We start from the raw sequence: 72,089 nt of genomic DNA on the forward strand, positions 1-72,089 counted from the left end.
GATGCAAAAGGTTCAAAATCCATTGGTTATGTGATGAAATTAGTGCGTGTTCTGTTTTGAGGTGACTCACTTTTGTCCATGGTTTCCATGAAGAAGCATGTAGCGAAACACTGATCATATCAGGGCTCTTTCTTTTTTATGGATTGAAGATTGCTTCAGTGGCTTCCCCCATATCTATCTCAAAAGCAGGACTATGGACTTTTCTTCCAGGACTTGTCTATACCTTTTTTAAACCCAGATATGCTAACCGCTGTTACTACATCCTCTAGCAATGAGTTCCAGAGCATAACTATTTGCTGTGTGAAAAAATATTTCCTCCTTTTTGTTTTAAAAGTATTTCCATGTAACTTACTTGAGTGTCCCCATAGTCTTTGTCAAAGAATGATCTGACTAGATGCAGCGGTCCTCATTTTGAATAGTGTTTTCTTTCCATAGGTGATTAATATTGGGAAGAGAAGGTGAGTGAAGAATCAAGCAAGACCCCTATTATTCTCGTTTCAGATTCGGCTGTAAAGCTTTGACCATTGGACAAAGATATTGATGATGGGACCTCTACTCTCTGATTTCATAACCACAGGACCTTGTTTTTTTTTGCACATTTAGTTTCAGTTTATTGGTCAGGGCCCAGGTGCTAACAGCAGTCATACCATTCACTACAGACTGAGTTGGATCTTTGTTTGATGCTGTTAGTGGTAAGAGAAGCAGGATGTCATCCGCAAAGGATAATAGTAGTTCATTAACTGTATTGAGGCAAGAGATGGCATAAAGAGGTTGAACAAGATCAGTGAGAGGGGAGATCCCTGCAAGACCCCGCAGTTAGTAAACCAGTAGTTGGAAAGTTGGTTGTTTTGCTTGACAGAACAGCTTGATTTAAAAGGAATTCACTGAACCATCTGAGCACAGTCCCTGTTATTGCTATCTGATCATATTTGTACACAGATCTCTGGATTGTGTACAAATTTGGGTGCCCAACTCTGGATACCATTTAAAGAGTCTGGGGAATAGTGGCTGAATATCGTCAATATATCTAGCTATCAGCAGCAAACAGTTTCTAAATATATTCAGCATTGCTGCTTATCTGGATAACTGCATTAAATATACATATTTTTTTAAATGCCATTGGTGATGTTACAAAAAATTAAAAAGCCTGCTGCCAAGTCTGAATATATATATTACTCTCTCTGTCTCTCTCTCATACACTCGCTTATACATACACACATACACACATTATACTATCTATTTAATTAAATATTGTTTACAATTATTTCTAAGCTGCCTTAGTATTCTAAACATATAAATAAACAAGCACAAACAATAAACATAAATCGGTATCAGTAGGCATCATTAAAAACTTTACAATCCCTACAAAACTAAATACATCTTAAGCTATTTCCTTCAACATAAGTATTCCTTGCTCATCTGATGCTTATCTCAATCTACTACAATTTGTTATTAAAGACTCACCTTCACTTGAGACATACATTGGACCAATAGGGCTCCTTCTGGTACTCCACAATTTGAGTGCATTGCATCCAAGATTGGTAGAAAGGACCAGGAGAAATGTAGAGTGAATAAAACTAAGATGGTGGATGTCTCAGATGCTGGAGGCTTTCTGGTCAATGATGCAATGATACACATGGTCATGGTAGCAGTGACTATGGTCCTGGATGTTAAATATGAAAATGTTTTGAAAAGTCAAATGACATACCCACCATGATGAAGGCCTTCAAAGAACAGCTTTTGGCTGTAGATCAAGATGATCAGTGGGAAGGAGGGCTTGCAGTCAGTGCAGACCAAAATAGAGAAATTTGAGAGGATTACATAGGCCTATTTATTTATTTATAGCATTTATATCCCACATTTTCCCACCCACGGGCAGGCTCAATGTGGCTTACATCAGTCTGAAAAAGGCATACATCAATCCGGTAACAAACATTCAAGTACATTGAAGTTGAAGAGGTTAGTGAGTAATTACAGAGTGGAAGAAAAGGAGAAAGGGTAATAGAGTTCAATATGTCGTTATGATAGCTACAGTTCATTATGGATACAAGGAGGGACTTTGGCATAAGCTTTTCCAAATAAGCTGGTCTTGAGAGATTGTCTGAAAGTCGGATGATCGTGAGTAGTTTTACAGATTTAGGTAATCCATTCCCACAAATGTGCGCTAATATAGGGAAAGGTGTATGCGTAAGTGGTTTTATATTTGAGGCCACAACAAGTTGGGTAGTGGAGATTTAAGTACGAATGAGATGATTTGTGAGAATTCCTTGGTGGCAAATTGATAAGGGTATCCATATAAGCTGGAGCTTCACCATAGAGGATTTTATGCACTAGGGGGCAAATTTAAAAGTTATTCGGGTCTTTGACAGGAAGCCAGTGTAGTTTCTCACGTAGTGGTCTAGAACTTTCAAACCTCGATTTCCCATAGATCAGTCTAGCAGCTGTATTCTGGGCAGTTTGTAATTTTTTTTGAAGCATTTCTTTGCACCCTGCGTATATTCCATTGCAGTAATCAAGGTGGCTTAAATCTAATGATTGAACTAAATTGTGAAATACTTCTCTAGGGAAATAAGGCTTTATAAGTTTTAGTTTCCAAAGAGAGAAGAATACTTTTTTGGTGGTGGAGTTTGTTTGTTGCTCTAGTGTTAAGTTTCTATCAACAATTATGACAATAAGATGAAGGATTTACCACTTGAGAAGGCATAATCTGTAGTTTGTAAATTTGCCTGAGAGTATTGCAGAAAATTAATTGTAGAGCTTCTTGGAAGCATGGCACCTTTGAGAAATGAGGGGTCCTTTTACTAAGGTGCACCGAAAAGTGGCCTGCTCTGCTGTAGACGCGTGTATTGGACACGCGCAGATTCCATTTTCAGCACACCTGCAAAAAAGACCTTTTTTTGGCTGAAAATGAACGTGCGGCAAAATTAAAATTGGCGTGCGTCCATTTTGGGCCTGAGACCTTACTGCCACCCATTGACTTAGCAGTAAGGTCTCATGCGTTAACCGGGTGGTAATCGTCAGCGCGCGTACAATGCCGATTACTGCCCAGTTAGTGCTGCACACCAGAAATTTTCTGGCGTGCATAGTGGGCAAGCAGAAAAAATGAAATTACTGCCCAGGCCACGCAGTAGCTGGGTGGTAATTACAAACTGGCGTGCATTGGGCGTGCATAGGCGCCTACGTAGCTTAGTAAAAGGGCCCCTGAACCTGGTCTACTACACTGAGAAATAGAAAGTAGAGAGGCTGCATGGGCTGGTCCCCAAAACCAATGATTTGGGTTCACCAAGAGTGACAATTGCAACATTATTGAACTTTGTTCACAAAATGGCTATTTTAAGAGTGGTATGAGAAGGTCTGCAGCCATTACATGGAAATAATAAGATTTTTTAATCTTTCAGGATTATTCCTGTGAATTTTCTGCTCAGCAGAGCAAAAATTTCTTTGGTATACTGAAGCCTGCTTACTCTAGGGGGTCCGTTTTACTCTATAGTATTTAATGAAGCTATGTGTCTGTTATGGAGAAAAAGCTATTGTGTACTACGTTGATTAAATGGAGAGTGGATAGATTGTTGCCTTGGCAGGAGTGCAAAAGCTTCAGGCACCTTGATTCAGGAGTGAAAGAAAATAGACTTCTCTACAATTTTCTGAACTGATGAGGTACTACCAGAGGAGACTTTATGGAATGTGGAATAATGGCAGAAAGCAGACTAATTAAACTATCTCTTCTATTCTGGGAAGAAGCTGGAACTTGGTTTAGATGAGGACCAGATGTGTGTGGTGATTTTAGGGGCCCTTTTACTAAGCCGCGTGGGCGTGTATGCGCGTCCTACATGCATCAGTTTTGAACTCCCACCAAGCTACTGCGTGGCCCAGACGGTAATTTCATTTTTTTATGCGTGTCCACTAAGCGTGCCAGAAATTTGCTGGCGCACGGAACTTACAGGGCAGTAATCAGCATTGTATGTGCGTAGACCATTACTGCCCGGTTAACATGTGAGACCTTACTGCTAGGTCAATGGGTGGTGGTAAGGTCTGAGGTCCAAAATGGATGCGCGCCAATTTTTATTTTGCCGCACATCCATTTTCGGCCAAAAGAAAAAGGCTGTTTTTGCAGGCGTGCTGAAAAATGGATCTGCACGCATACAATATACGCGTCTACACCAGCGCAGGCCATTTTTTGGCACACCTTAGTAAAAGGACCCCTTAGTGAGGGATGCATGTGTGGACATGTGTGATTTTTCTTTTCTTATGATGGTGGGGATTGAAACGGAACATTTGATTGGACTCAGAGACTGATTTGCTTGTGAGTGGAAACTGGAGGATGACATATCACAGTCTGCTGAAGAATTGGGCCTGCTTTTTCTAAAAAGGCTGGGCCAGCGATTAATATAATCCTTCTCCCAGGAGCTGACCACCTGCCCTACTGTTACCTTATATGTGTCACAGTGGCAAATTCACCTCAGACATGTTTTCCCTCTAGAGAAGGAATGAAGGTCTAATAGAAAAAAACTAATGTCCCAAGAACCTCAAAGGAAAAAGAAGGAACAATGATTCTAATTAAGATATTGATTTTCAGAGAAAAGATGTTACCACTCTGTTTCTATAAATAAAGGACTAAAATAATAAAGATGACAAAAGTGTCTTTAACAATTATTTAAACTTTTATTACACCAGATGGAATTCAAGGGTTTAAACTTTAAATTGAACAAGTTCTAATTAAAATAGGTATTAGGATAAATTTAATTTGAATTTTTACACAGTTTATCTCAAATATTTTTCACCATAAGTCAAGTTCTACAATCTGAACATGAACTGTTTGCACAGGAATATAATATAAACTCATTCAAATCAACAGTGCAGTAACATCAGATATCTTAGGGCCTGTTTTACAAAGCTGCGCAACTGATTCTTGGTGCAGCAAATAAGAGGAAGCAGCTTTGTAAAAGAGACCCTTAGAGGGGCATAATCGAACGCGAATGCCCATCTCCATGGGCGTCTATCTCCGAGAATGGGTACGTGAAGGGGCTGGGCAAACCGTATTTTGGGAAAAAATGGACGTCCATCTTTTTTCCGATAATAGGGTTTGTGCCAGCCAAATGCATCGGATTTGTGCGGATTTGAGCTGGGCGGTATCGTTTTTCAGCGATAATGGAAACCGAAGGCGCCCAGCTCAAAAACGAAAAAAATCCAAAGCATTGGGTCGTGGGAGGGGCCAGGATTTGTAGTGCACTGGTCCCCCTCACATGCCAGGACACCAACCAGGCACCCTAGGGGGCACTTGTAACAATTAAAAAAAACAGTTAACTACCTCTGAAGTCCATAGCTCCCTTCCCTTGGGTGCTGAGCCCCCCCAAAACCCACTGCCCACAACTCTACACCATTACCATAGCACCTATGGCTGAAGGGGGGCACCTAGATGTGGGTACAGTGGGTTTTGGGTGCGGTTTGGAGGGCTCCCATTTACCAGCACAAGTGTAACAGGTGGGGGGATGGGCCTGGGTCCACCTGGCTGAAGTCCATTGCACCCACTAACAACTGCGCCAGGGACCTGCATACTGCTGTGATGGAGCTGGGTATGACATTTGAAGCTGGCATACAGGCTGGAAAAAAAAGTTTTTAAAGTTGTTTTATTTGGGTGGGAGGGGTTAGTGACCACTGGGGGAGTCAGGGGTGGTCAACCCCGATTCCCTCCGGTGGTCATCTGGTCATTTAGGGCACTTTTTTGGGACTGGTTCGTGAAAAAAAAAAACAGGTAAAAATAAAGTGACCCAAATTTGCGCTAAAAACGCCTTTCTTTTTTCGATTATCGGCCGAGGACGCCCATCTCTCCTCGGCCAATAAACATGCCCCAGTCCCGCCTTCACCACGCCTCTGACATGCCCCCATCAACTTTGGCCGTTTCCGCGACAGATTGCAGTTGAAAACGCCCAAAATCGGCTTTCGATTATACCGATTTGGGCGCCCACGGGAGAAAGACGCCCATCTCCCGATTTGGGTCGAAATATGGGCGTCTTTCTCTTTCGAAAATAAGGCGGTTAGTTTACCATTTAACTTTTAATTTTACAGTTTCTATGTACCAAGCATTAACTCTTTTTCTCTTTCCTTTCTTTTCCAGAGTTTTCTAGGATGTTCAACTTGATTAAATATATCAGTTAAGTGTTATTACTTTTTCTTTTTCCTATCTTCTTTCATTCAAATGTTCCTTTTTTTTTCTTTCAATCACAGTTAATTTTTTTAGTTTGCCCAACAATGCCATTTATCTTTCTCACACATGTTCTTATTTAATGGATTCAGTTCTTCATCTTTCTCGGGATGGATATCCTGTAGACTCGGTGGTTCTAGCCTGCAGCAGAGGTAATGGTGGCAGCACCTACTCCCTAACTTTAAAAACCAATAAAGACAACTATTTCCTTGTGTAAATTTTCTCTTTGGGCTCCTCAGAATTGCATTTTCTAATAAAATGGAAAACTACTTCATGAAATGAAAGGATAATTGGAAGCTCCTAAGGGGTCCTTTTACTAAGCTGCAGTGGAAGAGGCGTGTGCTAGCATCAGCGTGTGTTTTTGATGTGCGCTGCGGCAGGTAAAAGGCTGTCTTTTTTGTTGGAAAAGAAATAGCTGTGCTGTAAGTGAACCACTTGCCGCACAGTCATTTCAGGGTGAGCACTTACTGCCACCAATTGAGGTGGTGGTAAGGGCTCCCACACTAAGCCGGTGGTAACCCGGTGCTGCCCGATTTCGGCAAAAAAGAGGCCTTTTTCACAGGCGTGCTGAAAAATGGAATAGCACATGCCCAAAACCGCCACCTACACTACCACAAGCCATTTTTCAACGCGCCATTGTAAAAGGACCTCTTAGCCTTTGCAACAAAGAATCCTGTTTATCCTTGACTCCTGCTCATAATTTTCTTATCTAATTTTCCCGTTCTTTTCAGGCCCACGCACCAGGACCTGAGCTCAAAACATATATATTAAAAAAAAAAAAAATATATATATATAATTACCATAGGTTACATGAAAAATATTCCCCACCAGTGAACACTTTTAAAATTAGTGTTCCTTCTGAAACTGCTCCAACCCTGATCCTTTGTTAGATGATCGTGCCCCTTTGAACTTACTCTCCCACCCATTATGAAATGACAACATTCCCATTTCCCATCCCTAATGAAATTACAGAACCCCAAACACCCTTCCCACTCCTTACCTATTTTCAAATCAGACCCATCTCTCCCAGTCCCACCCACTCCCCTGCACCCCCAAAACTTACCAGAGTTTCTATGATGGGTAGTCGGGTGCTAAAGTGACCCCCAGCACTCCTACCCTGTGGGCTCATTTAGGGGTCCTTTTACTAAGGTGCGCTGAAAAATGGCCTGAGGTAGTGTAGACGCATGTTTTGGGCGCGCACAGAATTATTTTTCAGCGCACCTACAAAAAAATGCCTTTTAAAATTTTTGCCGAAATTGGCCGTGCGGCAAAACGAAATTTGCCGTTCATCCATTTTGGGTCTGAGACCTTACCGCAAGCCATTGACCTAGCGGTAAGGTCTCACGTGGTAACCGGGTGGTAATGGTCTAGGTGTGTCGAATGTCAGAAAATAAAAAATATTTTTCGGACGCGTGCCAAAATTGAAATTACCGCAAGGGCCACTCGGAAACCGGGTGGTAACTCCAATTTGGCGCGCATTGGGCGCGTGTAGGTGCCTACACGGCTTAGTAAAAGGACCCCTTAAATAAAACAATGGCCTCATCGTCCTAGAGGTGAACTTGCATTACTGCTGCTAGGGGACCTTTAATGGTAGCCTCTCAAGACTACTTTAGGGTGAAAAGCTGGGGCAGGAGCTCTGGGGATCACTCCTGCCCCCACCCCCTTCAAGGGTGCCTGTGGTAAGTGCTGGGGACATGGGGGTAGCTGCGATCAAAGGGCAAGTGTGATTTGAAAATAAATTGGAGTAGGAGATTCAGAAGGGATACTGTCATTTCATAAGAGTTAAAGGAGCTGGTGGTGGGTTTGGAGGGCCCTGTAATTTTAAAAAGTGATTTGTAAAGGGTGGTTAGTTTTAACTAAACATAGGCTGCTTTAAGTTGGTCTCTGGGAGCATCGGGCCATGAAAAGTTAACAAAACCTCCATGAATAATACAGCTTCTGAGGTTTAAAGCAAGCTGCATTATTTATTTTGCATAGTAATTTGCTGCTTTAAATGCATTTGTTTGTGTTGCAGCTGATTATTATTTAATGTACATTGTGGTAAAAAAAAAATTTAAGCTGCGTTTTTGGCAAATAACACATATTGCCAATTAACACACTTTACTTGGGAAATAATGCTTGTTATTGTCTTAATACAATTTAGTAAATAGACCTCTAGATTTTAAGCCCTCTAGGGAGAGGGAACAGGGAAGTATCTTCCTTGCTTGCATATAACTCACTTTGAGCTATCAATGATAAGGCATGAGCTATATCCGACATAAAACAAGGGCACACACCAGACAAAATTGCAGGTTATGCCTTCTTTTTGTTTTCAGCAGTTCCAAGAAGCACGCCCCCAATATTTAGATGTTTGATGAACATATAATTTGAAATGTTAGCCTAGACATTTTCAAAATCAACTATACAAAATCTGCATAACTCTGTCAAAACGTGACCAATTTCAATATCATCCTGAATAAATTTGCAATAAGTCTACACATGCTAGCCATCTCACCTAAACAATGTCACTTTCAGGCTTATTTTTGAAAGTCATCGCTGGGCATCTTCCGATATAAATCGGGAGATGGCCAGCGATCTCTCAAAAGTGTCAAAATCGGTATAATCGAAAGCTGCTTTTTTGACACCATCGCCGCTTTCCCGTCGCCGAGCAGGCGAAAATTCAAGGGGGCATGTCGGCGGGGTAGCAAAGGCAGGACATGGGCGGGCATGGGCGTGGCTACCAGATGGCTGGCTTTCGCAGATAATGGAAAAAAAGCGGCGTTAATCAGTATTTCGCCGGGTTTACTTGGTTCTTTTATTTTCACGACCAAGCCTCAAAAAGGTGCTCCAACTCACCAGATGACCACCGTAAGGAATGGGGGATGACCTCCCCATGCTCCCCCAGTGGTCACCAACCCCCTCCCACACTAAAAAAAATAAAAACCTTTTTTTGCCAGCCTGTATGCCAGCCTCAAATGTCATACCCAGCTCCCTGACAGCAGTATGCAAGTCCCTGGAGCAGTTTTTAATGGGTGCAGTGCACTTCAGGCAGGCAGACCCAGGTCCATCCCCCCCTACCTGTTACACTTGTGATGCTAAGTGTTGAGCCCTCAAACCCCCCCAAACCCACTGTACCCACATGTAGGTGCCCCCTTCACCCATAAGGGCTATGGTAATGGTGTAGAGTTGTGGGGAATGGGTTTGGGGGGGATTTGGGGGGGGGCTCAGCACCCAAGGTAAGGGAGCTATGCACCTGGGAGCTATTTGTGTATTAAAAAAAATTTTTTTAGAAGTACCCCCTAGGGTGCCCGGTTCGTGTCCTGGCATGTCAGGGGGACCAGTGCACTACAGATGCTGGCTCCTCCCATGACCAAATGCCTTGGATTTTGCCGGGTTTTTTCCATTATCGCTGAAAAACAAAACCGGCCATCTCAAACCCGGCGAACTCTGGCATTTGGCCGGGCCAAACCGTATTATCGAAAGAAAAGATGGCCGGCCATCTTTTTCGATAATACGGTTACGGCCAGCTATTGTGTCGCTGCCAAAATAGATCGCCGGCGTCGTTCGATTATAAGTACATAAGTAGTGCCATACTGGGAAAGACCAAAGGTCCATCTAGCCCAGCATCCTGTCACCGACAGTGGCCAATCCAGGTCAAGGGCACCTGGCACGCTCCCCAAACGTAAAAACATTCCAGACAAGTTATACCTAAAAATGCGGAATTTTTCCAAGTCCATTTAATAGCGGTCTATGGACTTGTCCTTTAGGAATCTATCTAACCCCTTTTTAAACTCCGTCAAGCTAACCGCCCGTACCACGTTCTCCGGCAACGAATTCCAGAGACTAATTACACGTTGGGTGAAGAAAAATTTTCTCCGATTCGTTTTAAATTTACCACACTGTAGCTTCAACTCATGCCCTCTAGTCCTAGTATTTTTGGATAGCGTGAACAGTCGCTTCACATCCACCCGATCCATTCCACTCATTATTTTATACACTTCTATCATATCTCCCCTCAGCCGTCTCTTCTCCAAGCTGAAAAGCCCTAGCCTTCTCAGCCTCTCTTCATAGGAAAGTCGTCCCATCCCCACTATCATTTTCGTCGCCCTTCGCTGTACCTTTTCCAATTCTACTATATCTCTTTTGAGATACGGAGACCAGTACTGAACACAATACTCCAGGTGCGGTCGCACCATGGAGCGATACAACGGCATTATAACATCCGCACACCTGGACTCCATACCCTTCCTAATAACACCCAACATTCTATTCGCTTTCCTAGCCGCAGCAGCACACTGAGCAGAAGGTTTCAGCGTATCATCGACGACGACACCCAGATCCCTTTCTTGATCCGTAACTCCTAACGCGGAACCTTGCAAGACGTAGCTATAATTCGGGTTCCTCTTACCCACATGCATCACTTTGCACTTGTCAACATTGAACTTCATCTGCCACTTGCACGCCCATTCTCCCAGTCTCGCAAGGTCCTCCTGTAATCGTTCACATTCCTCCTGCGACTTGACGACCCTGAATAATTTTGTGTCATCGGCGAATTTAATTACCTCACTAGTTATTCCCATCTCTAGGTCATTTATAAATACATTAAAAAGCAACGGACCCAGCACAGACCCCTGCGGGACCCCACTAACTACCCTCCTCCACTGAGAATACTGGCCACGCAATCCTACTCTCTGCTTCCTATCTTTCAACCAGTTCTTAATCCATAATAATACCCTACCTCCGATTCCATGACTCTGCAATTTCTTCAGGAGTCTTTCGTGCGGCACTTTGTCAAACGCCTTCTGAAAATCCAGATATACAATATCAACCGGCTCCCCATTGTCCACATGTTTGCTTACCCCCTCAAAAAATGCATTAGATTGGTGAGGCAAGACTTCCCTTCACTAAATCCGTGCTGACTTTGTCTCATCAGTCCATGTTTTTGTATATGCTCTGCAATTTTATTCTTAATAATAGCCTCCACCATCTTGCCCGGCACCGACGTCAGACTCACCGGTCTATAATTTCCCGGATCTCCTCTGGAACCCTTCTTAAAAATCGGAGTAACATTGGCTACCCTCCAGTCTTCCGGTACTACACTCGATTTTAGGGACAGATTGCATATTTCTAACAGTAGCTCCGCAAGTTCATTTTTTAGTTCTATTAATACTCTGGGATGAATACCATCAGGTCCCGGTGATTTACTACTCTTCAGCTTGCTGAACTGACCCATTACATCCTCCAAGGTTACAGAGAATTTGTTTAGTTTCTCCGACTCCCCCGCTTCAAATATTCTTTCCGGCACCGGTGTCCCCCCCAAATCCTCCTCGGTGAAGACCGAAGCAAAGAATTCATTTAATTTCTCCGCTACGGCTTTGTCCTCCTTGATCGCCCCTTTAACACCATTTTCGTCAGCGGCCCAACCGACTCTTTGGCCGGTTTCCTGCTTTTAATGTATCTAAAAAAATTTTTACTATGTATTTTTGCTTCCAACGCTAATTTCTTCTCAAAGTCCTTTTTTGCCCTCCTTATCTCCGCTTTGCATTTGGCTTGGCATTCCTTATGATCTATCCTGTTACTTTCAGTTGGTTCTCTTCTCCACTTTCTGAAGGATTGTTTTTTGGCTCTAATGATCTTTACTACCTGGTTCTTCAACTGTCGCAATGTATTAGCCTGACTAAGTTCAAAGAGGGTGCTATAACTTGACTGAGCCCTTCCACAAAAAGATGTGCTTCTGAGAATTAGCAATGGAATGTTGGGGGGAGGTGAGGAGGTTTTAGGTGATTGGATGAAGTAGGAGTAGAGAAATTTGAGCGGGAAAGTAGCTGAAGGGAGTAGTCAGCTGAAGAGAGGAGAGTCCTGTGAAATTTTCTATTTAAATTAATTATTAAAATTGCCCACCATGGTTAGAGAGTTTTAGGATCTTGTATTATTGATGGTTTTGTCACAGCTTAAGAGTTTGTGATAGAAGTTAGAAGTGAGTGGCGATTGTTAGAAGTGTAGGCAGTAAAGGAATGTGCGATACCGCTGTGCCTTTAGGTTAAAAGAAAGGGGGTTTGAAAAATAATTTATATTATTTGCAGTCTTGTGTTACCGCAGGCTGTGAAGAGATGAGTTATGTATTGAACGTATGGACTAGTATGGCACTGTCTGGTCCTTTTCAGTCATTTATGTTCATTTATTCTTAAACATTTTATTTATAATAATAAAGCTGCGGCCAAGATTTGCCACCTAATAGTTGTGAAGTCTGAGTTATTGTTATTCATTTATGCTTTGTGCTGCTGCAGCTAGGAAAGCGAATAGAATGTTGGGTATTATTAGGAAAGGTATGGAAAACAGGTGTGAGGATGTTATAATGCAAAACTAACGCTCCAGTCCAATTTTTAAAGGTGTTTTATAGTTATAACAGAGAAAAAAGCCCTCAGAAACCACTGGTAAATTACCTGTGGTTTAGTGCATAGTTATAGATAATTGATTTAAATAACTTATGCAGTGTTTCTATCACTGGGCAAAAAAACTCTGTTATTTTTAGGGCTAAATTGAAAAGCCTTAATTTAATGTTAACTGGCAGCACAAACTTATGTTGACTGACTGCATTAAATACATCGGGCTCGGTTAAGAAAACCTGAAGTATCAGCAAACCAAAAAACAAAAAACTTAGCTTTGAGCTGGTTTTAAACACTTGTCATAATCCGTTCTACGGAGATCACCGTTTCACCTAAGACCACGGCTTCATCAGGAACGGAATGCTGATCATAAGCGGTTGCTGAAGTCTGAAACAAAGGTTATAAATCAATGTAAATTGCTGTCAGAAAACAGTATAAATGTAAAACACAAAAGAATCACACCACGAGCAGGCATACTGATATTGAAGGTTCAGTCTCTATTCAGAAAATGGCGCCTTAGCGTTCTCATTAGAGCAGCTGTTTAATATGCTTTCGTCATAGTGACGTATTTGAACGTTAGTAAAAATTGAACCAATCGATTGCATTGTTAAGTCCATTGGGTTCTAAAGTGTCCCATTCAAAAATCCACTTAGCTTCCCTTCTTGCAAGTGCAATTTTGCGATTGCCTCCCCGATGGAATGGCTTGATCCAATCAATTGCAAGGCATCGTAAGTCTTCAAACTTATGCTTGTATTCAATGCAATGTGCAACAATGGGTTCTTTGATCGCTGATCTTCTAAGGTTAGACCTATGCTCAAGGATTCTGACCTTAAGGGATCTTGTAGTCATGCCTATATATTTTTTGTTGCAAGGACACGTCAAACAGTAAACCACATGATTGGAAAGGCAATTGGTGAACTGCAAGAGTTTATGAATCTTGTTGGTTTTTGGATTTGTAATCTGTTTGGTTTGCGTGGTAATATTGCAAATTGAGCAGTGGCCACATTTGAAATGTCCATAAATTCTGGTTTCATTTTTATCTGTCGAGAGTTTAATGTCAGCGGGACTAAGGATCTCTTTGATGTTTCTTGTCCTCGAGAAGGCAATACGAAGGTCCATATCTTCAAAAACATGCGATGTCTTCATAATTTGCCATCTTTTCTTAATCATTGTGGCTAGATTCTCACTATGTTCACTATATTGCATTACCATAGTGAACTTACCAGAATCTTGACGTTCTAAATGCTTGGATAAAAGTAAATTTCTATCATTGTATTTTGCCCTTCGATATGCTTTCTTCAAAATCGCTCTGCTATAGCCCCTATCTTGTAGGTTTGACATTAGATTGTTGGCTTGAACTTTAAACGTGTTGAAATCAGAACAGATACGTCTAATCCTGAGCATCTGTGAAAAAGGAAGACTCTCTTTCAAGTGTTTTGGATGACAGCTGGAACTGTGTAAAAAAGTATTCCGGTCTGTCTCTTTTTTAAACACTTTGGTAACAAAGCCCTCTGATGTCTTGTTGATTTCCACATCTAAAAAGTGAATGTTAGTAAATGAATGTTGTTCCGTAAACTGAATGTTCTCATCGCAACTATTGAGCCATCTCATAAATTTATGAAGATCTATGACTGTACCTGTCCAAATCATAAAAATATCATCGATGTATCTCCACCACCGTGCAATGATCTCAGAAAAAGGGGATTTGTCTATCCATGTGATCTCATATTGGGACATATATAAGTTGGCGATGGACGGAGCAAATGTAGCTCCCATTGCCACCCCACTTGTTTGTAAATAAAGTTTATCGAGAAAGAAAAAATAATTTTCTTTCATTGCTATTCTTGCAAGTGAAAGGAGAAAATCAGTAGGGATGTGATGCGGTCTGATTCTATTTTCAAGAATATTCCTTATATTGTTTAAGGCTTCATCTTGGGGAATGGATGTGTATAGTGAGCATACGTCCAATGTGACCATGAGTGCATGAGGATAATTAGATCCAACTTCTTCAATTTTTTCAAGAAAGTGAGTGGTATCCCTAATATACGATGGGTATTTTGACACTTTCGGTCGTAAAAAAGTGTCAATAAAGGAAGATAAAGGTTCTAATATGGAGTTTCTTCCCGAAAGAATCGGTCTGCCTGGTGGATTCTTAAGACTCTTATGAACCTTCGGTAGAAAATACATAACCGGTATAGTTGGTGAGCCACGACATAAAAATTTTTTGTCTTTAAAAGTGATATATCCTTCTTCTAAAGCTTTAGTGGTAATTCGATTAATCATAGATTTAAGCCTGTTAGTAGGGTCAAGCATCAATCTTTTGTATGATTTGATGTCGTTTAATTGTCTTAAAGCTTCATTGATATAATCACACCGATTTTGTATTACTATACCTCCACCCTTGTCCGCCTTTTTAATAATGATGTTATTATCATTTTTTAAGGTGTTGAGAGCTTGCATTTCTTCCTTTGAAATGTTAAATTTTTTAAAATGCAAAAAACTGTTATTGCGTTTGTATTTTTCTAAATCGCTGAGAATCATGGTTTTGAACGTATGTAACACAGGATTCTGTGAAGCAGGGGGTCTCCAAATGCTCTTTGGTTTTATAATGGTTCTGTCATTGGTGGTATCTTGACTATCAAAGAACAATTTAATCTCAAGTTTTCTAATAAATTTCTCTAAATCTACATGAAATTGAAAATCTTTAAAATGCGTTGAGGGAACGTATGACAGACCCTTCAGTAAGATGGATTCTTCAACTGGAGTTATTATTCTGTTAGATAAATTGATAACAGCAGATTTTATTTCTGAGACCGTGTACGGGGTCTGTTCCGTTGTCCTGTGTTCCCTCTTCTGTTGACTCTCCCTTGTCTGTTCCCCAAAAAAGGCTTTTGTCTATTAAAATTACTGACTTCGCCACTACTATTGGATGATGAAGAATCATAGAAGGAAGTACTTTTCTTATTGGAAGGTAATTCTACATCATCAGCTTGCATCCAAGGGTAAACGTTATTTGTGGTGTAGTCTTTTTCGTCCCTGATTAATTTTTTAGTTTTGGATTTTTTAAGATTCTCACGAAATTTATTCACATGATCTTTTAAGATTGAATGTTGTTGATCAAAATCTGTTAATGTGGTACTAGCCTTCAATTTGGTTATTTCAGCGTCTAATTCTTCTTTTAATGAATTTAAATTGCTTTGGCTTTTTTCAATGATGAGTAGCATTAAATCGAGGGAACATTTATTCAGTATTCTGTTCCACTTTTCAATAAATTCCTTGTCTTCTGTGAAACACTGAGGGGCTTTGTTAACACGAAGTCCCCTTGGTATTCTTTCTGTTTTGCAATATTGAATTAACAAACCGCTATTTAACTCTATTTGACGTGTCCTTGCAACAAAAAATATATAGGCATGACTACAAGATCCCTTAAGGTCAGAATCCTTGAGCATAGGTCTAACCTTAGAAGATCAGCGATCAAAGAACCCATTGTTGCACATTGCATTGAATACAAGCATAAGTTTGAAGACTTACGATGCCTTGCAATTGATTGGATCAAGCCATTCCATCGGGGAGGCAATCGCAAAATTGCACTTGCAAGAAGGGAAGCTAAGTGGATTTTTGAATGGGACACTTTAGAACCCAATGGACTTAACAATGCAATCGATTGGTTCAATTTTTACTAACGTTCAAATACGTCACTATGACAAAAGCATATTAAACAGCTGCTCTAATGAGAACGCTAAGGCGCCATTTTCTGAATAGAGACTGAACCTTCAATATCAGTATGCCTGCTCGTGGTGTGATTCTTTTGTGTTTTACATTTATACTGTTTTCTGACAGCAATTTACATTGATTTATAACCTTTGTTTCAGACTTCAGCAACCGCTTATGATCAGCATTCCGTTCCTGATGAAGCCGTGGTCTTAGGTGAAACGGTGATCTCCGTAGAACGGATTATGACAAGTGTTTAAAACCAGCTCAAAGCTAAGTTTTTTGTTTTTTGGTTTGCTGATACTTCAGGTTTTCTTAACCGAGCCCGATGTATTTAATGCAGTCAGTCAACATAAGTTTGTGCTGCCAGTTAACATTAAATTAAGGCTTTTCAATTTAGCCCTAAAAATAACAGAGTTTTTTTGCCCAGTGATAGAAACACTGCATAAGTTATTTAAATCAATTATCTATAACTATGCACTAACCACAGGTAATTTACCAGTGGTTTCTGAGGGCTTTTTTCTCTGTTATAACTATAAAACACCTTTAAAAATTGGACTGGAGCGTTAGTTTTGTACTGTGGTATATTTTTAGCTCCAGCGAACTGCATTTTGTTCTAGTTACTATTTGATATAGTCTTTCAGCAGTATGTCACAAAATCCATGGAGCACAGGCTACAGCTTTTCTAATGATCAATTCAAGAACTTGCTTAGCTTTCCATCAGATTTCTCTATAGATTCAGAATCTCCAACTACCGAAAATAGTTGGAGTGACATCACTTCAAAATCTAAAAATATTGTTAAAATAGAGTTAAATAGCGGTTTGTTAATTCAATATTGCAAAACAGAAAGAATACCAAGGGGACTTCGTGTTAACAAAGCCCCTCAGTGTTTCACAGAAGACAAGGAATTTATTGAAAAGTGGAACAGAATACTGAATAAATGTTCCCTCGATTTAATGCTACTCATCATTGAAAAAAGCCAAAGCAATTTAAATTCATTAAAAGAAGAATTAGACGCTGAAATAACCAAATTGAAGGCTAGTACCACATTAACAGATTTTGATCAACAACATTCAATCTTAAAAGATCATGTGAATAAATTTCGTGAGAATCTTAAAAAATCCAAAACTAAAAAATTAATCAGGGACGAAAAAGACTACACCACAAATAACGTTTACCCTTGGATGCAAGCTGATGATGTAGAATTACCTTCCAATAAGAAAAGTACTTCCTTCTATGATTCTTCATCATCCAATAGTAGTGCGAAGTCAGTAATTTTAATAGACAAAAGCCTTTTTTGGGGAACAGACAAGGGAGAGTCAACAGAAGAGGGAACACAGGACAACGGAACAGACCCCGTACACGGTCTCAGAAATAAAATCTGCTGTTATCAATTTATCTAACAGAATAATAACTCCAGTTGAAGAATCCATCTTACTGAAGGGTCTGTCATACGTTCCCTCAACGCATTTTAAAGATTTTCAATTTCATGTAGATTTAGAGAAATTTATTAGAAAACTTGAGATTAAATTGTTCTTTGATAGTCAAGATACCACCAATGACAGAACCATTATAAAACCAAAGAGCATTTGGAGACCCCCTGCTTCACAGAATCCTGTGTTACATACGTTCAAAACCATGATTCTCAGCGATTTAGAAAAATACAAACGCAATAACAGTTTTTTGCATTTTAAAAAATTTAACATTTCAAAGGAAGAAATGCAAGCTCTCAACACCTTAAAAAATGATAATAACATCATTATTAAAAAGGCGGACAAGGGTGGAGGTATAGTAATACAAAATCGGTGTGATTATATCAATGAAGCTTTAAGACAATTAAACGACATCAAATCATACAAAAGATTGATGCTTGACCCTACTAACAGGCTTAAATCTATGATTAATCGAATTACCACTAAAGCTTTAGAAGAAGGATATATCACTTTTAAAGACAAAAAATTTTTATGTCGTGGCTCACCAACTATACCGGTTATGTATTTTCTACCGAAGGTTCATAAGAGTCTTAAGAATCCACCAGGCAGACCGATTCTTTCGGGAAGAAACTCCATATTAGAACCTTTATCTTCCTTTATTGACACTTTTTTACGACCGGAAGTGTCAAAATACCCATCGTATATTAGGGATACCACTCACTTTCTTGAAAAAATTGAAGAAGTTGGATCTAATTATCCTCATGCACTCATGGTCACATTGGACGTATGCTCACTATACACATCCATTCCCCAAGATGAAGCCTTAAACAATATAAGGAATATTCTTGAAAATAGAATCAGACCGCATCACATCCCTACTGATTTTCTCCTTTCACTTGCAAGAATAGCAATGAAAGAAAATTATTTTTTCTTTCTCGATAAACTTTATTTACAAACAAGTGGGGTGGCAATGGGAGCTACATTGCTCCGTCCATCGCCAACTTATATATGTCCCAATATGAGATCACATGGATAGACAAATCCCCTTTTTCTGAGATCATTGCACGGTGGTGGAGATACATCGATGATATTTTTATGATTTGGACAGGTACAGTCATAGATCTTCATAAATTTATGAGATGGCTCAATAGTTGCGATGAGAACATTCAGTTTACGGAACAACATTCATTTACTAACATTCACTTTTTAGATGTGGAAATCAACAAGACATCAGAGGGCTTTGTTACCAAAGTGTTTAAAAAAGAGACAGACCGGAATACTTTTTTACACAGTTCCAGCTGTCATCCAAAACACTTGAAAGAGAGTCTTCCTTTTTCACAGATGCTCAGGATTAGACGTATCTGTTCTGATTTCAACACGTTTAAAGTTCAAGCCAACAATCTAATGTCAAACCTACAAGATAGGGGCTATAGCAGAGCGATTTTGAAGAAAGCATATCGAAGGGCAAAATACAATGATAGAAATTTACTTTTATCCAAGCATTTAGAACGTCAAGATTCTGGTAAGTTCACTATGGTAATGCAATATAGTGAACATAGTGAGAATCTAGCCACAATGATTAAGAAAAGATGGCAAATTATGAAGACATCGCATGTTTTTGAAGATATGGACCTTCGTATTGCCTTCTCGAGGACAAGAAACATCAAAGAGATCCTTAGTCCCGCTGACATTAAACTCTCGACAGATAAAAATGAAACCAGAATTATGGACATTTCAAATGTGGCCACTGCTCAATTTGCAATATTACCACGCAAACCAAACAGATTACAAATCCAAAAACCAACAAGATTCATAAACTCTTGCAGTTCACCAATTGCCTTTCCAATCATGTGGTTTACTGTTTGACGTGTCCTTGCAACAAAAAATATATAGGCATGACTACAAGATCCCTTAAGGTCAGAATCCTTGAGCATAGGTCTAACCTTAGAAGATCAGCGATCAAAGAACCCATTGTTGCACATTGCATTGAATACAAGCATAAGTTTGAAGACTTACGATGCCTTGCAATTGATTGGATCAAGCCATTCCATCGGGGAGGCAATCGCAAAATTGCACTTGCAAGAAGGGAAGCTAAGTGGATTTTTGAATGGGACACTTTAGAACCCAATGGACTTAACAATGCAATCGATTGGTTCAATTTTTACTAACGTTCAAATACGTCACTATGACGAAAGCATATTAAACAGCTGCTCTAATGAGAACGCTAAGGCGCCATTTTCTGAATAGAGACTGAACCTTCAATATCAGTATGCCTGCTCGTGGTGTGATTCTTTTGTGTTTTACATTTATACTGTTTTCTGACAGCAATTTACATTGATTTATAACCTTTGTTTCAGACTTCAGCAACCGCTTATGATCAGCATTCCGTTCCTGATGAAGCCGTGGTCTTAGGTGAAACGGTGATCTCCGTAGAACGGATTATGACAAGTGTTCAAAACCAGCTCAAAGCTAAGTTTTTTGTTTTTTGGTTTGCTGATACTTCAGGTTTTCTTAACCGAGCCCGATGTATTTAATGCAGTCAGTCAACATAAGTTTGTGCTGCCAGTTAACATTAAATTAAGGCTTTTCAATTTAGCCCTAAAAATAACAGAGTTTTTTTTGCCCAGTGATAGAAACACTGCATAAGTTATTTAAATCAATTATCTATAACTACGCACTAAACCACAGGTAATTTACCAGTGGTTTCTGAGGGCTTTTTTCTCTGTTATAACTATAAAACACCTTTAAAAATTGGACTGGAGCGTTAGTTTTGTACTGTGGTATATTTTTAGCTCCAGCGAACTGCATTTTGTTCTAGTTACTATTTGATGTTATAATGCAGTTGTATCGCTCCATGGTGTGGCTGCACCTTGAGTATTTTGTTCAATTCTGGTCGCCGCATCTCAAGAAAGATATAGAGGGGCATAATCGAACGCGAACGCCCATGTGTAAAAACATCCATCTCCAGAGATGGCTCCGCGAAGAGGCGGAGCGAACCGTAAAATCGAAACGAGATGGCCGTCCATCTTCGGTTTTGATTATACGGTTCGGCCCGCTGAAATCCCATCATTTGTGTCGACTCTAGAGATAGACGACAGAAATGGTGAGATCGCTGGACCTAGAGATGGCCGTCCGCGGTTTTCAGCGATAATCGAAACCGCTGCCGGCCATCTCAAAAACGGACCTAATCCAAGCCATTTGTTCGTGGGAGGGGCCAGCATTCGTAGTGCACTGGTCCCCCTGAGATGCCTCTATGCCAGCCTCAAATATCATACCTAGCTCCATGACAGCAGTATGCAGGTCCCCGGAGCAATTTTAGTTTAGTTGGTGCTGCGCGGGACCCATGCAGACAGCAAAAATCGGAAGAAAAAAAAACATGCAAGTGCAGTCAGGGACGTCCAAATTAAAACAATAGTAATAGGGGGATTTGAACCAGAGCAATTTTAGTTTAGTTGGTGCTGCGCGGGACCCATGCAGATAGCAAAAATTGGAAGAAAAAAAACCATGCAAGTGCAGTCAGGGACATCCAAATTAAAACAATAGCAATAGTGGTATTTGAACCAGCCACCTTCTGGTTACAAGACCTGTGTTTTAACCACTGCACCACTTATTCAGCTGCCTAGACTTTCTTCCCTTTCCATTAAGTCCCTCCAAGTTTCTGTCAGCCAATCACAGCTCCTTTAGCTGACACCAATGTCAGATAAATGAGCTGTGATTGGCTGACAGAAACTGGGAGGGACTTAATGGAAAGGGAAGGAATGTCTAAGCAACTGAATAAGTGGTGCAGTGGTTAGAGCACAAGCTTTGTAATCAGAAGGTGGCTGGTTCAAATTCCCCTATTACTATTGTTTTAATTTGGACGTCCCTGACTGCACTTGCATGTTTTTTTTTTTGGATGTCCCTGACTGCACTTGCATGTTTTTTTTTCTTCCGATTTTTGCTCTCTGCATGGGTCCCGCGCAGCACCAACTAAACTAAAATTGCTCGGGGGACCTGCATACTGTTGTCATGGAGCTAGGTATGGTATTTGAGGCTGACATAGAGGCTGGGAAAAATATTTAAACAGTTTGTTTTTTAGGGTGGGAGGGGGTTAGTGACCACTGGGGGAGACAGGGGAGATCATCCCCGATTCCCTCCGGTGGTCATCTGGTCAGTTTGGGCACTTTTTGGAAGCTTGGTCGTGAAAAAAACAGGACCAACTTTGTGTGGACTAAATGCTCGTCGGGGACGTCTTGCTTCTTTCCATTATCAGGCGCGGAGGTCCATCTGTTAACCACGCCCCGGAATGCCCCTGTCCTGCCTTCGCTACCGTTCGGCCAAGCCCCCGAGAATTTCGCCCGTCCCCGTGACAGAAAGCAGTTGGGGCCGTCCAAATTCAGCTTTCGATTATACCTGTTTTTGAGACGGACGTCCATCTCCCGATTTGTGTCGGAAGATGGGCGTCCGTCTCTTTCGAAAATAAGCTGGATAGTAGAATTGGAAAAGGTGCAGCGAAGGGCGACTAAAATGATAGCGGGGATGGGACGACTTCCCTATGAAGAAAGACAAGGAGGCTAGGGCTTTTCAGCTTGGAGAAGAGACGGCTGAGGGGAGACATGATAGAGGTATATAAAATAATGAGTGGAGTGGAACAGGTGGAAGTGAAGCGTCTGTTCATGCTTTCCAAAAATACTAGGACTAGGGGGCATGCGATGAAACTACAGTGTAGTAAATTTAAAACAAATCGGAGAAAATCTTTCTTCACCCAACACGTAATTAAACTCTGGAATTCATTGATGGAGAACGTGGTGAAGGCGGTTAGCTTGGCAGAGTTTAAAAAGGAGTTAGACGGTTTCCTAAAGGACAAGTCCATAAACCACTACTAAATGGACTTGGGAAAAATCCACAATTTCGGGAATAACATGTTTATAATGTTTGTACGTTTGGGAAGCTTGCCAGGTGCCCTTGGCCTGAATTGGCCGCTGTCGTGGACAGGATGCTGGGCTCGATGGACCCCTGATCTTTTCCCAATGTGGCATTACTTATGTACTTATGTGATTTATGTTCTGAATGGGGAAGGTGCGAAAACCACTTTCTGACTGGCAATTAGTTGAGCCCATTTCTTGCAATTTCTTCAAAACATATTCTATGCTTACCCTGTTCCACCTATTTTCCAGAAACTCTTGCACCAGTCTATGAGAACAATAACCTTTCTCCAGGTAAAATTTTTTAATATGGATCAGAAATCATGGTAATTGTTTATGTTTACAGCAAAATGGCATCTGCGCATATAACGATAATCGCTAGGTGGTAGTGATGTAATTTAGATGAGGTAGACTGTACGAGTGCAGGCTTATTGCAAATTTATTCAGGATGACATATTCCAAATTTTATTGTAATTGGTCAAGTTTGACAGAGTTGTGCAGAAAAGGATCTTGGGGTGATAGTATCTGAGGATCTGAAGGTGACGAAACAGTGTGACAAGGCGGTGGCTGTAGCCAGAAGGTAGCTAGGCTGTATAGAGAGAGGTGTGAGCAGCAGAAGAAAGGAGGTGTTGATGCCCCTGTATAAGTCATTGGTGAGGCCCCACCTGGTGTATTGTGTTCAGTTTTGGAGGCCGTATCTTGCTAAGGATGTAAAAAGAATTGAAGCGGTGCAAAGAAAAGCTACGAGAATGGTATGGGATTTGCGTTACAAGATGTATTAGGAGAGACTTGCTGACCTAAACATGTATACTCTGGAGGAAAGGAGAAACAGGGGTGATATGATACAGACATTCAAATATTTGAAAGGTATTAATCCGCAAATGAACCTGTTCTGGAGACGGGAAGGCGGTAGAACTAGAGGACATGAAATGAGGTTGAAGGGGGGCTGACTTAAGAAAAATGTCAGGAAGTATTTTTTCACGGAGAAAGTGGTGGATACTTGGAATGTCCTCCTGCAGGAGGTGGTGGAGATGAAAACGGTAACGGATTTCAAAAATGTATGGAATAAACATAAAGGAATCCTATTCAGAAGAAATGGATCCTCAGAAGCTTAGCAGAAATTGGGTGGCAGCACCGGTGGTTGGGAGGCGGGGCTAGTGGTTGGGAGGCGGGGCTAGTGCTGGGCTGACTTCTACGGTCAGTGCCCTGAAAATGGCAGGTACAAATCAAGGTTAGGTATACATATAAAGTAGCACATATGTGTTTATCTTGTTGGCCAGACTGGATGGACTATACAGATCTTTTTCTGCCGTCACCTACTATGTTACTATCCAGCTTATTTTTGAAGGAGAAGGGCACCCATCTTCCGACACAAATCGGGAGATAGGCGCCCTTCTCCTAAGGGCGGCCAAATCGGTATAATCAAAAGCCGATTTTGGCCAGCCTCAACTGCTTTCCGTTATCGGCGAAAACCGAGGTCGGCCATCTCTAAGTCCGGCGATCTCAACATTTAGGTCGACCATCTCTAAGGTTGACCTAAATGTTGAGATTTGACCATCCCCGACCGTATTATCAAATCAAAAGATGGACGCCCATCTTGTTCAATAATACGGTTGACTCTGCTCCTTCCTGGGGCCGTCCCCGGAGATGGGCGCCCTTAGAGATGGGTGCCCCCATTCGATTATGCCCCTCCACGTAGTTTTTTTTTTTTAGTTTACTCATAATCTGAGGCATCTGAGGGACCCTTTTACTAAGCCACGTAGGTGCCTACGCATGCCCAATGTGCGCCAAATTGGAGTTACCGCCTGGTTACCTTGTGGCCCTTGTGGTAATTTCAATTTTGGCACACGTCGGCTACACATGTCTGAAAAATATATTTTTATTTTCTGACGTGCGGCATTACTGCCCGGTTACCGCGTTTGATCTTACTGCTAGGTCAATGGCTTGCAGTAAAGTCTCAGACCCAAAATGGGAAAGAAAAGGGCATCTTTTGTAGGTGCACTAAAAAATAATTCTGCGCGTGTCCAAAACACGCGTCTACACTATCGCAGGCCATTTTTCAGCACACCTTAGTAAAAGGACCTCTAACCTGCTTATTTTCGAAGAAGAAAGGCGACCATCTTCCGACACAAATCGGGAGATGGGCGCCCTTGTCCTAATGGCGTCCAAATCGGCATAAACGAAAGCCTATTTTGGCCGGCCTCAACTGCTTTCTGTCGCAGGGCCGGCCAAACTTCAAGGGGGCGTGTCGGCAGTGTACCGAAGGCGGAACGGGGGCATGGTTAAGAGATGGCCGTCCTCGGCCGATAATGGAGAAAAAAAGGACAGCCCTGACGAGCATTTGGCCGACTTTACTTGGTCTCTTTTTGTTCACTACCAAGCCTTGAAAAGGTGCCTGAACTGACCAGATGACCACTGGAGTGAATTGGGGATCACCTCCCCTTACTCCCTCAGTGGTCACCAACCCCCTCCCACCCCCAAAAAAGCCCAAAAATCATTTTTTGCCAGCCTCTATGCCAGCCTCAAATGTCATACCCAGCTCCATCACAGCACCATGCCGGTCCCTGGAGCAGTTTTTAGTGGGTACTGCAGTGCACTTCAGGCAGGCGGACCCAGGCCCGTCCCCCCCCCCCTACCTGTTACACTTGTTGTGGTAAATGGGAGCCCTCCAAAACCCACCCGAAACCCACTGTACCCACATCTAGGAGCCCCTCGTTACCCTTTAAGGGCTATGGTAGTGTTGTACAGTTGTGGGTAGTGGGTTTTGGGGGGGGGGGGGGTTTTGGGCTCATTACAGAAGGTAAGGGAGCTATGCACCTGGGATCAATTTGTGAAGTCCACTGCAGTGCCCCCTAGGGTGCTGGGTTGGTGTCCTGGCATGTGAGGGGGACCTGTGCACTACAAATATTGGCTCCTCCCACGACCAAATGGCTTGGATTTGGCCGAGTTTGAGATGGCCGCCATTAGTTTCGATTATCGGCAAAAACCAATGGCAGCTATCTCTAAGGGCGGCTCAAATGTTGAGATTTGGCCGGCCCGACCGTATTATTTAAACAAAAGATGGCCACCCATCTTGTTTCGATAATATGGTCGGGTACGCCGCTTTACGGGGCCGTCATTACAGATGGCCACCCTTATAGATGGGCGGCCCCGTTCAATTATGCCCCTCCACGTTAACTAAGCATGTGCAAGAACTGAGCATGCCTGCGGTGTTAGTAGTTCACAGTGTGCTGCTGACAACTGCACTTTAATGATGGGGAGGGCAGCCTCTGGATGCTTTCAGTTGGTGGTGTTTTAACTATAAAATTTGGTTGTGGAGCAGGGGTACGGGGAGGAAAGAGGAAATGCATGCACACCCATGTTACCCATTGGTCCACCCAAAAGTTGCTTTCTGAATCCCATTTTAGCTACATCAATGGTGTGCCAATGCTAAGTGGGCCTGAGATGAAAGTGGAGGGGCCCAGGCCAGGCTCACTTGTGACAATGCCTCTGAGGATAGCATATCCTGAGCTTGGGAAGCAAGGCAGGCATCTGGAGATCAGGCAGGGTCTGCTGCAGGAAGGTGGAATGGGTAGAAACTGGGTGGGCCTGGAGCTATTTATCTGCAGTCGGAGGCTGTTTTCATCTCAGTCAAGCAGAGCAGAGGAAACTGAGTCCACCTCAGAACAAAAAAGGAGAGGAGTTACTAATTTCTAAACAGGAATTGCCCATCACCCAAAATGCAAAGAGAGATGGAAGAGAGCTCCAGATTCTAATCACCCCCCCCCCCTCCAAATGCTTGATGTAATAATGAATTCACAAAGAAACTCAGAAGAGATCATTTAATCTAATACCCTGCTTGTGGCAGAGGGGCCTCTGGAGTCTGTCTGCTTAATTTAACAAACGAAAAAGAACAGCTTAATTACAGTAATCTGCAATATCAGACCTATTATGGTTGGTTCCAAGGAACTTGAGAATTATCGGAAAACGTTTGGCTTATATTCTTGATGGGATTCAAATAGCAAACAAAATCTTAAAAGAAAAACAAAAATAAATAAATAAAGAGCTTCCCCCACCTGCCACAGCCTGTATTCTGCAAAGCCGCCTCTGCTGCTCCCCAGCTCCCTCACAATCTGCAGGAAGGGAACCAGCGAGAGACCCTCATTATTTTCCCAGCTATGGGGAGAGCAGATGTGTGTAATTACGGTGTAGGTATAATTGGATTTATCAGCAGTTAATAGGAAATTATCTGAAGGAGGCTCACTGTTCGACCGACAGCAGAGATGATAGCACCTTGCAAAAAAAAGAAGAAAAGAAAAATTAAATTGCCATTCAGCTGCAAAGTCTATTTGTGGCAGAAAGTCATTTTAAGGTCCCTGATTCAGGGAGCTTCTTAAGCACACAGGGTGGCTAATGAGCATGTTTAGCTGTAGGAAGAGGAGCCAGGATTTCTATGGAAGTATGCTGGGGATTTACAGGTTTATGGGTTGATATTTAAACCCTGCGCTCAGTGTTTTTCTGGTGGCACTGAATAAATGCATAGAGCGGCGACTGCCACTGCTATGGGGGCCTAGAATTAGGTGGTATGTTTTATTATGTTCCATCATGTCTTATAGTCCGCCAACACCTACTCAGTTCACGCCGGATCACGACAATATAGAAGCCAGACCCAGTAACATCTGGGAATAACAATAATGAATGCACAGCATCCTGGATAATCGCATAAAATCCAAATCTAAGACGTCTGAAACCCTCTCTGTAAAAAGAGAAATGTTTTCACATTTTTCCTACACACTAGAGAGTGTTGACAACATTGCAAAAACAGAGGTAACGAATTCCAAATAGTAGCCAGAGGGCATGCAGTAGGAGTCTATTTTATACGAGAACTTAGGTGCCTTTATAGAATACTAGCATACCTGGGTATTAATACTCTTAACATTTACACACTTGCACTTATGCCTAAGCTTGTGTAATCGCACCTAAGAGTGGCAGGTACCCATGTAATTTACAGGGAGTTACACTTGTAAGTGCCCCTGTGAATGCCCTCCTTTGCAAATACGCACTTTGGGGCTGGTGCAGAAAACTTTCCTTGTGGTTAATGCGGGTTTTACACCGTTTCACGTGGGATGGCATTACAGAAAGGATTTCAGTGCGAGTGTTAAATTAATGTAAATGCAGTGTTTAGCCATTCCGCAACAAGCACCAATAAAAGACAAACTGTTTTGGCCATGCAACTACTGCAGGAAAAATTTGTACTAGGGTCCAGGGCAGCATAGAAGGGTTGGTTGAGAGGTGGGTGTCTACTGGCACCCCCTCTCTCCTCCCAACCCGGCCACCCTGCCTCAGATAGCTTTTTACATAGGGCCCTGGCCTTCCTGGTGTCTAGTTGCACCTTCCACTCAATTGACCCCTCCCTAAGGTACCCTTTCCCTCACTCCACTCAAAAGAAATACTCCCTGGTGTCTAATGGCACCTCCTTCTCTTTCCCTATGACTCCAAAAAATAAACCCTGCTATCTAGTGGCACACCCTACCCGACACCTCCCCCAGGTATCCATGAACCCCCCCCCCCCCCCCGTCGTACCATAAGAGGCAGGAGCATTGGCCACTCATTTCTGTCTCTGCTGTCGCCATCCTGAAAAATGGCAGCACCCTGCCTCACGCAGTGCATCCTGGAGATGCACTGGGCAGGGTCAGTATGCCATATAAGAGAAAAATATATATTTTTTAGTTGGGTCGTTGAATTAGGAGGAGGAGGAGGAGGAGGAGGAGGAGGGAGGCCTGCCTGGGGTTGATGCAGACCCACTGTCATTCGTCCTGTTAGTGCCTGAGCCAATCACCGCTGAGCACTAATTGGCATTAATTGAGATTTACCGCACAACTCGCTAAGTGTGTTCTATAACCTGGTGCACCTAAATTCTAAGTTGCGCAGTTGAAACGTGGGCACGGCCATGGGAGGGACATGGACATTTCTAAAATCTATGTGCATTATTATAGAATACACCTGATCTGCGCTTAATTTAGGCGTCGGGATTTACACCAACTAAAATGTGGCTTAAATGGACATGACCAAATTTGGTTGCTTGGAGAGCCACTCAGCGTATTCTATATACCACGTGGAAATTTAAGCCTATTCTATAAAATGTAGGCGTACTTTGGAGAATACATCTAGGCATACAGTTTTTCCATGCAGATCTTTCAGGCACCATATATAGAATCCTGCTCATAATATATAATCTGCTGTAATATATACATATGTGCATAGAATATGCAAACTACTATAATGTGTACATATAGGGGTCCTTTTACAAAGGCACGCTGAAAAATGGCTTGCGGTAGTGTAGGTGTGGGTTTTGGATGCACACCGATCCATTTTTTAGCACGCCTATAAAAAAGGCCTGTTTTTAAAATGAAAATGGACGTGCACAAAATCAAAATTGCAGCGCGTCCATTTTGGGTCTGAGACCTTACCGCCAGCCATTGACCTAGTGGTAAAGAATCTGGGTGGTAATGTCCTACACGCGTCAAATGCCACTTGGCGAGTGTCTATTACACATGCCCTAAAATAAAAAATAATTTTTCAGATACGTGTATCGGAAGCGCACAAAAAATGAAATTACTACAAGAGCCACTCGGAAGTCGGGGGCAACTCCATTTTGGCATGCGTAGACGCTTACGCGGCTTAGTAAAAGGTCTCCATAATATATAAACTGCTATATTATTATTTATTGCATTTGTATCCCACATTTTCCCACCTATTTGCAGGCTCAATGTGGCTTGCAGAGTATGGTTATGACATAATCATTCCATGGTAACAGATACAATTATTAAAGTTTGAAGATTAGGTAAAGGAAGATTAGATTAGATTGTGTACAAATGTACATATATTAAGTTGCTATAATGTATATGTGTATATAATATGTAAACTGTTATAATGTGTTCATATAATATATAAACTGCAATAGGGCTTTATTCTATAAAGGTTATGCTCCTAAATTTACGCTCCTAAAATTTATGCTCCTAAATGCTCCAAAATGGATTATGCTTCTAATTTATGAGCATAACTTCATGAGCATAAATTATGCTCATAAAGTAGAAGCATACATTTTATGATCATAAATTTAGGAGCATAACTTTTATAGAATAAAACCCACAATGTGCACATATGTACATATAATATGTAAATTCCTATAATATATACATATGTGCATACAATATTTAAACTGCTATAATATGTACATATAATATGTAAACTATGTGCACATATGTACATATGTAAATTGCTATAATGTATACATATACGCATATGATATGTAAACTGCTATATTGTGTACATATAATGCTATAATATATACATATGTACATATATATTATTATTTATTGCATTTGTATCCCACATTTTCCCACCTATTTGCAGTCTCAATGTGGCTTACATAGTATTGTTAACATAGTTAATCCAGTATATCAGGTATAATTAGTATTGTGTAGAGATTAATTAAGGGAAGAAAGGAGAGGAATGGATTTAAAAGGGTATTTATAAAAGGTGTGCTTCCATAGCTGAATGGGTTGGTGAAGTGGATTAGTGTGGCTGTGGGTTCTCGTTGTAGGCCTTGTTGAAGAAACATGTTTTTAGTGATTTGCGAAAGATAGTTATTTCGTCAGTTGTTTTCAGGTCTATGGGTAATGCATTCCATATCTGCGTGCTTGTGTAAGAGAAGGAGGTGGCATGCATCAGCTTGTATTTTACTCCTTTACAGCTGGGGAAGTGCAGGTTGAGAAATTTGCGAGATGATCTTGTGGCGTTTCTGGGAGGTAGGTCCACGAGGTTTAGCATGTAAGTTTGGGCTGGGCCTCATGGAAAATTGGGCCACAATTTTCAAACTTAAACTGAACTGAGACAAAACAAAATTCCTTGTTCTATCCAGTTCGCACAATCCAACCACTTATCAAAACCTCACAATATTTTATTTATTTATTTGTTACATTTGTACCCCACATTTTCCCACCTATTTGCAGGCTCAATGTGGCTTACATAGTACCGTCAAGGTGTTCGCCAAGTCAGTTGATAACAAATACAAGGTTATATTGTGGTTGAATGAGGTAGATGTGTAACAGGCACTATGAGAGTCAAGGGAGTAAAGATTGTATGTTGTCCAGTACAGTCATTGGTTATGCTGTGTTGCTGGGTGTGGGGATTTACGGTGGGTCGGTGGGGTAAGCCTTTTTGAAGAGGTTGGTTTTTAGTGATTTCCTGAAGTTTAGGTGGTCATGGATTGTTTTCACGGCTTTTGGGAGTCCATTTCATAGTTGTGCGCTTATGTAGGAGAAGCAGGATGCGTTAGTTGTTTTGTATTTAAGTCTTTTACAATTTGGGTAATGTAGGTTTAGGTATGATCGTGATGATCCAATTCTGTTTCTGGTAGGTAGATCTATGAGATCTGTCATGTATCCTGGGACTATGCCATAGATTATTTTGTGGACCAGAGTGCAGATTTTGAAGATGATCTGTTCTTTGATTGGGAGCCAATGCAGCTTTGCACAGAGGGGTTTAGCACTTTCGAATTGTGTTTTACCAAATATCAGTCTGGCTGCTATGTTTTGGGCGGGCTGGAGTTTTTTTGTGAGTTGCTGTTTGCATCCTGCATAGATTCCATTGCAGTAATCTGCATGGCTTAGGACCATTGATTGTATTAGGTTTCGAAAAGTTTCTCTTGGGAAGAAAGGTTTTAATCGTTTCAGTTTCCACATTGAATAGAACATTTTCTTTATTACGGAGTTTACTTGGTTCTCGAGGGTAAGGTTGCGGTCGATTGTGACGCCATGTATTTTTAGGCTGTCTGAGGTAGGGAGGGTGTGTCCTGGAGTGTTCATGGTTCTGGGTTTGTACTGGTTATGTTGAGATGAGAGGATGAGGCAGTGTGTTTTTTCAGTGTTCAGTTTCAGTATGAATGAATTTGCCCAAGAGTCCATGATGTTCAGGCCATCATTGATTTCATTGGTTATTTCTGTGAAGTTATGTCTGAAGGGGATGCAGATTGTAATGTCATCTGCATAGATGAACAGGTTGAGGCCTCGATTGGATAGGGATTTTGCCAGTGGGATCATCATTATGTTGAAGAGTATTGGTGATAGTGGTGATCCTTGAGGTACTCCGCAGGCTGCTTTCTACGGTGGTGAGATGTTTGAGTTTGATTTTACTTGGTATGTTCTGGTGGTTAGGAAACCCTTGATCCAGTTAAGTACATTTCCATCAATCCCAAAGTGGCTAAGGAGTCTTATTAGTATATTGTGGTTTACCATGTCGAATGTGCTTGACATGTCGAATTGGAGGAGAAGTATGCTTTTACCTGTGGCTATTTCCTGCTTGAATTTGGCCAGGAATGTGACTAGGACAGTTTCAGTGCTATGGTGGGGGCGGAATCCTGATTGAGAGTCATGTAGTAATGAGAACTTGTCCATATATTCCGTATTCTGTTTGGTCACCAAGCTTTCCGTCAGTTTGACTACTAATGGGATAGACGCAACTGGGCGGTAATTGGTGAGATCGTTTGTGTTTTTCTTAGTGCCTTTTGGTATTGGGGTGAGTAGGATGTTGCTATATTCCTTGGGGAAAAGACCTTGCTGTAGCATGAAGTTTAGGTGGGATGTGAGGTCTGCTATGAGACGGCCGAGGGCAGATTTGAGTAGGTGACTGGGGCATCTATCCAGTTTGCAATGGGTGTTGGCAAACCTATGAGTCGCTTGTGTAACTGATTCAGTGGTGAGGGGGTAAATGTTGACCAGATACGGTCAGCTGGGTATCCATCAGGGATTAGGTCCAATAGATCAACAAACGTATCCAATCGAAACACAACTTAAACTACTGGGAATCATCATTGATAAACACCTGACCCTTGAAAACCAGGCTTCTGCAGTCATATCAAAAAGCTTCTACACACTATGGAGAATGAGAAGAATCAGAGACTATTTCTCCAGACAATCATTTTGTCTTATAGTGCAGACACTGATAATGTTCCAACTAGACTACTGCAATGCTGCATATGTAGGGTGCAAAGAAAACACACTAAAATCACTGCAGACCATCCAAAACACTGCAGCGAGACTGATATTCAAAAAATCAAAATACGAAAGAGCAATCCCACTACTCAAGCTGCTACACTGGCTCCCAATCAAGGCCAGATTAATTTTCAAAGCGTGCACGATCATCCTCAAAATACTGTTTGGCATGTTAGACCTGATTACACTATCATCAAGAAATGCAAATCCAGGAACCAGGGGATACCTACTACTCCACGTGCCTAACTGCAAAATCATAACCTACAAATCCATCTACACGGCAAGATTTAGCTACCTGGGCTCTAAATGATGGAACTGAATCCCCAAAATAACAAGAAGCATCACAATCTACCTTCAATTCAGGAAAGAGCTAAAAACATACCTTTTCAAGAAATTCTGTGACTAAATGAATGTGAACAATTAATAACGACACCATTCTGCAGGAACGTTGTTCCACACAACTCCAAATTGTAACCCTTATATCTTAGCGACTGTCATGAATCAATGTAATCTTCCATAAATGTTAAATGTAAGCCATATTGAACCGAAACTCGTTTTTGGATAATTGTGGGATACAAGCATGCATGCATGCATAAATAAATAGTGCTCATCCCAGAGCGCTCCTTGATTAACGCTGGGTGATGCTTTTTTTTTTTTTTTTTTTGCATCCAGATTTGGCCGCCATTTACTAAATCCGGCCCTGTACAGCTAAGAGGTTTAATTTTGCTTTTCTTAATTTAGCTGCTTAGCTATCTAGACAGCAGCTGAATTTTGCCGGCTATCCATATAGTTTTGCAGAATGCCCACACTCTGCTTTTGCTTCGCCCTGGCAATATAGTGCCAGGGTGGTCTGTAACACTTCATTGGCAATATCTGTACACTAATGTATAATCTCCCCACTAGTAATGCATGCTAAACTAGCTGTGCATGTTAGTAACATACTTAATGTACATTTTGTACTTCATTTTCATTTTATGCGACAGGAACTAGATAACTCGTATTAAAATGCGGTAGTGCATGTTACTTACACATCTGTTAGAAGAGTTTTTAGATGTTGAATATGCCAAGGGAGACTCCAGGTGCTACCTATGTGCAAGACTGCCCTCTGACTTGCAGCTTGGAGCTACTCAGTTTTTTTTTTTAGCTTATGTTCAATCACTGCAGTGAGAAAATGGACCATGAAGCTCAGATGGTGTTTTTATAATAGACAATAAGATAGTCTCTGAGACATCTAGTTAGGAAAAATCCCATTTTGAGCTTTGTGTTCAATTTATTTTCTGTGCAAAAGCTGAGGGAAAAAAGAGACAATTTAAACTGTGAAGTGATTAAGTATAGAGTAACTTATCAAGCACAATAGCAGAAATGTCCTTTCTTCTTCCTGCTAGCCCCATTTAGAATCAAGCCTGGATCATCACTGTAAATACTTATTTCCTGGCTTAATAAATAACTTGTAAACATGTTTGTGTGATGTTTTCAGGTTGGGTTTTTTTTTTTTTTTGCCTTACCAGTTCTCATTTTTGAGGCTTAAATTTAACCCCTAAAGATTTGAAGTGTTGAGTGTCTGCTTAGCTTATTAAGCTTCATGCTAAAGTTCTTTAAACACTAAATACTCTAGCGTCTTTTGACATTATGGAGCCTAATCTACAGGGCCCTGGAGCTCCAAAAATGTAAACTCACTCTTCATGTTAACAAATTTAAACCCTCCTCTCATCCCCCAATAGTATTGCTGGAAATATGCCAGGAAGAGAAGTGTTTAAATAGAGTACAGCACTCAATTACTGTGAGGTTCAACTGTATGACCTAGCAGCTCATCTTGCCACACAGACATGCATAAGAAGCTGCACGTAACACACACTATCACACATACAGATAGGATAATTTTATAAAGATTTCCCATGTGCAAAGTATGTTTAATTTGCAGAAAATGTCTATCTAGTAATGTGACTAGCAGATAGGCCTGAGCCCTTGATAAAAACAACCACACATGGGTTAAAGGTGAAAGGAAAATATGTATTTACATGCAGAGAAGTGTGTAACTTGTTCTCTCCAAAGGTCAGAGATAAATAAAGCTACAAAGTCACTTCTTACAGTCACAAGCTGTCTCTCCTGTGGCCTGCCCAATAGGCGCATGCCATACGCTTGGTCGTCCCTCTATCAGGCAGCCCAACTACCTTGTCTCTTCTTCCAATGTCCACACTGGGCACCGCTTGTCCCTGACTTCCCAAGTTACACTGTCTACCAGGTTGTAAGACAAGCTTGTCCTACCTCAGCCCTCTTCTGCTCTGTCACCTTTTTCCCAGGCATAGGAGCCAGCTGTGTGGGTGTTGTGGGTGCCTGAGCACCTGCAATTTGAACAAACTCCTTGACTATCTCCAGGGAGAGATAATTTCTATTCGGTTTAGCACCCCCAATAATTTTGAAAAGTTGGCTCATATGCCTGTTCCCAGGTACTGCAGCCCTGCTTGCCCCACCCTTGGAGTCCTCTGCACTCAGGGCCTCTCTGATCTGTCAATCTCAGGGCATTTAACTCCAGCCTGGTCTGAGCCCCATCCCTCTGTCTCAGTCTCAGCTGACTAGCACCACCCTGCAGTAAGGTAGTTGAACTGCACGTCAGTGAGGGAGTGCTCTTCACTATACCATCCATTCCCTTACATACCCTCCCTCTCAGCTCAATCTCTTAGGCTGAGCACCTGCCACAAACACCCCCCCAAAGAGCTGAGGATAACCATTCCATAGGGCACTCAGGACTCCCACAATCACTAGGAATTGCCAGGACTGCCTCAGGCCATAACCAACCTACTATCCTGGACATGCCCTGCTTCTATCACCCCCATGTGAACAAAGCAAGTTAAACACAGCAGCCAATAATAACTCCCCATCATACAAATGGCCTGCAAGTCCTCATCTCCAGAATATCCATGGGCAGCACCACAACCAACTTCTCCAATGGTTGTCACTGTCCTTCCATCTGGAAAGGGTCATCACTTCTGGAACATACCATCTTCCAGCAGATTGTCCTCTTCATTCTCCATGACCCATCTGAATGCCCTTGCATTCTCTCCTTTCTCACAACCACTCTGTATGATGGGCCTTTCTTATTGAACTCATCATACGGTTCCACAACTGGAGGCCATCGTCCGATCAACTGATTCTCCAATCCCAAGTTACCATTCCTGTGACTCATTTGTGGATCAATGTACTGGCACCCTCTTCCGGGCTACTGGACCCTCATTCAGAGCCTTCTCGCTCCTCCGGCAGGGAATTACTTTCACCATCTCTGACTGTAAACTCTTCTCTATCCTTGCCCATTGTAAATGTACCCTGGCCCCCAGGTTAAGGGTAAACCTCTAACATTCGGCTCATGGGATGGTCACCTTTCACAGTGATGTCTGTCACTCCTTCCATTGTGCTACTTTCACCTTCCTGAAGCACCTCACTTCACAAATCAGCAGTCATAACTGTTGTTCCTACCTCTAGGGTGTGGAATTGACCATTCTCCTCAGTATCAATCAGATTGCACTCTTCCTGACCTGATACTTCCGGTTTAAGATCAATTGATTGAGAACAATTGATCGCTGGTCAGTTGGTTGTGGTACAATTGATCGCCTGGACTTTTGATTGTGCAGTCAATTAATCGCATTACAATTGATCTCACGTACAATTGATCACAAACACAAGACTTTACACTGTTAGCTACCACAGACTTCAAAGTGACACAAACACAAGACTTCAAAGCATTAACTAGTGAAAGTATTGCAAAAACAGGGAATTATGATAACACATATTCATACAACAGGCAAAAACAGGGCATAAGAAGCATAAAAAGATTAAAGTGAAACACTTTAGATAGGCTACCCATAAACAACAAGCACTTGATCCATAGAACTTTTGATCGGCATTAATTAGCATAAAATGATTAAAGTGAAACACTTTAACTAGCGTTACTATAAACATTTCGTACGTTAGTTCTGTTACTAGCATATTTAAAAGTTGTAAATCAGAAAACGCATTTGAATGGCATTAGAATACATAAATAGTGAGAAAAGAAAACCTAAGCTTATAGACAATGGTTATACATTTTTTAAATGAGAAATGCAGCAATAATAAGATCTATTAGAAGTGTGACAAGTCAAGAATGTCAAGTTGTAGGGCATGCTTACATACCGATGGACACAGCATTATTGCAAGACTACGTGAACATAATCACACGGCTGATGTTGCCCAAGTTGAAGCATCCAAGGTCATACAAGGAGCTAAAGAAAAAGCTTTGACCACTCAGAATTTGGGTCACCAGATTGTTTCACAAGTATCCGTGGGAGTTTCGTCGGCTGTTGCTGCTATGCTCCCAGCACAAAACATAATAAAGCGTATATTACATCATGTGCAACAGAGTGCTACGATGCCACTTTTGAATCCACAATCTCGACAAGAATTGCAGATTCCAAGAGAGGTAATTATGCTAGACAATAGAGAAGTGTTTTTAAAATATAACAGTGGTGCTGATGAAAATAGAATTTTAATATTCAGTACGAATCGAAACATGGGTTTACTTTCTCAATCACAACATTGGTATGGTAATGGAACTTTTAAAACTGCACCCCCTCTTTTCGAACAACTTTACTCCATTCACGGGATTGCAAATGACGTCATTCCAGCAGTATTCTCATTGCTGCCTAATAAGACTGAGGAAACGTATGGACATTTCCTGGCAAGTCTCAGTTGATTCCAAATGCAGCTCCGCAATCAATACTGACTGATTTTGAATTGGCTGCAATTAACGTGATGGCCTCTGCTTACCTTAATGCAAATTAATGAGGTTGCTTCTTTCATTTCGCTCAATGTATATATCAAAATCTCCAGTCAAACAGTCTCCAAAACAGATAAGCAAGCGATGCAGACTTCACTCTGACAATGCGATATTTACTTGCTCCCGCATTTGTTCCACCTGCTGATGTAACAGAGGCATTTAGTGTGCTCTCTGAGAGTGGCCTATTCTCCCCGAGGCACAGTCGGTACTTGATTATTTTCAGAACACATGGATTGGTCGACCAATTTGTCATAATAGATGAAGGCCTCTGTGATTCCCACACATGATGTGGGATTGTAACAGATCTGTTATTGATGGGTTGCCCAAAACAAACAATTCATTCGAGGGTTGGCATCATAGCTTTGCGGACATGCCAGGAAGTTGCCATCTTTCCATGTGGAAATTCATAATTGTGCTGAAATTTGAACAGGCAAAGAATGACGCAAGCATCAAACATTATTTAGCAGGGCAACAAACTTCTATGCAACGTAAAAAATAACGTGACACAGCAACACAACTTGCCAGTGTTGTTGATCGTTATGGCAACATCGATCTATTGGACTATTTACTTGGCGTATTGTACACCAATTACAATTTCTAATTAACCAAAATCATGATTGCTTCACATATGTATTTCATTTACTATTTTGTATTATGTATTTACTTAAACACTGGATAAACTGCTTAATAAACACGTTTTACTTTGAAGTCTTGAAGTCTTGCAGTTAAAGCATTTTTTTTGAAAATTTTCAAATACAATCAAGTAAAACACTTGAACAGAAAAGAAATTTGGCTTAACATTTTTCCACCACCAAATGAAAAAAAAAGGGAAACATTTTACTCAAGTCCACATTATAGAGAGCTAGATGTTTCAAAATGAAGATAGTCATTCAAAAAAGAAATTTACTTAAGAAATCTGCTCGATGAATACCCTATTGGTTCATACATTTATATAACAAGAGAACTGATGTTAACCCCTCCATTAATTTTAGCTGATAGAAAAGTTGTTAACTGGGCTGGCTCAAAAAAGACATACTTTGTTGATTGATATGTAACCACACAGTTACACGGAAATCTCAAAAAGAAAGTAGCCCCTAATTGTAAAACTCCCGGTTTCAAAAGAAGAAACTGTTGATGTCTTCTCTGTGTATTTTTGGAAACATCTGGGAATATTTGAATTCTCTGTCCCCAAAATAATTTTTCTTTATTTTTGAAAAATAAAGTCAGTAACCAATTTTTGTCTGGATTTAGAGCAACTGTAGCAATTAATGTTGATAGTATAACTGTATCATTACTCGAAGATTCGAGAATAGCTGAAACATTTAACGCTTGAATTTCTCGATTTTGTTGTTGTTTAACTGGAAGATAATAAATCTGTGAAAATGGCAGAATGGCCTCTTCATCTACTCCAAGTATTTCCTTCACATATCTCCTCAACATATCTCTCGGAGGAACGGCAAATTGTTTTGGAAAGTTCAAAAATTGGAGCGTATTACTGTTTTCTGCTCTAACTCAGTCATATCTTGAGCCAGTTTTTGTATTTGTGGACACATTACTTTCCCTAAGTCCACAATAAGTGTCCATAGGCTATCCAGGGTCACTTCTTTAGGTTTGTTAATCATAGTAGAAAATAATGTAGACAGTACCTCAGTCTCTGCCGTAGTTTTAAGCTGTGCCGTTTATCCAGCCTCATTCTCCTTCGCAGTTGTTAAAGTTGTTGAAGGGCCCCCCTGAGCACTTTGTTCTCCAACCAGGGCCGTGCTGACACGGTAAGCGAGGTAAGCAATGCAGGGGGGCGCCGACCTCTATAGAGGGCGCCACTCACTTGCAAAATCTTTTACCTGAAGTTGTGATTCTCCTCTCTCCGCATCAGGAAGTGAAGGTAGCCCACCAGTGCTGAGACAGACACACTGCTCTGCTAAAGCTGTTTCAAAGAGTACAACCAGCAGCTATTTATGGCTTTGGTGTGTGAACAACTTTCATTCAGGGTGAGCTGGAACAACATTCAAATTAAAGAGAACAGGTTTGGAGGCAGGTGTGCAAGTGAGATTGGGGAGAAATAAAAAATAAATAGTGTAATTGTTATCTGTAAGTGGTTCAAAGTTTTTGTTTGTTGAGCATGTACACTGAGAGGAGGGCATGACTGCAATGATGTGTACATAATTATCATAGCTACAGCTAAAATCCATTTAATTGGCTGAGGTTCAAAGAGGAAGTTTAGCTGACGTATAGTGTAGAATAGCTGGTAAGTAAAAATCTGATTGCTTTTTTTATGTGTTTGCTTTTATGTAAAACATTCTGCTTGGATAGGGAGAGTTTGTGATATTTGAAAATATATTTTGCTTTAATGAAATTGCTAAACTTTAGAGTCAGAGACTTATCAATGAGGGATACATACAGTGGAAAGGAAACCCTGGAAACAGAGTTAAGAGGACAGATACCAGCAACAGAATCAGATACTGGGCCAGCATTATCAGAAAAAGAAAGTCACCAGCCAACAAAGGTAGAAAAAAATCATTTTATTTTCATTTTAGTGTTTGGAATATGTCCACTTTGAGAATTTACATCTGCTATCTTATTTTGCAATGTATAGCAGTCTCCAAGAGACTGGGCTCCTCCCAGTGAGCCAGGGAGGTCAGACTGTGTAAATGAGATGGAGACCCCCCCCCCCCCCCCTCACACTGTAACAAAGACAGGAACATGCATAATCAAAGCTTAGGTCTCTGCAGTTACAAGGGTTGGCCATCCCTAATTATGCTAATAGGTTTTAATAGGCTAAGTCCCACTGAAAAGCCTCTTTATAAAGGCAGTGCTTTCTCTGGAGAGCAGTGTTAAGAAACAGCAGGAATTGTGTTTATTTTTTTAAACTGCTTTCCTGTGTAAGCTAATTTACAGTTTTCTAGTATTTGCTTGACATTGAAGGGTGTGGTAGACCCTTTTGTCAGGTCTGGCTGGGCCTATAGTTTTCAGTCTAAAGGAAAGACAGGTAGCAATGGAGAAACATCTAATGAAGAAGTGAGATGGGGTGGGGGCACCAACTGGTAGTCTGCAGGGGGGCACCAGAGACCCTTGGCATGGCCCTGTCTCCAACCATCCGAGAATTCTCTGCTGATGGTTCTGCCTCTCGTCCTTCTACTCCTGAAACGATCAAGGAAACTGGGCTTAGGGACGCCAATAGTGGAGAGCTGCTACAGGCAGGTTGTGGAAGAGGAGCTCTTGCGTTGGGGCTGAGCGAAAGCTCTAGTCCTGGGGACGCTCCGGAGGCTCCATTCACTCCGGAGCAATCCAGCGGGCTTCCCTCCGGCGTAATTGGAACCATTCCTCTCTGAAAGTATGACTGAATTCCTGGTGTGGTTTGAGACTGCTGCTGAGGAGCAGTGGAGGCAAAACAGCCTCTTCTCTTTGGCATCTCGAAATTGAGGAAAACAGAGAGCTAGCAGGTATTCATGCATCTGCAATGGCGGCCATCTTGTACTCTAAAGTATTTTTTTTGTGACCAGTTTTACTTTTGAAGTCTGTAGTAATACAATCTGTATATGCTTTGAAGTCTTGTACGTGCAATCATTTGTAATGTGATTACTATTTTGTATTATATGTTTACTTAAACATTGAATAAGATGCTTAATAAACACGTTCGTTTTACTTGAAGTGCTTAATAAACACATTTTACTTGTAGTCTTGTATTTAAAATGTTTTTTTTTTGTGACCAGTAATACAATATGTCTACGCTTTGAAGTCTCGTACATGTGATCAATTGTAATGCAGTTATTTTGTACTATGCATTTACTTAAACATTGGATAAACTGCTTAATAAACACGTTCGTTTTACTTTGAAGTCCTGTAGTCTTGTAGTTAAAGTTTTTTCTTTCATGACCAGTTTTACTTTCAGGTCTGTAGTAATACAATCTGTCTACGCTTTGAAGTCATGTGTTCACGATCAATTGTATTTGCGATCATCTGTAATGTGATTAATTGACCGCACAATCAAAAGTCCAGGTGATCAATTGTACCATGACCAACTGACCAGTGATCAATTGTTCATGATCAATTGACCAGACACCGATACTTCCAGCCCCAGCATCATCATCTGCTCTCGGGGTTCCAACTCAGAAAGAACAAATAGAATTTGAAATTCAACATGGTGATCACTCAAAGGTATTTGCTATGCCTACTATTGATCCTGTGGCTAACTAAAGTATTAACTTGGTTTCACAACTCAAAACCTCATCTCCCTATCCTTCTATCCTCCGTATATCGCCTATACGACTTCAGTCTGATATACAGAAACATAGATCCAGAGGTTGTAGCACTATAGAAATGCTAAATAGTAGTAGTAGTAGTAGTAGAGGCAAGAGGCCCCCTCATCATCCAACATCCCTATTCTTATCATCACTTAACTAGAGAGATGCCTCCAAAACAGAACCATAAAGCATACACACCAATAAACACCAGTTAATAATGATCAATTGCACTGATACTAGCCCACATTCCTACTTACCAATCCCAATAGACTATATAAATGCAAGATCAGTGGTAAATAAATCAGAACTCATAATGTCATAGGTGGAAGACGAAAACCTAGGACTAGCCCTGATCACAGAGACCTGGATTCCCACAAATGAGGACCCTATAATAAATGATCTGTGCCCTCCAGGCTACAAAATCATCCATCTGACTTGGCCCAAGGAGGGGGCCTAGCTATCATCTACAAACCCTTCCTCAACATAACCAAGATCTCATGATGCCATCACTAGAAATACTTGCATTCACCGTAAATGACACTACCCTCTTGGGCAATCTCTGCTGCACACTTTTATATAGACCACCAGGTAGCTGGGCCAAACCTAGAGATGACTTCACTGACATCATTGCAAACGTATGTACCTCCCACGCTTATGTTTTACTAATGGGCGATATCAACATCCACCTGGAAGACACAAAAAATCATTACACATGAGAAGTTCTTGACTACCTAGTTTCCTGGGACCTTACCATACCTAACAACACCTCAACTCACTGCAAAGGCCACCACTTTGACCTGTTCTTACACAAATTCATGACTCATGAAAACTTACACATATGTAACAATACAGGGACACCCATCCCATGGACAGATCACAGCCAACTTACCTTTACCCTTAACTGGTGAGAGGAAAGCACACACCAGAAATCAACACCTCAACCCTCCAAGTTCTCCTCAAGAGACAAAATAACAGCCACTGACTTCTGGACCAAAATATTGACTTGTCACCCACCACTAGAACCCGACTTGTCAGACTTCCTCAAAAGGTGGGACCAAATAAGTACAGACACATTAGACGACATAGCACCTATGAAAATGAAAACTAAATGCACCAATAACATCTCTCCATGGTTCAACGACGAGATACTTGCCGTGAAAAGACACTGCAGGCAACTAGAGAGAAGATGGAGTAAAGAGCCAACACTGGAAAATAAAGTCATATGGAAACAAGCGACCAGAAACTACAAAAAGATTTTCAAACAGGCAAAAATGAAATTCTACGAAATATATGTGGGATCAGGTCAACTCAACATTAAGAAACTATATAGATTAGTAGACAACCCCTTGGACATACACAACATGACAACCACAAATGAGAACTCACCAAATGTGACTGACTTAGCGACATACTTTGAACAAAAAGTGACCAATATCAGGACAGGCATCCCTATACTCCCAACCTCTATAGATAGCTACCTGGGTACCAGAGCGTTACACAGCGACTCATCACATGCTGATAGAACCTGGACCTCGTTTACCATACCTACAACTACGAAGTCCAAAATTCTCTAAGGAAATATGCCAAATCACATTGTATATTCTCTATTGTGAGATGCCCCAGCTTGGTTCTTAGATCTACTAACCAAACATATCTCCTTCTCTCTGCACATGGGGAGTTTCACAGCAACCAAATGCAGTATAATGTTGACCCCTATCTCAAAAAACACACACTGGCCAAGCTAAATTATATCATAAACTACAGACCAGTTGCCTCCATTCCACTCCAAGTCAAATGCATAGAAGAATTGGTCACCCACTCGATCCTATACTACTACTACAACTCCTATACCCTTCCCAATCAGATTTCAGACCATACCACAGCACAGAATCAGTACTTATCTCGCTAGTTCATGGCATCACACTAGAAATTTGAAAAAGGAGACAAGGTTCTGGTGCTCTAGGTCGACATGTCCAGTGTTCTTGACATAGTGGACCACGATATTCTCCTTTACCTTCTAGACAACATTGGCTTAGAAGACCTGTGCTAAACTGATTCTCTGGCCTTCTCAAATCCAAAACATATCAAGTCAAGGCAGCCAACCTTATATTCCCACCGTGGTCCCCAGGCTGTGGTGTACCACAGGGATCACCACTATCTCCAACACTATTCAACATCATTATGGCACCCCTTAGCACCAAACTTGAGAAAATTGGTTTAAAATCACATATATTGTGATAAAGTCATATCCAGGATAGTTGGGTTAAGGCAGTTTGTCTGAACTACAAGTCCCAGAAGGCATTGCAGGCAAGGAGCCCATGGGTGAGATGAAGAACCTGGACTGGACTTCTAGCTGCAATAGGGGAAGACAACGGAATAAGCTGACAGGATGTGTAGATTGGCTGCCCCTAGGGGGAAAGAGAGCTAGGAAACCCTGTGTGCAGGAGCTCCTCATTAGGCTAATGCTCAACTCAGCTGGTATGGGGGAAAGAGAGCTTGGATTCTTCTCTTCTGTTGCAGGCTGCATCCCATCAGACGGTCGAGGAAGACTCCGGAGCCATGGGAAGGCCGAGATGGGTCAGACCGGAAAGAAAAGTCCAGAGGCCCGAGGGGCCAGAGCCCAAGTCACCTGCAGAAGGAATGGACATGGCAGGGATGGACACCATGATCCAGGTTCTGGGACTTGGAGGAGGACTTGTCTAAAGACTGGTGGGACTATGCTTAAGCCTGAAGGGGTGTCTAGGGAAGACGGGACCCCAAGGAGGAGAAAGAAGGTTGAGCCAGTGTGTTACCAATGTGGGGAAATAGGCCATGTTGGAGAGTGGTGTCTGGAAGTATTCAGTTCAGAGGATGAACTGGGAGACTGGGAGGATATAGGTAATTCTACAGTCAATTGGGGGGTGGGGGGTTAAGTGACATGGCAGGCAAGAGGAAGCCCAAAGGCCATGGGAGTCCGGAGGTGACCCATTCCTCGGGGGCAGACTTCATGGTTAAGCCGGGAACCCAAGAGGAAAGAGGTGTCTGCAGGGAAGAGGAACAGGAGGAACCCGCTGCAGGGACAGCCCAGTCTCTCGGTGGCCCTGAAAATAAGCACATGCTTAGGGCACCAAGGGAAGGGGGGGGTACCCCAGAGTTTTTCCCCTTCGCTATCATGCCCTTAACTCTTTCACTGCCGTCTGCCACACCCATTATCCAGTATGAATGTCAGTGTTTTTCTAATCATTATAAATATATATGATATTTTGTTTTGTACAATAATATTTCTCAGCACTTATTGAGTCTCAATGTCTTGTCAGTTAAGCAATGGAAGGGACGAGGGACACCAATGTTAGGCTGTGATTAGGGCATCAGTTGGCCTTAATCCAGCCCAGAAGCACATATACGTGCAGGTTGCTTTTACAAAGTAGGCATAATAGGTATATTTTTTTGAATTTTCTGTAATTTATTTATTTATTTATTTGTTACATTTGTATCCCACATATTCCCACCTATTTGCAGGCTCAATGTGGCGTACATAGTACCGGAGAGGCGTTCGCCAACTCCGGTATGAACAAATACAAAGTGATGTTGTGGTAGGATATGGTTCATGTGGAATAGACACATTAGGGAATCATAGAGCGGAATATTAAAGTCTGCCAGAATATGTAGATTAAATGGACGTAGTTAATAGTATGGGGGAGGTTAAAGTAAAGGGAGGAAGAGGAATGAAGGAGGGGGGAGGATAAAAATTTCAAATGTTTGATCATGAAAGTTGTTTGGTAAAGATATCATGCCTATATTGTGTTTTGTTTCTCATATTCTGTAATGCTTGCTATGGTATAAAAGTATTCTTAGAGTCTTTTAGACACACTGTTGTGCAGACTTGTAGACTTTCAAAAACAGCTGCACAGACACACACTTATCATATTCTCACAGACACACAGCTGCACACATATTCTCACAGACACACAGCTGCACACGTGTCATCTCTCACACATAGTTACACACTGTCCAAGTCACACTTTTCGCTACACGCATGCAGACCTACAGTATGTGCCTGTGGTACTGGGCACACACCGCTGTTACGCACAGCTGGACAAATCCTTGCTTTGAGTTGAAGAGTGACAGTGGAACTTCTCATTTCTGTCCCAGTTTTTTTTCCTCCTGTTTGATTGTTCTTCATCCTCCCAGAGGCCACAGACAATCCATCACTCTTCCATCCCATTTTCTCTTAATGCTCCCCTAAAAATCAATGCGTCCGAACATACCCACAGCTGGCAGAGGTGCATAAAGGATTGCTCAGTTCCAATAGAAGAACTTGCAGAGTTCAAAGATATTTATCTTCTTCCTGCTCAACAGCAAACTAATACTTTTTAAAACCATTACACCAAAATAGTTATTTTTTAAAAAGTCTCAGCTGGTAAGCGTCTGATGGCTCAGTGTCTCTGCTGTATTCGATGTGATACACTGTTGTGAAAGAATGGCAAATATATATTTTATTTATTTGGATTTCCTCACACCTTTTGCAGTAGTAGCTCAAGGTGAGCTATATTCAGGTACACCAGGCATTTCTCTGTCCCTGGAGGGCTTACAATCTAATTTTGTACCTGAGGCAATGGAGGGTTAAGTGACTTACCTAAGTTCACAAGGAGCAGCTGGGCACCGTTGTATGTCACGATTGGTCAGGGCCGTAGAGAGACTGAGCTGGGCATGGGTCTCCACGGACCGCCACTGCCGCCTCCCCAGGACAGCCATGTAGCCAGACTTAAAGAATTGGGGAGGCCCGGAGCCCAAAAGGGGAGGGGGGCACATTTTGCCCCACCTCTCTGCCCCCACTGCAACTCCAAATACCTTGGTTGGCGGGTGTCCCCAAGCCCCGCCTGTAGAAGCCTTCCTCCAGTATTGTTCTCCACCCCATTGCCTGGCCTGCGGCTGCTTTTCTCCTCACGTCACGTATGCTCAATTTCATCAAAACTGAGCATTTGTGATGTGAAGGAAAAAGCAGCCGCAGGGCAGGCAATGAGGTGGAGATCAGCGCTGGAGGTGGGGCTTTGTGACCCCTGCCAGCCAAACCAGAGTCCCCAAAGCCCTGAACAGACCCGCCCCTTAGTCTTGGTTCAGGCCACAGACAGCCTATGAGTGGCGCTGCCACTACCCGAGTAAAAACTGCAGCCAACCTCCTTCACTGTAGAAGACTGTATTTTAAGGTGGGGGCGAGGGCCGGGTCTGACAGGGATTGCGTATGCCACTTCTCTTGCACCTTGTTTAAATACACCACTGGTTGCTGAACACAACCCAATATTCTCCCTCTCCCCCAGTTTCTCATGCCCCTCCCCAGTCTTCATCCAGATTCTCTTCCCCTCCTCCCCACAGCAGGGCTCGGGGTGGGCTCCAGATTTTTGCCCCTTCCACAGCATTCCTTATCTCCCCCTGCATAGCCAGGCTCTGCAGATGCTTGAGCCATTTCCCAGCTTCCTGCACTGCAGCGGCTCAAGTCAGAGACTGGTCCTGCAGAAGAGGGAGGAGAAAAAGAGCCCTGCTGGCTGCTGTAGAGGTAAAAGTGTAAGGTGGGGGAGGGGGAGTCAGCATTAAAATATGAACGCGTTAATAGCATTACTAACACGTTAATTACCCACAATGTCCCTTACCAGGAGGAAGCCTTGCGTGGGTAGAAGAGGACCTCGGCTGGTGGGGGTTGGGGTCCCCTGCCAGCAAAGGTAGGCGGCAGTGGCAGCGGGGGAAGGTTGGCAACAGGAGGGGGGATTGAGAGGGTCATCGGTACGGGGGGGGGGTCAAAGTTGTTGTTGGTGGTGGTGGTGGCAGCGGTGGTGGCGGCAGGGAGGGGGTCGGCAATGTTTGGGGGGGTTGGCGGCGCCGGGGGGGGGGCTAAAATGTGCCCCCTCACCTCGGGCTCTGGACCCCCTCCCGCTGAAATCTGGCTATGCCCCTGGCGCAAAGCATGCCCACTCTCTACCTCCAGACCTGCCAGCACTAAAAAATACATTTTCTTTTATAGCCTGTGGATAGTATGCGCACATCCTCAAGTTACCACCGGATGCCTCAGTGCACCCTGCGGTAACCAATTGTTTGCTGTGGTAAACATGCTGAGGGTTAGAATTCTATATGTGGCGCCTGAAAATTCCGCGTGGAAAAAAAATACATCTAGGCGTATTCTGTAAATTTTATAGAATAAGCTTAAATTTCTGTGCCATATATAGAATAACGCTGAGTGCCTCTCCACGTAACCATATGTAGTCGTGGCCATTTACGCCATGTTTTACTTGGTGTAAATCCCAATGCCTAAATTAGGCTCAGGTCGGGCAGGGGCGTAGCCAGACATCCAATTTTGGGTGGGCCTGAGTTCAAGGTGGGTGGGCACGGAATTCATGCTTCCCCCGTCCCTAGACCCCTTTGTTCTGCTCTGTTCTCTGCTCGTCATCCCTCCCTCCACCTGCAAGCCCACAATATTAAATATCTGAGCAGGAGGGGGATCTACAAACCCCGCCAGCTGAAAATTTCTTCCTGCTCAGGCAATCAGCTCTCTTCTAAACAGCAGCCAACAGCACTTTCCTCGAGTTGATGCCACAGCCAGCAGGCTGTGCATGCATGAAAACTAAGCATGTGCAGAGGGGCTGGTGTTGGTGTCAACTCAAGACAAGTGCTGCCAGCTGCCGTTTGAAAGAGCACCGGCTACCTGAGGAGGAAATCTTCAGCTGGCAGGATTTGAGGATCTCTACCAGCCATAGCAAGAGTGCCACAATTCTGGGTGGGCCTGAGTCTAAATAGGGGTGGGCCCTGGCCCACCCTGGCCTACCCATGGCTACACCACTGAGGTCGGGTGTATTGTATAACAACGCACATAGATTTTAGAAATGCCCCGCCCATGGCCATGCCCCCTTTTCAACTATGTGACTTAGAATTTAGGCACACCACATTACAGAGTTCGCTTAGCAAGCTGTAGACATAAATCTTAATTAATGCCAATTAGTGCTGATGCTTGTTAACATCCAATTAACAGTGCTGATTAGCTAGTTAATAAATTAAGTTATGCGCATTGTTATAGAATACGCTTTGATTTCCACGGGGAAATTAAGGCGCCATATATAGACTCCTAGGGTTAGTGCTTACCACACCTTTCTAAAAGGGACCCTTTAGGTTCTTTGTTTTGAATTCTCCTTATTGTTTCTGTTGGATCCAAAAAAGCAGCATAAATCTGCATTTGGACGTTTTTCTAACAAAAACATCCAAATTGGTATTTTCAAAACCAATTTTTAGACATTTTTCTATGAAGTCCGTCAGAAGTGCGTTCAAATCACAAGGGGGCGTGTCAGAGGTGTTTTAAGGGTGGGACTTTGGCGTTCCTAACACTTAGACATTTTTCAGCCATAATGGAACAGAACAAAACCGTACAAGACTAACACTAAGTTGTTTTGAGCTAAAGTTTTTATAACAAATAAGGCACAAAAAGGTGCCTAAATGACCATATAATTGCTGGAGGGAATCAGGGGTGACTTCCCCTTACTCCCCCAGTGGTCACTAACTCCCTTCCACGCCCCAAAAATGTGATTAAAAACATTACTTGCAATCCTCTATGCCAACCTCAGATGTGGGCTTTTTTTGAGGGGGTACTTAGGGGTACTGAGTACTGGCACCTTTTTCATTGTCTGCTAAAATTGACCCATGGATTGCAAGTTTTAATGAAAGAGCTCAGGCTCTACACACCAAGTCTTCCTTGTCATAGTTTCTGTGACTGGTTGCAGGGGCCCTGGCAATTGTGGGGTGGGTCCTTCAGTGATCACCCCACCCCTGAAGGGTGGCCTAGCATTTGAGTACCGGCACCTTTTTTGCTAGATAAAATGCACTGGATGTTATACTCAGGTCCTTTAGAACAGCATGCAGATCCCTGGAATAGCCTAGTGGTGGGTGCAGTGCACTGCAGACAGATGGACCCAGGCCCATACCTCTCCCTACCTGTTACACTTGTGGAGGAAACTGTGAGCCTTCCAAAACTCACCAGAAACCCACTGTACCCACATATAGGTGCCCCCTTCACCCGTAAGGGCTATGGTAGTAGTGTACAGTTGTGGGTAGTGGGTTTTGGGGTATTTTGGGGAGCTCAGCACAGAAGGTAAGGGAGTTATGTTCTTGGGAGCAATTTATGAAGTCCACTGCAGTGCCCCCTAGGGTGCCCGGTTGCTGTCCTGGCATGTCAGGGGGACCAGCCTACTAAAAATGCTGGCTCCTCCTACATCCCAATAGCTTGATTTTGTGCATTTTGCACTTGGACGTTTTTGTGTTTGAAAATGGACCAAAAAACAAAACGCCCAAATCACAAAACCTTGTATTTTCGAAAACAAAAGATAGATGCTTTTCTTTTTTCAAAATGACCTTCTTTACTATTCTGATTTTGGATGGGTTTTTTTGCAAAACATCCAAAGTTGGACTTAGACGTCATATCGAAAATGCCCCTCTTAGTCTTGTTGTGGACTTGGTGGGTAATAATAAGTTTTGCATTCTTTCTTGGTAATTTTAATTTAATGTTATTTATTTAATATGTGTGCCCCATTTGCTGTACATGATTATTTCTTGTAATTTTTGTTCAGATTTAATAAATATAAAAACAAACAAGCAAACAATCAAATATCCAGGAGCATTAACAAGAGCAAATAGTGCAGGCTTTTCTAGAAAGCACTTAATAACATGAATGCATCATAGAGCTACAAAGCTGATACCTGATGATCAAATGCGAGCTAGAAATCAGATTCCATAGCAGCTACAGATTTCTTGAGTGGAGTGAGATTCAGATGAATTGAGTCTGAATATACTATCAGCAAAAATAATGGCAATTGATATGTAAAGATTGTACAAGCAATGTCAGTGGATTAAATAAGATGAGGAAAAGAACTGAGCACTGCTGTCCTTTGCAACATATGGGGTATTTATCAGAGACCAATGAGTTGAAAACCACAGAGTAGGCATGATTACTTATAAAGATGTCGAGCCATTGGAGAACTTTTTCTTCTCTTCCATGATCTCTTAGCCCTGATAGCAGCAACCTGTGATCAACTAAATCAAAGACCACAGAGAGGCTCAATGAGACTATAAGTGTTACTTTACCCTTATCAAGAAATCAATATATCTAACACATAATCGCTATGGTGTTTTTCCCTAAACCCAGATAGGCAGGGATGAAATTATCTTTCTTGGAGATAAATTGAGGTTCATTGTCAAAGCACATGGACTTACAAAGTTACATAGGTTACCACATAAGTTTGTAAGTCTATGTGCTTTGAAAGCAAGCTTCAAAATCTACTAAGATAGATACTATTTAGTGCTATGGCCAAGGAATTCAACTTGAATGACATTTTGCTTGATATGTCCTTTTAAAGCCTATGGGGCAGATGTCGCCAGAAGATGCATGATCACTCTATTTCCCTTAGCATTTTGCTTGACTCTGTTTTCCCTGCTAAGACTCCTGACCTTTTTGCACTTGGCACAGAGAAATTAGAACAATTAATCATCCCAGATTACCCTGTTGGCCAGAAATAGCAGGTTCAGAAATAGTGAGGCCTTCCACCAAAGGTCTGTTAACTCTTCTATGATAAATCCACCACTAGCAAACAGAAGAGTCCCTTCAATATTCAAAACTGCCTAGACTGCAAAGAGTTCAAGGCAGTCTGCAGATGCTTTTGTGAGGGAATCTTTGAAGTCCTCCTTTTTGTTATGGGCCCCTGATTCGTTTATTGATGACACTTTTCCTAGGGGAATTAAGAGGAAGTTTTGCTAGAGGATTTTAAGGGATAAAAACCACTGTACAAGAATGGACTATGTTCTTTCCTTTCTACCCTTCCTGTGGTGTGTTGGACTCAAGGGAGTATCCAATCACTATGAAGTGTGTTCCAGGGGTCGTAGAAGTCCAGGGATTTGGAGAGGAGGTCCACTTGAAGGAACTGGGCTTTTGGTGTTGAGTTTGTTCAACAGCAAGTGCTGGAAGGAGTGGTTCAAGGAGTTACAGCAAAGAGCAGATCCTGTAAGGAGAAGCAAAGCAGCTGAGTAACCTCTGATTAGTGATCAGAAGAGTTACTCAGAGGAGTACTGTAGCTCTGAGACTGGCTGTCCTGGACTGGAAAGAATCCCAGGAAGTCTACACAGTTACTATATCTTTCCAAAGGTATCAGAGTTTGCACTCCGTTTGGAAAACTCAGTTGACCTGTGCATACTAATGTTATGATTTAAAAGGGTTCTGTAGTAAGTCTGCTTTGGTTTTGAAAGCCAAACCTCTGTGGTCATTGTCTTTCTTTTGGAGTAACTATATTCCTTTTGGAGACTCCTGGTTGTCATCCATGACCCTCGTTCTGTGGAACTTACACCATCTCTGCCCACCCCCACCTCCTATGGCCCAACATGGCCCAAGGGGGCTTTGAGTTGCATCCAGACCCTGACCTAAAGAGATGAGGTACCCCAGGGTTACATTTAATTCAAAAATTGTCATAAGCGACTCTGGAGCAGGTATAATTATACATGTGTGCCTGCTGCTGTTGGTTGCGTGAGTAAGTAGCAAATTTTAGAAGGAAAAATACATGTGTATATTCTCCATCTATAATCAACACTTTTAGACAAATACTAGGCACATCCATTTATACAGCTGGTTCTAACATTAACTCTTTAATGTAAGCAGTGGATCAAAAGATCAAGTCAGCATATGTAATATCACATCATACCTTATGCTATGAGTTTATCTTGTTGGGCAGACTGGATGGACTATACAGGTCTTTATCTGCCATCATCTACTATGTTACTATGAGAAAGGATTCTATACTAGAACACGGGCCCTACACTTCAGAAGGGCTAATTTTAAGAAAATGAATGATTGTGTAACCCTCTCCTGTCTCCCCTGGAGGCACGGTGTGTAGTTAATTTCCAAGCTGGAAAGGGGGAAGAGGGGAAAGCGAAAAGGGGAAATGGGACTTGATATACCGCCTTTCTGAGGTTTTTGCAACTACATTCAAAGAGGGAATGGTTGCTTTGACATATGGTCTTTACTGTAACAGAACCTATTCGGTAAAGGTAATTGGGCATACAGTGTATTTATGTGTGAAGAATCTGTACTCTTTCTTCGCTCATTCAGTTTACCCGTATGTAATTGAATATAAATCAAGATATTTTTTTTTGGTCAAAAAAGAAAACTCACCAAAAAAAATTGCATCTTGGATTATATTCAAGCCTTAACCCCTCCCCTGTGGTATCTGGCACTACATGTATCCCACTTCATGGTCATGAGTACCTCACATCTCAAATTAAATTGAAAATACACTGCAGTGCATGTGGTGTAGAGGCTGAGGAGGTCTCCTCCTCCTATTGGCTAGTGCCTTTAAAGTTCAAGGAACACTCTGAGGCCTTTTTACTAAGCCATGTAAGCGTCTATGCGCACCCAATGTGCGCCAAAATGGAGTTATTGCATGGTTACCGCATGGCTCTTGCAGTAATTTCATTTTTGGCCTGCATTCGATACGCACGTCCGAAAAATAATTTTGGACACACGTATTGGACATGCGCCAAGTGGCACTTGACATGTGTAGGTCATTACCGCCCGGTTACTGCATGAGTCTTTACCGCTAGGTCAATGGCTGGTGTTAAGGTCTTAGACCCAAAATGGACACGTGGCAATTTTGATTTTGCCGCATGTCCATTTTCGGTAAAAATTTTAAAAAGGCCTTTTTTACAGGCGCACTGAAAAATGGATCAGCATGCACCCAAAACCCACGCCTACACTACCGCAAGCCATTTTCAGCGCACCTTAGTAAAAGGATTCCTCTATTTGGGTAGGCTTATTTCCAAAGTGGGTGAGCCAAAGCCTTCTCATTGCAATGCCCCTGTATCCAACATATATGGTTCAATAGCTAATTATATCAGACTTACACTGAACTTACCCTGCTCTGCATCTGGATCCTCATAACCTATTTTTCATGATACAGTGTCTAGGTATGTAACAATTAGCAAAACAGCTAGCAGACATCTATTTCAAAATTCATTATAAAATACATTGATTTACACTTAATATGCTGCCTGTCTACTCAACTTATTATTGCTATAGTATCAAATTACAAGACTCTGAAATGCCTCACCATTGTTCCTATTACATTGTATTAATAAGAATCAAATTGCTCATCTATTGCTTAAGTAATTTTGAGATAATTAAATGGCAAGTCAATTTGTGTATACTTTAATTTTTTAAAACCTTAATAAAACACATTTGGAAAATTAATTTATAAAAGATCAACATATAAAAACTGTTTTGTAATATACACATTTGGTTAGAAAAGTAAACACAGAAACTAAGCATCAAAAAGAGAAATGTGATATATTTTTGACATCAGAAGTGAAATTGCGGACTTCCGGTGACGTCACGAACTGCAATGGCGGTCTGAACGCGCAGCTCCCGAACACCAGCCCGAATACCAGCTTAAAAGAAGAGCAATTAGAGCCCGAAACGGAAGGCGTGTAGTAGAACAGACAGTGGAAGACACGCGCTCCCGAAGATGGCGCACTCGAAACCCAAAACGGCGGATTTAACTGCATTCGCATATCGGGACCGCGACCACGTGGCGGACAGGCAGGCAGGTGATCAGCCAAGTCAAGGGGCCTCCCTAAGCCAGCGGCCTACATATGCGCAGGGCGCACACGAAGAAACGCAGGAAAATGAGCTGGCACCAGATAAATGGGAACAGCTGAGTACCTGGCTGTTGGATATTAAAAAAGACATTAAAGAGATGCGGCGTGACTTTGCGCAATTGAGCGCAGACCTCAGAGAGGAGATCAAAGAATTGGGAAATCGAGTTAATGAAACTGAAGTGGGCCTTGAAGAACATGCGGATATGATAACGGGGTTAGAACAGCAAATGGGTGAGCAACAAGCAAACATGAGATTTCTCACGGACAAGGTGGAAGACCTTGAAAATAGAAGTCGGCGAGCTAACATCCGAGTACGGGGCCTACCGGAGCTACCAGAATTTATCAACTGCGAAAAAGCAGTGCAGGATATAGCGGCCCATCTGCTCTCTACCCCGGAGCACACAGTGGCACCCGAAACAATTAAACTAGAACGTGCGCACAGGGCACTGGGTCCGAGAAAGGCTAATGTGCCTAAAGACATTGTAGCTTGTTTTACAGAGTTCAAAATGAAAGAGGATGTCATGCGCCAAGCAAGGGTAGCTAGCCCTATAATATGGGAGACATATCCCATTGAACTATTTCAAGATTTAGCGGCTACCACATTGAAAAGGAGAGGAGCGCTACGTCCATTAACGGAAAAGCTCCGAGATGAAGGAATCAAATACAAGTGGCAGCATCCTTTTGCCTTAGTGTTTTATAAGGAGGGAAAGCAACGACGAGTGGTCACGCCTGAGGAGGCCCAGGAGTTTTTGGGGCAGAACAAGGAGACAACAGCGAGCACAGCACACCAAACCAATGGACCTCCGAAAAAGAGCAAGCAGCGATGGCAGAGAGTCTCACAGGGGCGAGGACGGCTGAGAAGACAAGCATCAGAACAACGGCTTGTGGCAGAGAAAGGCACATGACAACACATTGCACATTGGAACTAAATTTTTGCTTAGAGAGTCAGGCTAAACTCTGATCTGAAGTCAGCGGGAGCGGTGCCTGTAAATCATTAAGGGCCAAAGCGCTTAAATGGACTGGTGTAGAAGACGTGAACGGAAGTCCACAATTTTTCTTAGCATGCCTTCAAAGAAGAAGGGGGCATGCTATTTCAGGTTATTGGGGAAAGAGGGAGGGGGGAGGGGGGAAAGGGACAAGGGAAAACGGTGGTGGATATATTATAGTTTGACAGAATGGTATCGGGTGATAAAGTGTTTAAATGTGTAACATTCAATGTGAGGGGCCTTAACTCGCCTATGAAACGCCAGCTAGCATTTAAAGAAATGATACGCTTGCGAGCAGATATAGTGCTGTTACAGGAGACGCACTTGAAAAAGTGTCACGAGCGGCTGGTGGGTCATAGGCGATACACTACAATCTTATTTTCATCATGTATGGACAAATCTAAACAGAGAGGGGTATTAATAGCACTGTCGGATTCACTTCCTTGGCAGGTTCAACATACAGTAACTGATAAAGAGGGCAGATTCCTGCTGGTAAAAGTGTCACTATATAATACTCAGTACACCATTGTTAATATATATGCCCCGAATTCCGGGCAGAAACAGTTTATAGAAAAAGTGGAATTACAATTGCAAAAGCATCAACAAGGTCGACTCCTCTTAGGGGGAGACTTTAATGTCACGATTCATCCCCCGTTAGATAATTCTACAGGCCAAGCTGTATATGCTAAAATAGATAGGAAAGGATTGAAAAGTTTCTTGGCCAGATGGGGATTGACAGATTTCTGGAGGGCAAAACACGGACAGGAAAGAGACTATACATACTATTCTGCTAAATATAGATCTTATTCTAGAATAGATGGATGGATGGGAGATGTGACAGTGGCTAATACCATAAGTAAGATCAATATAGAGCCACGCACCTGGTCGGACCACGCTCCAGTGGTATTAGAAGTACATATAGGAATTAGACAGGTGGGAGAGCGATACTGGAGGTTAAATGAGGCAATCCTAATGGATCCCAAAAACATTCCAGTGATAGAAAAATATATTGAGGAATATCTTAAATTCAACGATGTGGGTGAGATCCGCTCAGAATATTTGTGGGAAGGTCTAAAAGCGGTCCTTAGAGGACAATTAATAGCATTAGGAGCACACATAACCAAAACACGAGTGGAACAAGAAGAGAGTATTAGGACTGAAATATTAAAACTAGAACAAGCACATAAAAAGATCCCCACAGACTCAAGGGGGCAGACAAAATTAAACGAGCTGAGAAACAAACTTCAAGAGTTGCAGCTGGCAGAAGTGGCCGCTAAACTACAAAAGACACAACAGGAACACTTTGAACTAGGAAATAAGGCGGGTAGACTGCTAGCTTGTAAATTGAAAAAGCTAGCACAACGTAATCATATAGGGGGCATACAAACAACTGATGGGAACTTTGTAACACAGATGGAACAGATTCAAGAGGAGTTTTTGAATTACTATACAAATTTATATGAACCAGAACAAGTCCCAGAGGTAGATGAAATAGAGCAGTATTTACAAGGGGCGGACCTCCCGCGGGTGGAAAGAGGAGGATCCGAGCAGATGTCAGCACCCATTTCACTAGAGGAGATAATGTGGGCAATAACAGATATGGCAAATGGTAAAGCCCCGGGGCCAGATGGATTCCCCACTAGGTTCTACAAGGTGTATAGCAAACATCTGGCCCCAGTCCTACTGAAAGTGTTTAATGATTTATCAGAGTCGCAGGAATTACCCTATACATGGAGATTAGCAGCAATAACTTTAATATTGAAGCCGGGGAAAAAACCCCCGGCTTTGTAGCTCCTACAGGCCAATCTCGCTTTTGAATGTGGATTACAAGCTATTTACAAGATATTGGCCTGCAGACTACAAAAACAGATTCCGGGTATAGTTCATGAGGATCAAGCGGGATTTATAGCGGGGGCGACAGACGTTTGACAATACCAGATGTCTGATGCACATTATCCAACAGGTGAGAGACGACCAGACCCCAGCAGTATTGTTATCAATCGATGCAGAAAAAAGCAATTCGATAGAGTGGACTGGTCGTTTCTATTCCACGTATTGCAATGGGTAGGGATAGAGGGGAAGTTTCTGAGTTGGTTAAAGTTACTAATATCAAGGTCCAATAGCAACCTTAAAATTAATGGGTCTTATACAAGAACATTTAAGCTCCAACGTGGGACCAGACAGGGATGTGCGATATCTCCACTTCTTTTCGCTCTGTCACTGGAGCCGCTAGCCTGCATGCTTAGGAAAGATGGGGAGGTGAAGGGAGTGGTGAGAGGATGGAGAGAACACAAACTTATGCTGTTTGCCGATGATATATTGCTCACAATTGTGAAACCAGAAACTTCTATAAAGAGAGTAATAGAACACCTCACGCAATATGGGAAATTATCAGGGTTTAAGCCGAACTTGGAAAAATCCACCTTTTTGAATCTCACAGTGCCTCCCAAAGAATTAGAGGTTCTTAGGACTGAATTTCCCTTTGTGTGGGCGAAAAAGACTATTAAATATTTGGGCATACAGATAACCTCACAACTAGAGGGGCTATATGCAGCTAATTTCCCCAAGAAAGCAGAAGAACTTTTTCAGGAATTAGACAGATGGGAAGGACTCAATATATCTTGGCAGGGGCGCATACATGCTATCAAAATGATGCTGCTACCGAAATTGCTGTACTTATTTATGGCAATCCCGATCCCAATACCCGCAAGCTTTTTTACAAAGCTAAATCGCAAAATGTTTGCATATATCTGGAGGAAACGCCCACCACGAGTAAGGAGATCTATGATGTTTCAAACATGGAAGAGAGGAGGTATGGGAGTCCCTAACTTCTACCTATATTACCAAGCAGCCCAGATTAGGGTCTTGGCAGAGTGGTCACCTGGGGCATCTAAGAAATGGCTTCACTGGGAAAGAGCATGGTTGGGCAGGCGAGAAATAGAAGATATTTTATGGGTACCAAAAGAGGAACTAGTGCCCACAATAAGAGCAATGCCTATTGGTTTGAGACATCCTTTATGGACGTGGTATCAATTGAGGAGACGTCTGTTTCCGGAAAGAATGTATTATCGGCAGACAGCAATACGTTGGGCAAAAGGGTTTTCATTGGGGAGATCGGAGAAGATTTTTGACAAATGGGCCCAAGCAGGGTTGCGCACACTAGGGCAAACATGGAAAGATGGAGAAATGATTAGTTTTGCAGACCTTCAGGAGGAATATGGTCTGGTAGAGAGAGATCTTACCTATTATTGCAATCTGCGTAATTTCCTTAAGAAGAAAGCGCAAGACGAATTAGACCTAGCTGAAACAGATCTAGAACATGCGATTATTAGAGGAGGAGGCAAAGGAGGGATAACACGTATATACCTGGCTCTGCTGGGACAGACTGATCCTCAGGTACTATATCAAAAGAGATGGGAAGAGATATTGCAGAATACATACTCCACAAGGATGTGGAAAAGTACTTATAAATATCTACTTAAGTCATCCATAGCACAAACGGTGAATGAAAATGGTTTTAAGATGTTTTATGGGTGGTATTACACACCAGACCGACTACAAAAGATGTTCCCGGAAGCATCAGGTCAATGTTGGCGGGAATGTGGCCATAGAGGCACATTCCTACATATATGGTGGTCCTGTGAGAAAATAAAAGAATACTGGAAAGAGTTACTGCAGCTGGTTGATACAGTTATACAAAGACAATGTCCATGGAGGGCGGAACACTGCCTTCTACATTTTAAACCAGATGAGATATCTGGCTGGCAACACAGACTGGTGACTCAATATTTTGTGGCAGCAAGGCTTGGAATAGCCCGGGCATGGAAGCAGCTGCAACCACCAACATTACAAATAGCAACTGGAAGAGTTGAATACTTATACCAAATGTCAAAGCTGACAGCCATGCGAAGAGGCTTCATGCGGATTTTCAACAAAATATGGACACTTTATGAACAGTATAAAGAACAATCAAACACACCACTGGGATAGGGAGGGAGGGGAGGGAAAGTTAAAGTTAGAATTAAACAAGCTTGATGTGGAAAAATATGTTGATGAACAGCCGATTGTTGGCTATTTTGTATTTGAGCAATCTTTAATAAAAAATCTAACAAAAAAAACAAAAAACAAAAAAAAAAGAAGTGAAATTGCAAATATGAAAGAACCAAAGTCTGTAGAAAGATAAAAACAGTCTCTCCAAATGTGTGACCATGCTTATTTTACATTATAAACACTTGTTGATAATGAAGGTTTCCTTATCATCTCACCAGTCCAGTCCAGATACTTGGGTTTGTGCTGGCCTGCCAGCAGATGGATACTGAGAACTACTGAGATGTGATGCCATCACTTAAGGACCTTATGCAACTCGATTTCTCAGTCTTCAGCAGGTTGCAGGCTTTCCATATAACCTCTGGTGGTGTGGTAGGCCTATATTTCCTTTTCTATGGTCAGTCATGTGAAAAACAAAAGCAGCCTTGGGAGGTTTTCTGGTTATATATAAAAAATAATTATAGGCATGTAACACCTAGGGGTTCCAGGTCCCACCCCCCCAACTAAACATTTTGTTAAGGGGTTAGGTTTTTCTTTGCCTTGGACCTTTCCCTTGGGATGAGTGCCTAAACTGAATTGCAGCTGAACAGTTTGACTGACAGTTGCAAGTTTCAGTGCTTCTTTGGTTCTGACTTACCTGCTGAGGTTTACTGGGACAAAAAGGCTGCTCCGGAAAAGCTTTTGTTTCTGCCTTTGTTGGTTTACCCTGTCAGACTAGACTCCATGCAGGGTCACTGGTGTGTTTTTACAATAGCAGCACTGCAGGATATTAACAAGCACTGTTCTGTTTGTGAGGCCTGAAGGTCAGCTACTGTGGCAGCAGGGAAATGCTGAGAGTGTGAAGAGAAAGCTGCAGCTTCCTTTATTTCTTGGTGCTGAAGGATTGTTTAATGAGCAATGCTCTGGTTCCTTCATCCGCGTGCAGCTGGTAGTTAATATAGCTGAAGTGATGGCAGACCCAATTTTGGCGGGAACTGCCCCCATGTTTGCAGTGGTCCAAGAAAACAGCAGGGTAATTGATCTGCAAACTCCAAGATGGACACCAAATGAAGCAGATACGTATGTGGAAAACAATATTTAATTGATATGGATCAATAAAAAATTAACAAGCCCGACACAGGTCATGTTTCGCTCCACTGGGCTGCATCAGGGGCTACAAAACAAACAATCATATAACAATTAGAACAAATATAAAAGCAAGTAAACATAAAAATAGATATAAAATAATAATTACATTTCATTACCATAATCTCATACTCGGCTGATAGTAATAGAACACCATGGTGATACAGTTAAATAAAAAAATTAATTAATTAATTGAAATATCAAAATGATATTGTATAGAACTTAATTGTACAAATTGAATAAAAAATATGAATAAAAATAATATAATGTAAATCACTAACATAACATTCATAGGCAAACAATATATATATATGTGTGTGTGTGTGTGTGTGTGTGTATGTATCCTGTTAGACATCAAATAAAACACATATTATGTTAATAAATAGTCAAAAACTTCATAATATATTTAATATATTTAACTGTATCACCATGGTGTTCTATTACTATCAGCCGAGTATGAGATTAATAATTAAATATTGTTTTCCACATATGTATCTGCTTCGTTTGGTGTCCACCCATGTTTGCAGTGTTCATGATGGTTGCTGCCAAAGGAGACTCCTCAGTTGTCTCCCTTCCTGCTAACAATGATGCATTCCTCTCTTGTGAGTAGGTCACAGGACTTAAGTTTTGCTCAGAATTTCTCACCCAAATTTATTCTTTTGTGGCACAGCAGTGGCATAGCTACAGGTGGGCCTGGGTAGGCACATGCCCACCCATTCTTGACTCAGGTCCACCCTGTATGGCCTTCAAAATAGTTCAGCATCAGCTGCCTCACTCCCCTCTCTCCCTCTCCTCCACTCCCAGATATGGCATTTGCCTCCCGCCCGCAGCTCCACAACACCTGCCTTCTCTGTTCTACCTCAGCACCTTTCTCAGCAGTAGCAGCAATGTATGTTTACTGCCTCCGTCAGACTTAGAGGCTTCCCTCTGCCTTGCCCTCACTGACATCACTTCCTGTTTCTTTCCTGGCAGGACGCGACTGAGGGAAGCCTGCGGGGCTGGCCAGGCAGTGGATGTACATTACTACTGTCGAATGTACTAAGGTATGGGGGTAGTTTCAGAGAGGGGAGAGATGCTGGGCCTTGAGGAAAGGGACATGCTGGATATGGGAGTGGAGGAGAGGGAGAAAGATGCAGGACAAAGGAGGGGGGATTTTGGAAGGCCCACCCATCCAAACTCTGGGCCCACCCAAAATGAAAAGTCTGGCTATGCCCCTGTGGCACAGAGCGTTTTGTATGGACAGAGATTTACCTTCTATTTTTTTTGCTTTACCTAATGTCCCTGCTGCTTCTTTTAATGTAGCCATGGTATTTTACTAAGCTGTGATAGCGTTTTTAGCTCGCAATAGAAATCAGCTAGATGTAAATGCCAAGACGTCCATAGGAATATAATGGCGTTTACTGCTAGAAGATTTCTACTGTGAGCTAAAAATGCAACCATGGTGTAGTAAAAGATCCCCTTAAATTTAATAAATGGCATCTTTAAAAAAAAATCAGTATAGCGCTATTCTATAAATGATGCTTTACACCAAGCTTCAGGCCACTTATTGAACTCCTCTGTTTTAAAAGTCTTTGTAAGAATAACTTCAGAAAAAGCTGCATTCTGATCCAAAGACTTGAGTCCCACTCCAAGCTTCTGGAACACTCTTTGTGCTCCAAACTTGATATTGTTGGCCAGGTCATTTGTCCCCAGGTGGATTACAATATCAGTATTATAATTCTTACTTTCTTCTCAGATAGTAGTTCTGGTAGCAGAGGATCTGGGAAGAGATTTTATTAAGCTGGGACCCTTGAGCTGTGTTTCTAAGTTAATGCCTCTTATAATGGAGTCTCCTAGCAGTAAGAATTTTCTGCTTTGAGCTGATGTGTCATTGTTTTGGGGATGCCCTTTGGATTGTATTACATTCCTTGTCTCTGGCTCAACCTCAGTACTTCTTTTCTGAGAATCATAATGTTCCAGTACAGCAAAGGAATTATATATGGGCAAAGGTTGGGAGGGTGAATCCCTCTGTGACACAGGTCATAATCTACCTGAGCCTACTGTGACCCATCTATTCCTCTGTTGCTTTATGGCAATGCCGGTGGTAAACTGACTGGGAATTTGGTAGTCCTGGATGCTTCCTTAATAGCAGCCTATTCCTTCTTGAGTTTGTTGATTTCATCTTTCATAGCTGATATCTGGAGACAGATTGTGCAAGCTCTAATATTCCAGATGGTTTAGGCACAACTTATATTACATTGAATGAAAGTAATGTTGATTTGATTAACAAATGTGAGAAGGTGCACAATGTTAGAGGATATCAGTGAGCAGGATTGTCCAATAGAGGGTTTATTAAAGATAATTGTTTCTTGGTTTTTCTATATAGGTAGAGCTAGCCTAGGGTTGGGTGGGAGAGGGGTGGGAAGGAAGGGTCTATAAAGTCAGGAGGAGGACTGGAATATAGAAACCAGCAGCTCCACAAAGTGAGAGGAAAGGTAGTTAAAAAAGTAGAATAGATGGAGGTAAAGTCAGTAGATTATTAAGAAAGATATGAATAGAGAGGGACACACAGGCAAGAGAAGTCTACGAATCACTGCAAATCAAAAAAATCTGATAATATATAAATTCAGAAACGCTTAGCTTGTAGCAGTGTTCCAATACACATGTGTGTGTTGCTCCAGGAAGCAGCCTCTCCCTTAAAGACTCAGAGGGGCATTTTTGATATGACGTCCAAGCCAGACTTTGGACATTTGCGCTAAATATCCCAAATCTGAATTTTCAAAACCGCAAAATGTCTTTTTTTTTCTGAAAATACTGTTTGTAACCAGTTTTTGTGCTCTGTATGTTTTTGGAAAAAAAAAGCGTACAAGTGAAAAATGTAGAAAATGTAGAAAATCAAGCCATTGAGATGTAGGAGGGGCCAGCATTTTTAGTAGACACCCTAGGGGCCGCTGCTGTGGATGTCATTGAAATGCTCCCAGGTACACATTTTGCCATTGCTCCCTTATCTTGACTGCTGAGTTTCCCAAAACCCACTACGCACAACTGTATACAACTGCAATAGCCCTTATAGTGAAGGGGGGCACCTATATGTGGGTACAGTGGGTTTCTAGTGAGTTTTGGAGGGCTCATGGTTTCCACCACAAGGGTAACAGGTAAGGGGAGGTATGGGCCTGGGTCCACCTGGCTATAGTGCACTGCAACCACCACTAGACTACTCCAGGGGTCTGCATGCTGAGGCTGTTATAGAGGCTGGTAAGTACTATTTTTATTCACATTTTTGGGTTTTGGGAGAGGAGTTAGTGACTATGGGAAAGTAAGGGGGAGTCATCCCCTCCAGTGGTCATCTGGTCATTTACGGCACATTTTTGTGCCTTATTCGTTCTAAAAACAGGTCTTGACCAGTGTTTAGATTTTTGCCCTGAAACGTTTCGTTTTGTTCCATATAGCTGTAAAATGTACACGTGTTAGGCACACCCTAAGTCTACCCTAATCCCACCTTTGGAACACCCCTAATATGCCCCCTTGTAATTTTGGCACTCTGCAGATGAAATGAATAGATAAACGTGTGGAAAAAGAGGTTTTGAAAATACCGATTTGGACATTTTGAAAAGATTTTTGTCCAAATGCTGCACTTTGTGGATGTTTTTCTCTTCCGAAAATGAGCCCCTCAGTCTACTAGGCATCAGGTACAATGGGAACAAAATAAATTAAACCTCAAAGTCTGCAGTAGGAAGAAGGTTCAAAACATTTCTGGAAATAAAACACCCTTATTCAACAGTCAATTTCAGCATAAAGACACAAGGCAGAGAACAGTTATAAAGCCAGGATGAGGACTGAAATATTGAAGCCAGCAGCTCCATAAGTAAGAGGAAAGATAGTTTAAAAAAACATAGAATAGATGGTAAAGTCAGTAGATTATCAAGAAAGATATGAATAGAGAGAGACACAGGCAAGAGAAATCTTTGAATCACTGCAAAGCACAAAAATCTGATAATATATAAACTCAGAAAAGCTTGGCTTGTAGCAATGCTCCATTACATAAAAAATAAACTGAACCTCCAATATGCTGCACTATTCATGCAGTATAACACTAGAGAAATAGGAGATGCAACTCTCCCGTGCAAAATATAAAGTTAGCAGATGTAAATTCCAAAAAATCAACATATTCAAATCACTAAATTTGAAAATAATTTTTTCTGTCCTTGGTGTCTGGCCATTTTATTTTTCTAATCATGTTGTCCTCAGTCTCTGGTTTCTGTTATCCATGTCTTCTATTAAGTCTCCAGCCAGGGTATCCACTCTGTCTGACGCATCTTCTCTTCCTTCTTGTCTTCCTCACTTTCTCTCATAGATCCATCATAGACATTAATTTCTACATCTCAGTTGCTTCAATTTAATTTCTCTCTCTTTATTCCACTAAGATTTTGCTCCTCCTCCTCTTTACCATACATTCTTCACATGGGGGTAGTTTGGGGGGAGGGTGAGTGGGGTGAGGGGGGCATTACCCCCACCACCCCCAATGCAGGGCCAGCGCAACACTGCTGGCAGCTCTCAGTCCCTCCTTCCCGCCCTCAGCTTCCCGATAGCCCTCCTCTCCGTTCCTTCCTGCTGCCTGCGTTTAAACCTTTTATTTTCAGTCGCAGCGACGGCAGTGAAGAAAACAGCACAGTGGGCTCACCTCCAGCCTTTCCCTTCCCTCACACAGTGTCCCACCCTCGTGGAAACAGGAAATACATCATTAGAGGAAGGGAAGGGAAGGGAAAGGCTGGAGGCGATCCCGCTGTGCTGTTTTCTTCACTGCCGTCACTGCGACTGAAAATAAAAGGTTTAAATGTGGAGGGGGGCAGGAAGGAACAGAGGGCTGTCGGGGAGCTGAGGGCAGGCAGGTGGGGCTGGGTTGGAACTGAAGGAGACTGAAAAGGGGGAGCTTGGGAAGTTCTCTAAGTCCAGCATCTCCTCTGTCTTTCAATTTCCACTTCCTGTCCAGCATCTGCACTCTTTCCTTATCCCTCCTAATGTCCATTATATCCTGACCATTTCCCTATATTGCTGTGTCCTACTTTTTCCTTCCATCTCTCTCTTTTCCTCCACATCCAGCATCTCCCCTCATCTCTCTTCCCTATCTCCTTTGCCTCTGTGTTCAGCATGTCCCTACATCCATACCATTTCCAGCATCTCCCTTCCATCTTTATATACCTGCCACCTTGTCCATTATCTTCCTTTCATCTCCCTATATCCTCTTATGATCACAATCTCCTCTCTATCTCTTATCTTCCACCTTCAGTGTGTCTACCATCTGCACTGTCTCTCCTGATCTCTTTCCATATTCAGCATCTGCACTCTCTTCTTATCTCTCCCTATTTCCCTCTCTGGTGTCCAACATCTTTCCTCCGAATTCTATGTCCTCATCCAGCATCTCCCAACACATCTCCCCTACTTTGATACAGCATCTGCCCTCCATGCACCTTTTGACTCCCCTCCCTCCCCATGCCCAACATCTCCCTTTGGTCTCCTTATCTTCTCCCATGTTTAACATCTTTCCTCCTTCCTCTCCACCCTCAGGCCCAACATATCTCCCACTTTTCCTCCCTCCCTTCCACCCTGGAGTCCAACATGTCTCTATCCTACCCTCCACCCAGGGGTCCAACATGTCTCCATCCCCCTCCCCTCCTCTCCCCTATATCCTGGGGTCCAACATGTATCCATGTCCTCCCCTCCACCCTGGGTTCTAACATGTTTCCATATTCCTCCCCTCCCCCTTTCCCCCTGGGTCCTCCATGTCTTCATCTCCCCACCCTCTCCTCCCCTGTCCTCTACCCTGGGGTCCAATATGTCTCCAACTCCCCTCCCCTCTACCCTGGAGTTCAACAAGTCCCACCACTCTGGGGTCCAACAAGTCTCCATCTCCCCCCCCCCCCCCACCTTTGAGTCCAACATGTTTCCTTCTCCCTCCCCTCCCCTCTACTCTAACCTGGGTTCTACATATTTTAATCTCTCCTCTCTTCCCTCCCCTCCCCTCTACCCTGGGGTCTAGCATGTTTCCATATTCCTCCCCTCCACTCCCTTCCCTTCCACCCAGGGTCCTACATGTCTCTTCCCTCCTCTCCGATCTGGACCTAACCCAACACGTTTCCTTCCCCATTCATGTTGCTGGTCACACTTAGTTTAATTCTCTTCTCTGCCAGTTTTGCAGGCATCTTGACCAAACTTTCTGCATCTTCTATATTTTGGTCCAACCATATCTTTATAACTTTTCAAATAAATCTTTTCAAACCTGTCCTTTTTTTACCTCATCAGATTGCATTATTGAGGAAATTGCTAGGAATTATTAGGAAGGAGATGGTAAATAAGACCGAGAATACTCTAATGCCTCTGTATTGCTCCATGGTGCAATCTCAACTTGAGTACTGTGTTCAGTTCTGATCTCCGTATCTCAAAAAAGATATAGCAGAATTAGAAAAAGGTTCAAAGAAAAATGACCAAAATGTTAAAGGGGATGGAACTCCTCTCATATGAGGAAGGGCTAAGAAGTTAGGCCTCTTCAGCTTGGAAAACAGATGGCTGAGGGGAGATATGATTGAGGTCTACAAAAAGTACAAACATTAAGGAACACTCAATGAAATTATGTGGAAATACTTAAAAAAAATAAGAGGTAACATTTTTTCACTCAATGAAGTTAAGTTCTGGAACTCTTTGCCGGAGGATGTAGTAACAATGGTTAGCATATCTGGGTTTCAAAAATGGACAAGTTCCTGGAGGAAAAGTCCACAGACTGCTATAGAGACCGACATGGTGGAAGTCACTGCTTGCCCTGGCTTTGGGAGCATGGAATGTTGCTACTATTTGGGTTTCTGTCAGGTACTTGTGACCTGGATTGGCCACTGTTGGAAACAGGATACTGGACTGGATGGACCATTGGTCTAACCCAGTATGGCTATTCTCATGTTCTTATCCTATTACCCTTCTATCCCTTTCCTCCTCCTTTCTATCTGACTTTGTTTCTCTTTTGATCCATGATCCAACTGCCATCTGGGACACAGTTCTCTGTACCACTTCAGATACTATAGCTCCACCCTGTCTCATGTATTCATTATCCCACGATTCTTACCTATGGTTCCATTCAGGCCTTCGTTTATTTAGACCACAGGTATGCAGTATGGAAAAGTAAAGAGAAAGTTCAAATCCATTACTTCTCTGGCTAAGTGCAATGAAGCACTTTGGTTCTATAAAGCTCAGATCCAACTGTCCAAGAGGTATTACAATACTAACAAGTTATATGCTTTCATTGATAAACCAAAGAGCTTTTCTCAGTCTTAACTGAATTAACCATGACTAGCTGACCTGACCCAACCATCATAACTCTGGAACTAGCAAAATACTTCCCCAATAAGGTTTCCTCTTTAAGGAACTCCCTACCCCCTTTAGCCACGGTCATTTCTACAGTCCATGACTCATTTTCCTCTTACACCTTCATTTTTTGCAGAAAACATTCTCCTCCATGAGGAAAACTTTTTTTTTTAATAAGGTTTTAGATATTATGGGATCAATACTCAGCCGTTTGTCTTAGAAAAAAAAAAAAAACACTGTCTAAGACTATGAAGGAGAAGACTGTGCCTACTAAAGGCACTTACCAGGAAGAGAGGTTTCAAAACCCATCTATTAGCAAATAAGATGCAGAAGAATAGAGGAGACAGTCCACCACAGAAGAGGTCAAGGACTGTAAATACTTTGAGCACCTTTGATACTCTTTGCCCTCACTTCACTTTGTTTTTATGGACTAACCCCCAGATTCTATATGGTACGACTTGGGTTGCATACACAAATCATGTCATATTCTGATTAGTGCTTGGAACTTAATTATCTTAACAAGCCAATCAGCGTCAATAATTGCCACTTAACAAGCAACTGTTGACACTAATTGGCTTTAATTGGAATTTACACGCACAACTTGCTAAGCATATTCTGTAAAGCAATGTGCGTAAATTCTAATGCATGCAGCTGAAAAGGGGGTGTGGCCATGGGCATGGAATGGGCGGTCTGTGGGTGTTTCTAGAAATTATGCTTGCTGTTATAGAATACATCAGCTCCGCAGTTAAGTTAGTCATTGGCATTTACACCAAGTTTTACGTGACGTAAATTCCCATGATGAGATTTGCTAGCTTATTTTTGAAAGGGAAGGACGCCCATCTTCTGACACAAATCGGGAGATGGGCGTCCTTCTCCAGAGGTCGCCCAAATCGGCATAATCAAAAGCTGATTTTTTGCATCCTCAACTGCTTTCCATCGCGGGGACGACCAAAGTTCATGGGGGCGTGTTGGCAGTGTACTGAAGGCGGGACGGGGGCATGATTAAGAGATGGGCGTCCTCGGCAGATATTGGAAAAAAGAAGGGCGTCCCTCACGAGCATTTGGTTGAGTTTACTTGGTCCCTTTTTTTCACGACCAAGCCTCGAAAAGGTGCCCGAACTGACCAGATGACCACCGGAGGGAATCGGGGATGACCTCCCCTTACTCCCCCAGTGGTCACCAACCCCCTCCCACCCTAAATAAATTTTAAAAACATTTTTTCCAGCCTCTATGCCAGCCTCAAATGTCATACCCAGCTCCATGACAGCAGTATGCAGGTCCCTGGAGCAGTTTTTAGTGGGTGCAGTGCACTTCAGGCAGGCGGACCCAGGCCCATCCCCCCTCCCCCCACCTGTTACACTTTTGGTGGTAAATGTGAGCCCTCCAAAACCCACCCGAAACCCACTGTACCCACATGTAGGTGCCCCTCTTCATCCCTAAGGGCTATGGTAGTGGTGTACAATTTTGGGAAGTGGGTTTTAGGGGGGGGGTTGGGGGGCTCAGCACCAAAGGTAAGGGAGCTATGCACCTGGGAGCAATTTGTGAAATCCACTGCAGTGCCCCCTAGGGTGCCCGGTTGGTGTCCTGGCATGTGAGGAGGACCAGTGCACTACGAATGCTGGCTCCTCCCATGACCAAAGGGCTTGGATTTGGTAGTTTTTGAGATGGGCGTCCTCGGTTTCCATTATGGCCAAAAACCGGGGACGACCATCTCTAAGGTCGACCATCTCAATATTTAAGTCGACCATCTCTAAGGTTGACCTAAATGTTGAGATTTGGGCGTCCCCGACCGTATTATCGAAATGAAAAATGGACTTCCATCTTGTTTCGATAATATGGGTTTCCCCGCCCCTTCGCTGGAACATCCTTAGAGATGGATGCCCTTAGAGATGGTCATCCCCGTTCGATTATGCCCCTCTTAGTCACACAGTTGGGCCCTAGGCATATTCTACAAACTGCGCATAACTTTAGGCATAGTTTATAGAATAGGCCTAGGTATATATATTTTTGGTGCCAAATTTTACGGCACCATATATAGAATCTAGCCCTATATGCCTCATTGCTTTCATAGTTCTACTTCTGTATATTTTTATGTGCTTGGGGAGGGTCTAATAAATGAGCGCTTTCATTCTAATATTTACCAACCTCCTGCAGTTATTTCTCCAGTGTGGGTGTTATGTGCCTGTCCAGAGACTATTCATAGATTACACAACCAGCCACCAGGGGGCCATATACTTCTTGTGTGTGCTTGAGGGAGGCTTTTGGAGGGCAGGTTAATTTGATAACCACAGGCATCAAAAATAACATATCCCAGGGGGTCACTCTCAGCCCCACCACATCAAGGGCATGGCTACAACAGGATACCTAAAGTATAGTTCTAGGATATCCCCAGTGTAGTTACTGATTTCTGCAGTGCAGTTAGAAGACATCTGTAGTGTAACTGCAATGCGATTGCAGTGTGCTTTAGTCGCAGTTTACCTGTACTGTAGTTAATCTAATGCATAACTTTTTAGGCAAGTTACACTTTTTTTACCACTGTCCATTCTACTCCTTGAAAGTGAGCATCTGGTTCATCTCCAAGTGCTGCACGTTTTCTTCCTTTCATGCCTCACTGGGAAGCGGTGTACGATCCACTCAGTGCTGTACTCTCTCTTTTCCTCGTCCCATCTTCCAGGCGGGGAATGAATCACAGCACTGAAATGTTATCATAATAGGCTTTTGAGCATATTGCTTTATGCTAACAGGAGGGGAGCAATGTTTAGGCAGCCAGGGGTGGTAATACAAATTTAACGCCCCGGCACTTAAATCTCAACCGGTGAAAGCTCCATTAGGATAATCAGATTCACTCCGTGCTCTACATCAGCTGAAATAGCAGTTTTCTGTTCTCTCTGACAGATCAATACCAGCAGGATAATAAATATTCTTGGGGGCTGCTGTCCAAATCTAATTCCAATTACAAGCTGGAAGGAAGCTGTAAGAACAGGTCCTGCCAGTGTCTGCAGGAGGAGGGCAGGCCTTGGATGCTCCAGCTGTGAGCAGCTGCATGGCCTATTGTTTTGTTTTGCTTTATTCTGTCTCGTTCTCTACCCCTTTGGCATATCCATTAGATTAAAGTAATTCTGGTGTTCTTGGTTTCCGTCATAGACCGTTCTCGAACAGTCCCAATTTTCATTCCTGGAAACAAGAAATGGGCAAAATAGATGTTGGGTTTAAAGAAATGCTTGATGTAGACTATATTATGGGCTGGAAATTCCAAACTGCAGAAATGCACAGAAATTATATAAATAATGAGGAACAATCACTTAAGGTCGTTTTTGAGGGCTACATCTGCTGACAGCACAACTAAGTGCATCATATACCAGACAGGCCAGCATATTGGTTCACCACAGTTATTCAGACCCAAGCAGAAGCTCTGCTGAGACCTTGTCCAATCACGTAGTCTACTTGTAATCTAGGAGAGGTATCATGTGTTAGTGCATGTCAGGTCAAAATTCAAAGGATGCTGTGCATTTTATGTGCTTAAGATCAGGTGAAATTTAATCCAAAATTAGATGCCTACATTTCAGGCTGAAAATTTGCATCACTTATGCCCTGGAAAGTCAGGTCTTTATTTTAAGCCTGTTACTCACTTTCCTAAACTCACCTGTGTGAGTGCCTTTCTTTCTCCTCAGTATGACTCCTACTTTTTTTTTGGAGGGGGGGATTTTTAAAGTTATATGACCCCCTGGAAAATGCCCTTTGCTGTGGGTGGAGGGTGGGAGGAATTTCCAGGGGGTAATGAGAATGTGGGACTGGTAGAATGGGCCTGGTATGTGGTGATGGAGGGAGCCCGGCCCTTTAAGGTTGGGTGAGAAGTAAATAAAAAGGGTTGCAAGTAGATGATCAGTGTCTTTGGTTGCCCAGCCCCTGCCGAGACCTGAGGGACTGAGGAGGAGTCCTGGAGGGAATCAAGTAAATCCTGGGGAAGTTGGACATTGTTAATCCCTATCAAATAGGTAGAGGGGACTGCTGTTAGAATCTTTCCATTAAGGAATTCGGAGAGAAGCATGCCTAGTGGAAAAGAACACCCCAGGCACGACGGTAGTGGGCACAAAGGAGCCTCACTCCCAAGAGAGGGAACAGTGCAGCCTTTCAGGAGCTTATCTGGACCAGAATGGGGACAGACTGTTGATGAACAATAACTGGATGTGATTCTGTCTTGTGCATCTAAACCAATACAGATGAGGATTGTTTATGAACTGTTGATGGTTTGA

Source organism: Microcaecilia unicolor, chromosome 3 (assembly GCF_901765095.1).
Source record: "Microcaecilia unicolor chromosome 3, aMicUni1.1, whole genome shotgun sequence".
In the NCBI taxonomy this organism is placed as follows: domain Eukaryota; kingdom Metazoa; phylum Chordata; class Amphibia; order Gymnophiona; family Siphonopidae; genus Microcaecilia; species Microcaecilia unicolor.